Genomic DNA, 72,089 nt, shown 5'->3' on the forward strand with positions numbered 1-72,089 from the left:
CCATTATCGTCCCCTATTTTCGTCTGAAACTGAAAACAGATGAAAAAAAGGTTATATATTTGTCTAGTTAAACTAAATAGATGAGTATATGGCCCAATACTCGTCTGTTTTGGCCCAACAGATGAGTATTGGGACACATACTCGTCTTGTCCAATGGACGAGACAAGTATATGCTGAATATATTCATCTAGTCCACAGACCAGATGAATATGATGCCTCATATTCGTCTGGTCCAACGGATCGTATGAATATGGGTCCTGTTTTAGGGCCCATTTCGCCTTCCCTACCCCTTTTTTGCTGATTCTTGCCCCCTCACCCCTTCGAAAAACACTATGCTCCCTCCTTCAGCTCACCACCTCCATTTTTGCCCTCCTTCAGCTCAACCAACCTTTAGCTCCATTCCTACTCAACTTTCAGCTCCTTTCCTACTTCCCCTTCAGCTCTCTCAACCTTTTAACTCCATCTCCCACTTCCCCTTCAGCTCCTACTCCCCCTTCGTCCCCTCGTCTCCCCCATCCCCTCGTCTTTCCCACTTCCATACCCCCTCTCGGCCCCCCAAACCCCCGGTACCCACCCCCATCTCGGTTCCCGCACATCACAACACCCCCAGTACCCCCTACCCCCCACCTCCTGGTCCCCAACCCCACTCCCCCCTTGGTCTTGGCACACCCCGTCTCCCCCAACCCACATCCCCGGTACCCCCCCGGCACCCTAACCCCTTACGCTCCCCCTCCTAGAAAACCTCCAACTGCCCCCAAACATCACCCCCCAACGTGGCAGCTTCTTCCCCCCCTCAGTTTTCAGCTGAAGATCGACTCCTCCCACCCCCATTTCACATTTTCTTTCTCTCTTTCTTCTCCTTTTTCCCTCACATTTTATTCCCTTGTGTGTTTCCAGCTCAGTTCGTCATGGGTAGTCTACAGCTCCTCCTTCATTTTCATTCTTCACTTCATAGGTAAGTTAGATATCTTTTCTAGATTGAAGGATTAATTGATCATATATATTGCTTATGTTGCTGTTTGATGAACTTGTTGGAATTAGGAGGTTTGTGATTGTACTGTAATTTAGATTTTTGATGAATGTCTCCATAAATAACTAGTGGAATGGAATTGAGTTTCAGATTTTATGTTATTTGGTTTTTTGTTTTCATTATATTCATGAATTATGAAGAAGGAGTGGTTTTAAATATTTTATTGTTATAGTTATGGTATTTGATGAAATGGCTATTTGAATGAATTATATGAAGTTGCACTAGAAACAATTAATAATGATTAGATTAAATAAATTGGTGAGTTTAAATAAAAAAGACATCTTTTATTTATTGCAAAAAAATTTTTGGATGATAAATTTTATTTGTTGAAAATGAATAAAATTTGCTTATGGTGTCATGCAAAATTTCATAAGCAACAAATTGTTCATCTTTAGATAAATCATCATGCAAACATTATCAATATTATTAATGTATAAAATAAATGTTTATGTTAAAATACTGACTATGTAATTAATAAAATTTATTTTCAATGGTAAATAAAATGCTTAATATTAGAGAATATTTTCTTTCTTGTAAAAGGTTTTAATTTATGTTCCTTATTTGTAAATTTTCTAAATTGCTTAATTTGCATTTTAAATTGTTGAAATTAGTTGAGTTGCTTTAATTTTCTTGGAGTTAAGTTGAATGGAATTAAAGTATTGTTGATTTTGGTCTTGAATTAAATTAAATTATTTAGAATTACTTATATATTAACAGAATGTATCGTAGTTGGATGAGTGCTTTGAGAACATCTAAGGAGTATGAGAATGGGGTAGAAGAATTTATTGAATTTACTAAAAGGAATGTTTATGAGAAAAGTGGAAAGTATTTTTACCTCTATGTTAATTGTTTAAATGGGAGACGATTGACTATTGATGGTATAAGGGATCACTTATGTTGTGAGGGGATAAATCTTCGATATACAAGATGGATATGGCATAGCAAAAAAAGAACAATGCCATTGGTTGAAGAAGAGGAAGTTGCGGGTGGCTTCAATGATAGAATGCGTGATATGATTCATGATGTTGGATTGGGGTTTTCCACATGATCGCATATAAATGATAGCTTGCAAAGTGATGCAGAAATAGCTTTATACCCTAGGTACTCTATGTATACACAATTGACAGCTGTATTGAAATTATTCAATTTGAAGGCAACTAATGGGTAGAAAAATAAAAGTTTTATAGTGTTTCTTTAATTGTTGGGTGATATGCTTCTAGTTGATAATATTCTTCCAAATAGTGTCTATGAGGCAAAGAAAATCTTGTCTCATATGGGAATGGGCTATCAAAAGATACATGTATGTCTTAATGATTGCATATTATACAGGGAAGAGTATGTTGATCTTAGTGAGTGTCCAAAATGCAGATCTTTACAATATAAAGTGAAGAAGAATATACGTAGTGATGGTAATGCTAATGAGACAACTAAAGTGCACCTTTGAAAGTACTATGGTATCTTCCGATAATACCACGATTCAAATGTTTTTTTGCTAATGCAACAGAGGCAAAAAAGTTGACATGACATTTTGATGAGAAAATATCATATTAAAAACATCTTAGGCACCCTGCTGATTCTCCTCAATGGAAGAAAATAGATGAAATATATCCAGAATTTGTTAGTGAGCCAAGAAACCTTCGTCTTGGGCTTTGTACAGATGGAATTAATCCTTGTGGTACTCTCAATAGCACACATAGTGCATGGCCAGTTTTGCTTGTGATTTACAACTTACCTCCCTGGTTATGCATGAAGTGCAAGTATATGATGTTGTCTTTGATGATTTTGGGACCAAAATAGCCAGGGAATAATATCGACGTCTACTTGACACCTTTATTAAAGACTTAAAGAAATTGTGGGAGGAAGGCGTGGATGTATTTGATGCACATAAGCAAGAGTCCTTTAAGCTGCATGCAATGATCTTCATGACAATAAATGACTTTCTTGCCTATGGAAACTTGTTAGGATACAATATAAAGGGACATAAAGCGTGTCCTATATGTAAAGCGAACACACATTACTACCAGCTTAAACATGGAAGGAAAACAGTTTATCTTGGTCATATAAGGTTTCTTGATTAGTTCCTCCCATACCATAGATTGAAAAAGGTTTTTAATGGTTCACCAAAACATGGGTTGGCTTCGAAGCCATTAACTAGAGAGGAAGTTTATCGTAAGGTGGAAAGAATTGATGTTGTGTTTGGTAAGAATAAGAGGATTGCAAGTGAGAAGAACATTTGGAAAAAAAGGTCCATATTCTTTGATCTTCCATATTGGTGTAATCTTGATTTTAGACACAGTCTTGATATGATGCATATGGAGAAAAACGTTTGTGATAGCCTTATTGGTACTTTTTTGCACATACCAGGAAAAACTAAGAATGGAATCAATGCGAGACTAGACTTAGCTGAAATGAGAATAAGAGAACAGTTACATCCACAACTAAAAGATGGTGGTAAGAGGGCTTATTTGGAGCCAGCGGTACACGCATTGTCAAAAGCAAAGAAAACTAGTTTGTGTCGATGTTTGCATAACATTAAGGTGCCACAGGGTTATTCTTCTAATGTGAAAAAGCTTGTCTTGATGGACGATTTAAAGTTAGTTGGAATAAAATCTCATGATTACCATGTATTGATGCAGCAACTATTACCAGTGGCTATTCGAGGTATTATGAAAGATGATGTGAGAAACACGATAACTAGACTATGTATTTTTTCAATATTATCTGCAGCAAAGTCATTGACACAGAAAAATTAGATGAATTGGAAAACAAGGAGTATGTTATTCTGTGTCAACTAGAAATGCATTTTCCTCCAGCATTTTTGATATCATAGTACATTTGATAGTGCATTTAGTAAGAGAGGTAAGGCTCTGTGGCCCTGTATATCTAAGATGGATTTATCCATTTGAGAGATACATGAAAGTCTTAAAAGGTTATTCTAAGAATTCTTATCGACCTGAAACATTAATTGTTGAAAGATATGTAGCTGAAGAGGCCATGGACTTTTGCAAAGGATACTTATCTAGGGTGGAGATACAAGCTCCATATGATAATGGTATAGGTAAGGGAACTCGAGGGCTCAAAGTGAAGAGTATTGGCCCTGAAGAACTGTTCCAAGAGCACTTATACATTTTAAATAATATGAAAGAAGTTCAACCATATTTAGATAACCATAAGCAGATTTTGAAGGACAAATATCCAAAGAAAAGCAATAGACATATAGCTAATGAACATAACAAGACATTTATTGTCTGGTTCAAGGAAAAGGTTTGGAGAGAGACAAATGTTTTTGACATAATAAGATTGTTAGCTTGGGGGCCTCAATTTGATGTCACCATCTAGAGTGGATAAGATATAAATGGGTATTCTTTCTACACAAAAGCTCAAGATAAGAAAAGTACTATGCAGAATAGTAGGGTAATAGGAGTAGCTGAAGCGATGCATTTATCTAGCGCCAAAGATAAAAACCCTAAATTAGCATCCGTGGCCTATTATATTGTTATTTAAGAGATATGGGACGTAAGTTATACTAACTTCAAGGTTTCTATCTTCAAGTGTAAGTGGGTCAACAATAATAGTGTTCAAATAGATCAAAAATTTGGATTTACCTTAATTGATCTTTATAGGGTTAGTTATATAGATGAGCCATTTATTTTAGCCAGCCAAGCAAAACAAGTATTTTATGTCACAGATCCTGCAAATACCAAATTGTCAATTATACTTCAAGGCAAAAAACAAAAAGATGGTGATCCAACCTTGAACATTGATGAGACACCACCTATCACTACAAATCCACCTTTAACGAATAAAGTAGAATTGGTAGATGGTGACAAATATGCTGTTAGGGATTATCACTATAAAAGAATATAGGACAATGCATAATGTAAGACCCTAATGAAAAATTATGCACTATAATAAAATTTTGTGTTCACCTTTGTTAATTTTTTCATTAATTTCGTTATAGTTACTCACCTATTTCACTCTGGTTTACTAACAGGACATAGAGGATGATGATAGAAACATGGACAATTCTAGTGAAAATCAAGTGAAAGATGAACCTATTAGAAAAAAAGGTAGAGGCACCACAAGAATACTAAAGCTAGTAGTACGTCATAGGCAAATTCAGAAGAAGCATGTAGACTTTGATGATGATATGAATCCAGTTGGTCCAGAGGCAGATAGGTTCATAAGCTACGTAGGCCTTCTGGGTTGAAGCAAAGTGAACATTCTGTATTCTAACTGGAAAGAAGTACCACCTAAAACGAAGGATGCGATTTGGCAAGATATGTTGGTATGTAACTTTTTGACCTTTATACTTTTAAATAATAGTTCTTACTGTTAAATATTCTAATTTCATTCATTACACTTGAACTTTGCAGCAAACCTATGATATCCCTCCCATTGCTGAGATGAAAAGCATTGGCGAGACCAAGTACGCGAGCAATGAAAAGATTTTAAGACAATTCTCACTCGTACTTACATTCGAGGGGCTAAAAAGGATGAAAACCCATGTGATATTTACTCATTTTTTGATGAAAATACTTGGAGAAAATTGGTGGCGTCACGGCTAGATCTTGAATTTCAGGTAAACTTCTACTCAATGAATATGTCCATATAAATTAGTTTCATTTCATTGAACTAACTTCATTTTTATTTGTTTTTGTATAAATTAAGTGCTCAAAATAAAGACAAATAATCTAAAAATTTATACCAGCATTGCATGTCTCGTAGGGGTTACAGAAAGGCACAACAAGAGATTATGAAAGCTGATTTGAAAAGAATGCAAGAAGTTGTAAAGTTAGACCCTAGCATTATTGTTCAAGCCCCCCTCCTCCTTCTCGACATAGAACATGGAAGCATGCAAGGATGAAGAAAGGTGAATATATCAATCAGACTGTTGCTGACATTCCTGAAAAAATTTTAAGTAGTTAAACTAAAACAATTAAATTAAAATAGTGTTCACATTCTGTTGAAATTATAATTACTTATCATTTATTACTTGTACGTTATAGAATGCACTTGAGGAATAGAGCAGTCAAGGTTCTTTTACTCCAAGTGGAAAGATGGATATTCTGGCAACTGCAACTGGGAAGTTAGACCATCCTAGTCAAGTGAGAGGGTTATCAAAGATAGTTTAATCCAATTCTTTGGTTCCAATTCACAAAGCTCTACAGGAAGAAATGTCCCAATTGCTGACCTGATGGACAAAGTTCAAGAACAAGTTTGCCAAGAGATTATGACAAGTGATGAGTTTCGTCAATTCTTCAAAAATGAGCTTATGTCCGAGATTTAGGAGAAGATGCGATCTTTGGTCTCAAGCATGCAAATTGGGCAATTTCAACAAGAACATATACCTTAGGTATAAAATTAATCACAACTTAATTAATTTGTTTTGAATTTTACCAACATTATTTCCATTTAATTCCATTCTTTCATTTGTACCATATACTCAGAATTCTCCAGCCTATGGAAGCACGAAAGGGAGCTTCAATCCACAAGTGCTGTCAGCTCCGTTTAACCCTAGTCCCACACCAAATGATGGAGAACCTTTTGTTCTTTATTTAGATGACCCAAATGTGCGTGTTGTTGCCAATGCCATTAAATACACACAAGGGTCTAAAATTCATCATCAAAAAATTCTAGCGAACTCGATCAAGGTGACAGTTATGGCTGTTCGAAAGGAGGAGGTAGATGCAGATGTGCCATTCCCTAGTAACGAGATTGGCAAGCTAGGCCAAGCAAAAGGATATTTCATTTTATGGCCTAAAAGACTTATTGACGTCATATCTCTCATGGTACAAAACACACTAGCATTTTCTGATTTCTCTTTCATATACTACTTATGTTACTTATCTTTATTCTATCTTTCTATCATGACGTTAAAGATGCTACTAAATTTTCCTATTTGGCACAATTGTATGACATTTACGAATCAGTTAACAAAGTCAATATACAAATGCCAATTGGGATTGCAGGGAAGCAAAGGACATATCATTTTGGATTGGACCAGAAGGATCTCAAGGACTTTCTATCCATGGATAAGCTAGATATTGCATGGATTCAACTACTAATAATGTGATTCTATTTTATTATTTATATTTTCTAATTGCTCATTTTTAACTTATATTTATGAACTAATTTTTGTTTCATACCAAATTGATGATGATAGCTACTTTCACAACTTGTGTGCTTCTACGGGAAAGGGACATTTGTATGTATTCATGTGTCCAGCCCCTTTGCAACCTTTGAAGAATATCATTGATAGGCGGATGAGATACGTGGATAATACCATTGCAAACACTATTTTACCTTGTTATTTTGCTCCAATAATTGAAAAGTAAGTAGCTTATATCTATATTTGTATATTTATATATTTAATTTTCAATGAATTTTTACTAGCTTCCTTTCTTTTAATATTTCAGTGGACATTGGTCGTTGTGCATTCCTTGACCTAGAGATAATATCATTTATTGGTTTGATTCATTGGGGTGTCCCCTAAGTGGCGAAATGAAATGTGTCTTCACCACATAAGTTTTGTCAGCATATATTTAGTGTTTTCCTACTTTATTAAGCTGTTTTAATGTTTGGTCATTTTTGTTTTGTCATATGTCTTTGAAAACATATTATAATGGGGTGGGAAGCGCAAGGGAAAAAATGGCAAGACTGTTTGGTACAAACCAAAAGTAAGTGTTTTCTTTTTTCAATTCTTTAATGTTGTCAACTATATATATACATATTCATCTATCCTACTCACTTTGAATTTACAGTGTCATCTACAACCAAGAAGTACAGAGTGCAGACATTATATTATCCATTTTATGTACGAAATTATTGAGTTTGAATGTATTAAAAATTTTGAGATGGTAATAATTAGTTTAATTATGATTGTTTGTTTTTTTACTAAATTATTGTTTTTCTTTAATTCAGAATCTTGATGAATTCAATCTTCTTATTACTTACAGATTTTTGATGATGACAACTACTACACTGATGAAGAGATTGATGCTATTCGAGATCGTTTGGCAGGACAATTTCTTGAAGAAGTTTATTCTCAAAATGATACCTGAGATTAAAAGGGTTAGATGGTACTGAAGTTTCTTGTATCATGCATGTGTAGGGTTATTTTGATAGTTAAAACATATGGTTAGAATGTTATAGGACTGTGGATTCTTTTTGTATGGAATGGATCTAATTCTATTGGATTACTGTTATTTTGGTTGAATTCAGCTTGTACTCTGTTTTGGTTCTTCCATCTTTTAGGGTTTTCTGTAAGGAAAACAGGCAATTTTGCGTGCAGAAATTTTTTTTTTTTTGCTTAACATATTCGTTTGTTTATCTTGAACAGATGAATATGATGGCCACATATTCGTCTGTTGAAGAACAAATGAATATGTGTCTATCATATTTGTCTGTTCTTCAACAGACGAATATGAATTCACATATTCGTCTGTTTAGATTGAATAGACAAATATGATGTCCTCTATTTGTCTGTTAATAACAAACGTGCATCTAATTTCTATCTACGTCTCTTTTATCCACGTCCCCCTTTAAATAAACGAAAAAGGGCCTCTAGAACAGATGAAAATGACCTTTTTTTTCTAGTAGTGTGTTTTTCAATGTTGTTGTTTAATATGATGATTTTGTGCTTTGTTGTTATGTTTTAGCAAAGGATGTTACATTCTTTGTGTAAGTTTGAATAAGATTGCCTTGCAATGAGGGGCCTTAGATGAGGTATAGGGTTCCCCAATTCTAGCAGTTAGATTTTTGAACTATGAGTCTCCCATAATACGAGATCAAATTTGAAACTAATGAAAAACCAAATAGCCCAAAACACATTCAATAAGGTGTCGTTATTCGACACTTCTCAAAAGTTCAAGAAATTCCGAAAATACAAAATGGATTACCCATAACTCGTTGTACCATCAAAAGGCCCATAATATAACCCATTATATTCCATCTTCATATATTAAAAAATTTACATAGTAAATCCGCCAATTAAAATCCATGTTAGAACGAGGATGAAGGTTCAATATATATACTCCCCAAAAACTCAAACAACTTCTAACAGAACAAAACATTTCGGATTGGTAGCAGCCCTGACAGATTCAAGCTGAAAACCACACTTTTTGTCAACTGAAATGAAGAGGGAAATAGAAATGGGACAATCTATTCCTAATTTGATGCTCAGGACCGAATTCATTAAGCTCAACTATGACAGCAGATTGCCATATGGATCTGACTCTAACGCAGCCAATATGAAACCAGTTTAATGCAAGAGACCAATCATACTCTAAATCAAGAATCAGAAACAAATCAAAATACGAATCAGTTGCATTCAAATTCCTAAGACAGTAGTCACAACATTCCTTCAACATCACACAACTAACATCTAAGACTCGAATCAGAAATGCAATGAAGAACAGGGATAATAGATGCAATGAACTCCCCTATAAGCTCCGAGCTCCAGCCACTAGCCCACTGCCCTGAGACATCGAACGCCTAGCCCCGCCTCTGCTCCGTGGAAGCTTCGTAGAATGCTTTCATAGTCACAGCCGCCATGGCAGAACGCGACGGAGGACGTGGAATCAGCGGAAGAATCGGGCCAAATCGAGAGATGGAATGGAGAAGGCGGAGAAACCCAAGTGTGGAGAGATGGAGATTGCGATGGTGGATGGATGATTTCTGGGATTGTGAATCTGAATGAAGATGCCAGCGAGAAGTAGAAAATCCAATCCCACGTCCAAACGGTTCGTTTTATCTACACTGCTTTCTTTGCATTTTCTTCGATTTAGGTCCCCATTTGTCATTCATTCTAATCATTGATTGCTATGATCACCATCCACCTTTGAATTTCTATCTTCTCCCAAGTTGCCTACAAAAACAAACCCAAAAGTCAAATACTTAGGAGAAATCATAAAATATGACCCTTTTATCCCATTTAAGCATTAGTTCTATCTATGCAACGACTCCCAATCCCAAATAATCATAATATTTGCATTTTAAGCTCAGTAACATAAAATCTCCAAATCAGATATAAAAATTAAAATACATAACAAAATGGCGATTTGTCAATAATTTATATATAAGCTATAAATTGAGTAAAATCATGACTATGTAATATGCACATTTAAAGCACAAATTTTACTGGAGAAGTATTTTCTATATGCTATATACAAATACAATTTCCGATTTTTAATATAAAAACTATTTTGACATTAAATTTGATTCTCAGTATAAAACGTCAATCCATTTTGTTTAATTTCTCATATTTACCTTTTTTTTTTAAAAAAAAGTCCTTGTAATAGTTGTTTATGATAAAAATTTTATCAAATGATAGTTCTAGCTACTACATATTATTAATTAGCAAAGGTATTTTAGGAAAGACAATACCTAATTATTACAAATAACTAACTTAATAAACTTCCTTAATCTACTTAAATTAGTTAACTATATTTTATATTAAGGACCACAAGTAATATATAATAAAAGTAAAACCTCAATGAAAATTTTTTGAACGGCATAAACTTTTAAAGGTTAGGAGACTGGTATAATACAAAAAGATGCCCCACTTGCCACAATCACCCCCCATCTCCACGGTTCAAAGCATAACTTCTACATAAGCATGAGAATAATAATTTAACAAAAGGAGAATTGCAACAAAGTGCAAAACAAAAATGTAATGACAAGTTCTGAAAAATCTCAATAAAAAAAATTACTAAAGATCTCAATAATAATTCAGCAACCTATAATAATGACATGTTCTAAAGTAAGAAATGATAATTTTTAACTTGTCATTGAGTCCTTTTGGTAGTTATATTTCTTTCTTGAGACTTTATTGTAATTCTCCTTTTTACAAACCAATTAAGAATGAGAAAGTAATAACAATATAACTATGTATAGTGAAATGCTACATATATTTTATTCATCCACTGATTAAATTTAAAAAGATAAAAAAAACAAGAAGATTTAATTTGTAATACCAAGTGCATGTGTCCATTTATTTAAGCTTATTACCTTGAGGAAGTTGATTCACCTTTATCCATCTTTTAGAGGGGTTGGTCTTTACATCATAGATGGATTCATCTTCAACAATAAACTGATCATTATTATTGATGCCGCAACCTTCATCTCTTGTGTTTCGCCATCTCTCATCAACATCTTCTTTACACACCACACGCCATCCACATTGCCCTATTTTAAAAAATGACTTCCCATCCTCACATACCTTAGCGAAAAATACCATTTGAAGTTGTTTCCCAGCAAACGAGGAAAAACGAATGTGGATGATACATCGTTGATAACTACATCTAGACTACAAAAGCATTGGACAGACACGGTACGAATCTGAATATTGCTATTAGAAATTCTATAAGTCCAACAAAGGTCGGCAAAATCATCAACGTTTGCATATTCCGTATCATTTTCTAGCACTAGACATAAGGCTATGCCCCACCATTCACTTGAACGGCGTAAATCAGGCGTGTCTACTATGAACGATACATTTGTGGTATGCCAATAAGGCAAATCTTCCTCACAAAAGTAGTTTTGATTATGAAACCATGGTGGCATGTTACTACCAAGAATAGTCAATGAGCGAGTAGGCATCAGGAGACTGATGAAAAATTATTCATGTTAGATGTATAATAATTAATGAGTCAGAAATAGTCAAATAAGAAAACCAAATAAGCTACAAATTCAAGAGAATTCAAATAACTCAACTTGGAATTCCGAAGTTACAATTCCAGATAAGTAGTCACTTAAAAAAGTAAATTTTCTTCTTTTCTTTTTCTGCAAGACTTCGCGTCGGTGTTGAATCTGTAGTAAAAAAAGTGGCATGATATATAATTATAATGACTAATATGCAAGAAATAATAGTGACGAGAAATGAAATTAACCTGACATTCAAATTGCTCAATGAATTTCCATAGTTGGTGTGAACGTACATAATGTTTCAACAATGGATAATCACCAGCTTGCATAAATGATATGTTTGGTGGAAGCCTTGGGCAGTCATTGAGAGCAATAAATTCAAGCTTTCGAAGTTCGGAAAAGAGGAGCGAAGGAAACTCAACAAAATAGTTTCCGCTCAACTCTAACTCTGCCAATGATGATAAATTGTTGATTTCATTGAATAGTAGTGATCCATCATGAAGATTGCAATAACTCAAATTTAACATAGCCAGAGAACATGATAGATTTGAAAAAGGAGACCACAGTAACGTTATTGAACTTGAAGGCCTTCGAAGCCTAAATGCCCGCTTGAGAAGGCAACGGTAGTGATTCCATGATAATGAAGGTTGTGCATAATTATTGCATCCAGAAAAACATAATACTTTTAAACTATCTGGGCATGAAGGGACTTCTTTTATAGCAGTTCTACCCATATAAAGCTCTTCCAATGCCTCATTTTTATTGGAATTCTTTGGAAGCCTTGAAAACTTCGAGCAACCCTGAAGATTGATTTTCATTATAGCTTTCAATTTTTGAAAATCTCTTGGAAGGCATACCAGACTCGTGCAATACCTGAAATTCAACACAACAAGATCACTCAAATTGACCAATGATTCAGGTAGTTTGGATATAGCAGTCCCTTCTAGATCAAGCTCCAATAAGCATTCCATACATTTACCAAACTCAGGAAGCCTTTTAACTTTTGAACAACCAGAGAGAATAAATTTCTCTAAGCACTTCATCTCCAATTTGGTTGGAAGAGTTTTAATACTTTTGCAACTTTTCAAATCAACAATGACAAGATTCTTGTGTTACTCGAGAGAGTAGTAAATTTCAACAAGTTTTGTACACCCTTCAAGAATTAAACTTTGAAGATTAGGAGTATCATCGAAATTTGGTGTTCCGATTAAGGTTGTTGAATGACTCAAATCAATGAACTTCAAACTTTGTAGAAACTAAAAGAACAAAAAAAAAAGGCTTCAAAAAACAGTTGATTCGTGATGAAATTTATGACGGAAACAAATTCCATTGCTAATTTCTAATGAAAATTCCATTGCTAATTTTTCTGATGGCTTAGTGACGGAATTTTTCCGTCGCCAATATTAGTGACAAATTAGCGATGAAATTTTTGTCTGTTGCTAATCGATCAGAAAATCCGTCAATAAATATTTAGTGATGGAATTTTTTCTGTAAAAAATTTTCGTTGCTAATTTTGTCGCTAAATTGTTTGTCACAGAAGTTTTCGTCACTAATTCCGCCACTAATTCTATTTCATCGCTAATCCATCACTAATTTTAAATTATAATCTTACAACAATTTATATAATAACAATTAAGAATATAATGATTTAAAAACATTTTTAATTATAAAATAAATTGATATATTTGTGGAGTTGGTGTTAATGAAGATATCATCATCATTCATGTCATCATTGGGTATATACTGAAAATATGAAGGCAATTTCTTAGAAAACTTGTTTATATTTCATTAAAATAAATTCCTCTTGATTATTAATAATAATTTAAAAATATAATAAGAATATTAATAACTTTCTTATATAAACTGATATAAGAAAGAAATAATTTTATCATATGTACAATATATTGAAAGATATAATATATGATAGAAATTTAAAATCAAAAAATGAATTTATATGAACGCAAACTAATATTGAAGTGAATTTTAAATTTAAATCATTAAACAATAAAATTTAATCATGATATAATTAATACCCATATATAGATTGATTTTGGTCTTCAATACAAAAACAAATGGTATATACAAAGAATTTTAAGAAAATAAATTACATAGGATATATATACAGGTAGGAGAATATTGTTTATCATAATCTATTCAAATCATTTAATTTTTCATATAGAATAATTTATTAGATTTTATTATAGTAGTTATTTTTTGAATAACAAGATTTTTTGACTAATTGTAAATGATTTTCGTCAAATATATAAAACACATAGAGATAATATAATATAATGTAATATAATACATACATAATTAAATTGTATATTTTATCAATGTTAATTAAAAAATAAATTTTAAAAATATTTATAAAAAATTATCTATGATTTAAAATTCAAAATTAGTGTCCCTAGAAATTAAAATTATATTAAAAATATTTTTTAAAAAATAAAACATATTAAAAAAATAGTAAAACAAATATTTAAAAATTAGTTATGATTAAAATTATCATATAGTATATTTTTAGTTTTTAATAATATATATGTATATATAATTGTTTGTGTAAAATAATATTATATATTTAATTTTACATAATAAGTTAACAAGTTCATTACAGCTCAACTGGTAAAGCCGCACACACGCTCAAATGAGGTCCTGGGTTCGAGTCATGAAGAAGTCACTTTGAGGAAGGAATTATGTGGTGGCGACATGTGGGAGGCAGAGGTGAAGTGGCAGCGACATGTGGCAGTCATCATCGAGGTGGTAGGGACATGTGGAGGTGGTTGCCAGTAATGACGTGGTGACTAGTAGAGGTGCCACGTGGCATTTTAATTTTTTTTCAAAAATCGAGTTAGCGACAGAACAGATTCCGTCACTAATTCTGTCACTAATAGCATGTTTTTTTTGTAGTGAAACAGCAATTAGCTAGTGATACACGCATCAATTGTAGACAAAGAAATTTAAGCAAATGACCTTAATTACATGAGTTCCTCTCCAAAGTTTTTTTAATTTGCTGTGTTGCATTTTAAGATGAACAAGTCCATTTAATTGAGTTTGACTTGGCCGGAAATCTAAAGGATACTCCTCCCATTCTATGACTACCAGTGAGTTGGAAAGGTAGCTAAGTCTATGAAGATTTAATTGGCCACATGAAGAATTTAATATGATAAGTAACTTGAGATAGCTCATACTAAAGAAGGCTTCAGGATCCAATTGTATGACACATGCTTTGTAAAAATTTACCACTATACCATAGAGTGCTTCAGTTCCCTACATATAAAACAATAAGTTAAGCTAATAACATGAAAAATGCATGGAATATATTACTACATTAAGATGGCAGTCACAAAAAAGGGAGGGAATGTTACCATCTTATTTGCCAACACATGATTAGCATCTTCCAAGGACCATAAACCTAGTACTACTATGCTTTTCGGCATCATCAGGTGATTCATGAATAACAATTTCGTGAGCCATTTCTTGAAGCATGTCATGCACCCTCAAGTACCCTTTCACTTTAGTTACTAATGATTTCTCAATAAGAACACCTATTCCAATTTTTGGGCATAGACCACTATTTTCCAAAATTTCTATGATTTCATACTCGGTCATCCCATTGAAAAAGCAAGCAATATCTAAGAATGTATTCTTCTCATTATATTGCAATATCCATCAAAGCTCACTTTTAATATATCAAAAATGCCATTTGAAGGAATCTTCTTGAGTACTTCCTTCCATTCTGGTATATTTCTTCCACAAAGAAATGAGCCAAGCACTTTGACTGCCAATGGAAGTCCGTTGGCAGCATTGACCAAAATTTTAGAAAACTCCAAAAAATCTCCATTTGGCTGATCTCCCTTAAATGCTTTTTGAAGAAAAAGTTGACAGGACTCAACTTGATTTAATAAATTCATCTTATACTGAGAAACACCATACTCAAGTAACAGATGCTGATCTCTAGTCGTTATTATTATTCTACTCCCTATGCCAAACCATCTTTTTCCAGCCAAATTCTCAAGTTGGCTTATGTCACTCACATCATCAAGGACAAGTAGAACTTTTTTATGGCATAACATTCTTCTTATCAGCTGGCTTCCTTCATAACAATTACACACTTTCCCACTGTTTTGCTTTTTCAAACGTGAAAGAAGTTCTCTTTGCAAAGAAATCAAACCATCATCTTTTGTAGATAACTCTCTAACATTTTGAAGAAAGCAATGAAAACAAAGTCTTTCTGTTTTCTCTCATAAAATACTTTAGCAAGAGTAGTTTTCCCTAACCCTCCCATTCCCCATATTCCTATAAATTGATCTTCATCCTCCAACCTACTTGCAACAAATGAATCAAATTCTGCTAATTTTTCTTCAATCCCAACAAGTTTATCATCATTTAAATGAGTTTTGACCACACCAACATGATTTAAGTCAAAGGGCGGTTCAACATCTAACTTTGACCTCACCATTTCAACAACAATTTCAATGAGTTTTGTTTCATACCTACAAAAGAAAACAGAATAATAACATCATCATTTTAAGTGAAATGAATTTTAAAATTGCATACGTGTGTTTTGAACTTCAAATTACTTTCCCTCAAGTTTGATTTATACCAGTGAGCCATCACCTATATTCAAACCTGGATTCCTTACTATTAGTGATCAGTATTAATTACAAGATATTTTTACTGGCAGACTTAGCCTTCTAGTCATTGCATAGAATTAATTTAACCATAGATTGCTCAAAACTCAAAAGATGCTTTCGAAGAGTCAAGGAGAGGGGAACAAGCTCCATTAAAGAATTTTTTTTTTTATGGTTACCAAAAAAAAAGAGGATGTTTTATTACTAAAATGGAGGTTAATATATATAATAATTTATTTTACAAAATGCATTATTCATAAACGTGCATTGGCTTAAAAAAATTTAACAAGGCTACACGTAATTTATTAAATGTTTCATATATTTTGCAAAACTTTTTCTCATAGAATAATCGAAAATAAAAGTAATTTGATATTCATGTTGTTCATATAGCAGTTAAATATAGATGTGACTTTCACTTTTCTAAAGGAAAACGCTAATTGGTGAAGATGCATTATCTTTATGCAAAATGATAATTTTACTTTTCTTGTTTTACATTTTGGCCAAAGATCGAGGACTGAATCTTTATGATACTAATTTCCGCTGCACAGTATGTATGTTTACAACATTGCATCTATCCTTTGAGGGGGAAAAACTTTATGTCTATACATATATCAATTAACCTTTTCTCTAGGCACGTTTTGTTTCTTATATAAAGGTCAATGTATCTATTCCTATCTTATAACATTATCGTTGTCTCACTTCAATGTCCAATACATGGTTCAATCCAAGATATGACCGCCAAACTAGTTAACCATTTTAACGATATCATCACAGATTGAACACAGTTGTGAAACATACCACCAAACAATTAATATTACTGCAGCTAAACAATTTCAATTCTTGTGGGAAAAAAAAGTTCTAATTAAGGGCAGCCTAAAGTCATAAAATTTACCAATTTTCAGAGCTCCAGCCAGCCAAGTCAACAACTTTTGCTAAAGCATGCCTCCATCTTTGCACCTTCCCTTGTCATGTGCAAATTTCTGTTCATGCTTTTCAAAGGCTTCTGCAAAGCTTCCTTTCTGATGCTAAACATCAGATGGATTTACATCATAAAAGATTGGAAATACATGAAGGCCCAATGCTTTCTTAGAATCAAGGATCTCTCGGAGTTCATCCAAGCACCATGTGGAAGTAGCATAGTTTTTAGAGAGAATAACAATTGCAAAGAAAGATTGTTCAATTGCTTCGAGTAGACTTGGTTTGATAACTTCTCCCCTTTCAAGGTCTTCCTCATCTCTAAAAGTTGTTATGTCCTTGTGCTCTAAAGCAGCATACAAGTGGTCTGTAAAATTTTTACGAGTGTCTTCTCTTTGAAAACTCACAAACACATCATATTTCCTCTGTCTGCAAATTGAATGAGAACCTGTTGAAGAGCACCCAACTTCTTGATCATCAAGTGCTATTTGTGAGAATTAAGAAGCTGAACGATTCAAAATATAAATACAACCATCAGCATTTGTAGGTATGCGAAATAAAAATCAAAGTGCAAGGCTAGAAAGGAAAAAAAACAAAAAAGGAAATTAAATGAGGAACTTTAGCAAATCGCGTAGAGCGATTAGAACAGGATACTGAAGAGGAAAGAAAGTGAACCAATTTTAAACCAATCTTTTAGATGGAATATATAGCCTCTTGCACAAATTCAAAGAAAGTCGTAAAATCCCAAAATGCCTAATGAAAGGACTATAAGGACTTCAAAGCCTTCGACACTAGGAAAATACTCCTACTCAAGAAAGCAAGAAACAGCGATGATTTGATGCCCTAGAAGAAGGAAAAAGATGAAGGTACATGACAAATGACAACAGCAGTGTCCTCGTTAATTAATATAAAGTGGAATCTTCTAAACTTAGCTAATGCGTACAGGCAAGGCAGCGGTGTTTTCTGTCTATATCTATGCAGTATATGCATGAACTCTGTTCTTACCTCTTTTTTGGATCCGTTCTCACCATCATGTATGATAAAAAAAGTTGTGGTTTTTATATTTATTTAAATAAACTTAATTCAATCGGCTCCTCACGGTTTGCCTTTATTTTTTGCCTTCTTTTATTTCTATCTTTTTGTTATTTGTAATGCCTCCTTTTTTTTCGAATACAACAGGCAAGTTAAGACAACTTGTGAAATTCAGAAAAGACTCCAAGAGCGAGTTGTTGGGAAATATCATCTCTCATGAGTGAGAGACATCTTGGATGTGCATTCGGCAAAAGTTGCAAGTTACTTCTCAGGTATTGAGCATCTTTGGCAAGGAAGTCTGCACATCTAAGGGCTTCACGTGGTACATAACACAATTCGATCTCCCAGTCAGAGAAGAAAAGGTCTTTGATCTCGTTGATTTCTAATCTGAGAGGGTGTCCATGCCATCCATCTTTGTAGATTAGATTGAATGCTTCCATTGAATCAATGTAGGCAATTATCTTGTTGAGCTTCTGCTGTTTGCAAATTTGGAGTCCACTAAGTAGAGCTAGAATTTCTGCAACCATGGGTTGCATGAAGCCTAGTTGGAGTTGAAATCCAAAGATCCATTGGCCCGCAACATCTCTAATTATTCCTCCACTAGCAGCCTCTCTGTTGTTGTTAACTGATCCATCTGTATCCAGTCGAACATATCCCTCTGGTGGTGGTTTCCAGTTGTAGTCATCCAATTCATCGAGCTTGAAGACCTAGTGCTTTAACTGTCCATATATAGTAGATTCCATCAGGTGAGCTAATCCATTATGGATAATTTCCTTCACTTGATGTCTCATATTTTCCATAACTCCCCTCTATTTGTTTTTCCAAATAAGCCAGCAGACCATACAAAACACACGAGTCCATATCCACCTGCTGAACCGTGCATTTCCCAGGTTATGGGACATGCATCTCCTGAGCCATACCTGCAAATAGGAGCAAAAGAAACTGAAAAGACGGTTAGGGTTAATAATTTCAATCCACTCATTCTGGCTACCTCACAGTCACGAAGGATGTGTAAAGTGTTTTCCTCTCTTAGACACTCAAAAGGGCACTCTGCACTATTTGTTAAACCTCTCTTAGCTCTGAGTGCATTTGTGGGGAGTCTATCATGAAAGACTTGCCAAAAGAAGAATTTAACTTTCTCTAGTACAGGGAGTTTCCACACTTTTCTGCAAGGGACTGTCACTGAATGTTCCACTTGTGCAGAGACAAATTTATAGGCTACCCGAATACTAAAGTTACCATCCGAGGCAGTTCTCCAGGTAAATCTGTTTTCTTTGCTATCTGAAGGGGTGTGTAGTTTGGCAAGGGTGTTGGTGATCCAGGGAGGTAAGAATTTTCTCCACTTATCGACATTCCACATACCATTGGGAAGTAAAAAGTCTTTCACCTTATCACAAGGCTCCAAGGTATGGAGCTTGTGTTCAGCATAGTGTATGAGAGGCTTATCAAAAGGGGACTAAAGGTCCCACCAGAGCTGGTTGTCTTCCCATCTTTAATGGCTTGTCCAATTCCTTTATAAAATTTGTCCCAAATTGAGGTGATGCCATGCCAAACTCTTAATGAATTTTGTTTCTTGCATACCCTTGGATAGGTTTCATCACCACAACCATATTTCCCTTTAAGACATCTCACCCATAAGGCTTCAAGCTTGGTAAGTAGGCCCCAGCAAAGTTTCACGATGAAGGCTATATTTTGGTTCTGCAGATCCTTGATGCCAAGTCCTCCTTCTTTCTTGCACCGTTTGATTTGATCCCAAGAAATAAGGTGCATCTTTTTTCTATCTTGATCCTGGTTCCACAAGAAGTAGCAACAAATCTTCTCTAGTTCCTTGAGTACATTTTTTGGAAGCATCATAGTTTGTATCTGGTAACTTGGGATGGCCGAGAGAATTGATTTAATCAAGATTGTTCTCCTTGCCATGGTGAGATGTTTGCTCTTCCAATTTATCAACCGCTTTTGTGCATTATTGATAATTGGGAGGAAAGAGAATTTTGTAGCTCTTTAATGCAATAGAGGAACGCCCAAGTATTTGTCAAGGTCCCCTGTAATCCCAATTCCTACTCTCTGGCTCAAATCCCTAGCTCTATTGAAGTGTACATTTCAGGAGAAAAAGGCCGTGGATATAGCTAGACTGATTCTATGTCCAGACGCCTCACAGAATTCTTTCATGGTATTTCGCATCACATCCATTTGTTCAGTGGAAGTTTTACCAAAGAGGAGCAGATCGTCCACAAAAAAGAGATGTGAAATAGGGGGGCTCTTCTTGTTGAACATTAGCCCTTTCCAGTTTCCATTTAAGAACTCTTTGTTGATTAAGTGTCCTAGTCTTTCCATACAAAGTATGAAAAGATAAGGACTTAAAGGGTCACCTTGCCGGACTCCTCTAGTTGGGGAGAAGGTCTCACATTCCTCTCCATTCCACAGGATCTTCATAGATGTTGAAGTGGTGCAAGCCATGATTCGATCAATCATCTCTTTCTTCATACCCATGGTTGACAAAGTACTTTTTAGAAAGGACCAGTCCAGGTGATCATATGCCTTTTCCATATCTACCTTCAGGGCCACAAATCATTCTTACCACTCTTCTTCCTCATAGTATGAGTAGCTTCTTGGGCAATGATAGTGTTGTCTCCACTTTGTCTTCCAACAATGAAGCTACATTGTTGTGGTTGGATAAGGTAGCACATTATACCCTTGAGTCTATTAGCTATGATCTTTGTTATCATCTTGAGGCTAACATTATAGAGTGAGATGGGGGGGAAGTCTTTCATGGTTATCCGTTTGTCAATTTTCAGGATCAGTACAATGTGGGAGTGATTGATATCTCTGATCTTACTTGGGTCTTTCCAAGCTTCTTTGATGAACGCACACACCCTGTGGCCTATGAGATTCCATTGTGTCTGAAAGAAATGAGCTTGTAATCCATCTGGTCCTGGGGCTTTGAATGCCCCCATCATGAAAGCAGCATTTTTTATCTCGATGTCAGTCACCTCCTTATGTAGGTTAGCAAGATCAGAGGGGGTGATTGGGGGGAATTGGGCAATCCATCTTGAGGAGTCTCTTACAGGGCAATCTTTTGTATATAAGGTCCAGAAAAAATCATAAGCTATTTTCTTTATAGCCTTATAGTTAGTGATCCAGTCTCCATTCTCATCTTGTATGGCATCTATACACTTTCTTTTTCTTCTCATAATTGTTGAAGCATGAAAGAATCATGTATTTTTGTCTCCCCATTGCAGCCATTTACACCTAGATTTCTAGCACTAGATGAGTTCTTCTTGGGCTACTAATTTAGTATAATCCTACCAGAGCTCTTTCTCCAGACAAAACAATCCATTGGAATTATTATTTTTCCTTGCCCAATTGATGCCTTCAATTCTTTTCAGAATAGCACGCTTCCGTTTAGGAATACTACCTATGAAATTTTTGTTCCATTCGGTAGCCTCCTCCTTAAATTTGATAGTTCCAATGCACCACTCCTCATTTTCCCAAGCACTCTTAACCACTTCAAAGAAGCTATCTTCTATTGCCCAAGCTGAGTAGTATTTGAATTGACCTTTCTTTTTGGCTCCCGCATCAGAGTTTCCACTGGTAACAACAATAAGCCTGTGGTCAGAATTGTATCTAAGCTTGTAGTGAGATTTATGGTTAGGATGGCTCAACTCCCAAGAGATGTTGCTGAAAGCCCAATCCAGTCTCTCCTTCACTGCTTGCTTTTCCCAGGTAAAGCGTTCACCCACAATCGGAATTTCAATCAGCCCAGTTTCTAAGATACAATCTGAAAATTGTTTCATAGTATGAGAAGACGGCGATGCTCCTCCCAGTTTATCAACCGAGTCCATAAAAGAGTTAAAGTCACCAATTACTATCCAATCATCAAGCATATCCTGTGCTATGTGTCGAATAGAATGCCACAAATCAACTCTTCTTATAGCTACCATCCCTCCGTAGACGAAGGTTATAGCAAATTATTCGACAGAATTGACAAACGCCACTTGACAGTGGATGAGTTGGGTAGTGGAGGAAATTTAATTAACCTGAGTGTTTGTTTCATTCCAAAGGACCCAAATAACCCTACAAAGCCTGACGCTTCCAATCTTATCCAATTGGTGAACCCCAACTTTCTAATGGCACCCTCAGCCCGGTTACCACTGATCCTAGTCTCCAGTAGACACAGAACATCAATGTTATTTTCTCTAACAATATCTTTGATGATGCATGGAAAGGTCTTGTTTCCAACAACTCTACAATTCTAACAGGCAATAATCATTATAACACAAGAGAAAGGAAAAAGCGAAAACTTACTCTTCAATGGGGTCATCATCATCCCACGTATTATTAACTTCCATCTTATCAATTCCCTTTCTTTCCATTTCTGTGACCCTCTCTATTACCAACCCTGAGGTAATCTGTAGAGTTTGGACTTGTGATTCATTATGGTTCCCAACTTGGCCCACAATAACTGAAGTTGATGGCGTTGAGGGGTTCGCTGGACCCTCTAATAATAGAAGCCCATTGATGGTGTCAGGGGCGTCATGCTTGGATGAAGAAATTGGGCTTGGGCCTAATTGCCTTAAGTTGCCTTCCACTATCACATGTTCTCTCCTGCCCACCCTTCCTTTGGGCTATCTATTTACACTGCTAGGTCCATTAAATAGGCTTTGTTCATCTCTCTCCTTCTTTTCCACCTGGGCCTTTATTACCCCATGATACGTCAATTTGTAACACCTCCTTTATTACCCCATGATACGTCAATTGAAACCATTATAACGTGTTTCCCAATGTTTCCTAATAAAAATTTTCAATTTCAAAATTTCACATTTAAATCTGTTCGTATACTGTTCATCTGAAATTGGGCCAAATTTGAAAATTCATAACTAATTCTAAAAAAATTCAAACGAGGTGATTCCAATTTTCAAACAAAGCTTGCTAAGATTTCTATAGAAGAAAAATATTCATTGGACTTAATTCCATTCAGAAAAGCACCAGAAAATTCAACAAGATGCACTGTTCATATGGTCAATTTTCAAATTTCTAGTATTTTAACCCAACTTTGGAAGGGCATAACTCTTAGCACAAAACTCCAAATTTGATGGTTTACTTCTTGATTTAAAGATAAAAATGAGATCTATTTTCCTACAAAATCTCAGGTCTAGATTCCCTCATTTGCTTATTATTTTACGTGTCACAAGATTAGCCTCTTTTAGGGTATTTCTATACCCTAATTCCATTTTCTTGAATTTATTTCCCTTTTCCATACCATTTAGGCATTCTGCCACTCCAAGATTCAACATTAGGATATGTCATAGGGATATAATTTACATTATACTACCATCCATAATTCATCACAACTTAATGTAAAGTTCATTAAAGCATCATATAACATTTCAAAATAACATCATGATCATTAAGCTTCTTCATCCCAATACCAACTCCTTGCCTTGATCCATAGGTGGGCCACTTTCTAAATGATAAATAAATTGACATAGGGGAAATGAGATTTCATAGAAATCTCAGTAGCAATTGAATTACAATTATCATGCAAATCAAGCAAGTTACAATGTGACATGTTATAGAGCTTCAAGGCATCCTCAAGTCACATAAAATTATGCTTAGTCTCATGCTAGGAGAGGAACATGAACACTACCAAATTAACACAATTCAATGCATTTGGCCAAAGCATAAACCAAGGTTATTCAACCAAACAGAATCACAACACAAGTTCCTCAATCCAAGCAAACAACAAATCACATTAAACAAGCAAGATATACAATCAAATTATAATTCAAAGCTACCTTTTATCACTTGATTAACTTGTTCTCCTTAAGGGATAGCGATCCTCCTTAACTTCTCCTCACAAAGCCTATTAAATCAAGCATAAATATAGGCTATATTAATAACCCAACAACTTAAACATAATCCTTAAACTTTAACTTAACATTTTCTCCCCCTTTCCTTTGATTTTAATAAAATGATTCCTCCTTTAGAATCAATAACCTCATGACTCATTTCTACACAATTTTTCATGAGGAATTCAAATATGGAATCATATTTTCAAAAATCAAACTCCTTTTCCATGAACAGTAGCTAGCCAAATAGGGGGTATTTATTTTCAAAAATTTCATTTTTTATTCCAATGATTTTAAACACTTCCCAACAACATATTACTACACAAAAAGACATTCTAAACCCATTATAATCATCAAATCAAGCTAAAACAATTTCCTTCAGCATGAACAGTAGCTGGCCGAATTGCTCCTTTAATACCCTAACTTGGTTTTCTTCCAAAAACCAAACCATACACCACTTAATCTTACTTATTTCACTTGGTATTTAGGGTTTCTATCCTTTCCTAAACCTTACATGGTCCAATGAAATTTTGGCAATATTTTCCTTAATTTGTCAAGCCAAAAACCTCAACTAACTAAGCTTGAAACTTAGGAATAGGGATGCTTAAACATACCTTGATGCTTCCTTGATGTAAGTTGAGTAATTCCTTGCCTAAAACACTTGAGAATTTTGGCCAAATGGAGATGGAGCTACAGTGGCAGAGTCTCCCCTTGTTTTTCCAATTTTCCAACATTTATTTGTATTTTGGGGGGATTATTTATAGGCAAATAAATTGCCACTTTTCTATGAATTTTGGACGCATAAATGGAAGAAAAATGGAGTGAGTTGGCAGCCATCAAGTGCCACTTAGCTTCAGATTAAACCATGTGTCCCAACTCCAGAATTTTCCAACAATTATCTCTTAATTTTGCATTTATTTTTTAATTATGTGGAGTGGCCAGCAAGCAAAGAAAGTGGCCCTTATTGGGCTCAATGTGGGCCCCAAAAATGGCTTTTTCTGATCCAAAAATTTGGCCCACAATCTAAAACAAAATCCCAAACCAATTTGAAGCTTTATCGGTTACTATTCACTAGTAACATTTTATAATTTTTTCAGACCTCAAAAAATTTATTTCTCTATATTATAATTCAAATTTTAATACGGGAACATGATCTGAAAATTTTCAGAATTTTTCTCCACCTCTAGGTATTTATTTTGAATTTTCTCCGATTAGGCCTTTCTCGGTGTCACTGCGAGAAAATAAATTCTCTAAAATTAATTCCTGAACTTACAAGGTCTAAAACCAATTTTATAAATTCAAATAATATTTATATAATTTATCCATATTTTTTACAAGTTTATTGAGGCCTCTAACTAATTAAAATAATTATTTTCTTCTGATTTTTTAATATTTTTTCCAAAAACCTCTGTTTACGGGAAATTCCATAATAATTTATCTTCACAATAATTTCACTTTTTGGACCTTAATTGAGTTTCCAAAACCTCTATATTACACTTTTTATATTTTTTAGGAATTTTTTTAGAATTTTTCTCAAATTTTCCTGTTTTGTCCTTCTTGGACCGATAATTACGAAAATGTCAACCCGGACCTTATCAGGGTTTCACACCAAAAGTTGTTTCATCCCTCCCTCTAGTTCCTACATTGGCCCTCATCCCAATTTTTAATTTCCTATATCTAGGTAAAATCTTCCGGGATGTAACATTATTTCCCCTTGGATGACCCTACTTAATTACGGAAACGGCTTCTCTTTTTTAACCTTACTCCTTTTCTTCTTCCTTTTACTATTGACTGTACTGTTAACGGCTCAAATTCAATATTTTGTAGAACTATCATTATAAATTGATAAGATAATATATAAATGAATTTAAGCTGGTAAAGTTTGATTTAAACAATCCATACATAAACATAAAAAAACTTTTAATAATAATTTATTGTTGTAGATCTAGTTACATCAAATTTTAACAATTTGTTCAGATTAAATTTTAATAGTTCAAAGCTAAATAGTTAAAATTATAATTAATGGTGATGAGAATGAAAGGTAAAGGAGAGGAAGACAAAATATTATAAGATAAAGAAGATAAATCAGGTCCCTTAATTACATGGCAGGCACTGAGGATAATTCCTCCATTATTAACACCACTCTTTCCTCGGTAATTAAGCAAGGCAATAATAGAGAGGGTTAAGATGCACACCAACACCTTTGAAATATTTTTTCAAGTATACTCAACATCCCAAAATATTTTGTGGTACATTTAGAACCCCGAAACATTTTTTAAGCGTATTCAGCACTCTGAAATATTTTTTTGCCTTGATGCTTGATACATCAAAAAATATTTTTGAGTGTTGTGGACACACCTAAAAAAAATATTTTGAGGTGGTAGATACATAAAAAAATACTTTACGGTAATTAATGCACCTAAAAAAATATTTTTAAAATGTTAACTGTATTATAAATAATTTAAAATGTTAGATATACTCAAAATATACTTTGAGATGGAATGGCCATTATTGATAAATAAAGTAAAAGATTGCCATAGAAAGTGCCCCACCTTTTTCGAAAGGCAAAGACATTATATTGACCCCATGAGATGACTTTGACCGCTATCAAAATTTAGGATTCCAATGGAAAGCCTAATATTTTTCATAAAAAAGTATGAAAATAATTTTTACACTAAAAAAAAATACTACCCCCGGTCCTAATTATAAGAGCTAGTTGATTAATTTGAGGAGATTAAAGAAAGAAGTTAAGTTAGTTATTTGTAATAAATAGGTGTTTCCTTTTCTAAAATATCCTTGCTAGTCAAATGTATTGGTTAAAACTATCATTGTTACAAACTACCTTGAGAAAAAATGTATAAATATGAGAAATAAAGTAGATTAGGATCCAAATAAAAATCAAATAATGTCTTATGTTAAGGACAAGAGGTAGTACTTTTAATAAAAAGGTGACTGTTTTGCAGCTGCTTATGGCTCCACGCTTTCCTCCCTCCTTTGTCGTCATAAGCATAATCAGAATGATAATTTTTTTTTTAAAAAAAGTTACCACATAAAGTATGGAAATTAACATTCCAAAAAAAAAAAAAAAACTCTCTCGTTAACAATTTTGTCAGTAAAAAGAATTAAATCAGAGTGTCAGTACTGTGTGTGTACAAAATTTGTATAATGCTAGTACCTTTTTATGTATAAAAATATATTAAGGAATATTAAAAGGAAAAGCAATGAACCAATTTTAACCTAATCTTTAACAACTTCTCCACGTCGAGCCACAATTCAATTTGTCTCATAATGGGAGGAGGATTGCGGCTGAGGGCTAGTAGAAGATTGGAGGAGCCGACTGAGAGAAGTTGAAAGATGGGGAGAGGAGAGGAAAGATTTTTTTTTTTTTTTGGGACACAGGATAGACACTTATTATTTATTGATCTAAAACTATCTTTTTAAGCCTTCAGAGCCTACAGGGCCAACCATTGTAAGCCTATTTTTTATTTTAATAGGAAAATTCTAAGCTAGACTCTCACAATTTTTGAGTCTAGATGTGCCAGTCAAATGAGTTCCGCCTGTTTTTCTGGTTCTAATTACAAATTACTCTCTTGTTATTTAAATTTTTTAATAATTATGTTCCTTACTTGAAATTTCATTGCAATTCTCCCTATTTTATTTGATGTAATTTTATTCTTAATCTTTAATTGCAGCTGTAAAATTTCATGAAAAAAATATGGATAAATCATATTACTGAAAAAATTAGGGATAAAAATTGCACCATTAAAAAAATTGAGGGTAAAATTACATTTTGGTCTAATAGAAAACTAAATACTTTTAAAATACTGAATTCTAATTCCAGAAAAATGCCATGAACGCACAAAATTATTTGAAGTACCATCACTTCGTTATATAAATAAGTTTTAGTGTACGTTATCAAAGCGTCCTGAGTTATAGTGAGGATGGAAAGCCAAAAAGGAATTAAAAATCCAACGCTGAAAAAATCAAAGACGTTTAGAATTAAAAATTATAATATTGTTATATTAATACATGTAAAATAAATTTATAAAATTAAAAAATAATACAGAAATCAAGATGAAACACCTCGTCCAGTGTCATGCCCCAACTCTGAGGTACTTTTGTCTCATCTCTCTTTTATTTCGTCTAAATTTTTAGGAACGGATTATCCCATCCGAAAATGATGTCGAGATGGGACACAAATGAATAGCCCTAATACTAATATTAAGTATTAAACTAAATATTAACGCGCGGAAGTCTCAAAGAAAATGGAGCCTTGAATGTGTGTCCCATAGAAAATGAAGCCTTGAATGTGTGCGTGCGGAAAGTGCCGTAACAGCCAGGAGAGGTTCGATCATATAGATGGGATTAAGGAATACTACTTTCTCCTATATATTTCCCAATTTCACATACATGGGTTTGACTAATCCCATATAACAAATAATCTCTTATATCAAGTACTTTTTAAATATATTTCTCAATCCAAATCATAATCTCTATGTCTAATTTTTAGTGCTTCCTACCGAATGAAACCAAAGTGGCAGACGAAAGAGGGAGTGCTTTTCTGATGATCTTAATTATGGCCGACGTCCTTTTGTTTTTTATTTGCACCCTAATAAATGTGAGCACATCTCCGATGGAAAGCCCAACAACTTTACAATAGGCCCAAATAAACCTTAAAGAATAGACACCCGGTGCTTGTCGCCGCAATCCCTGAGTGCAAAACGATGTCGTTTGATTACTGAACGAATCCTGATGGCTCATTTACAGTTTCACACATTCAATATTATTATTCATGATTTTTATTGCCAGCATCGTCTTCCTCCCTTCGCAAAATTGGCGCAGATCAGCATGTTTCTGGACATCTCCTAAAAACCATTCCTAATAGTCGTATTTAGGACTTACACTAACTAGTTTAAGAATTTATACCCGCTTGCATTAATACAAGTCGTAATAATTATTGCAAAATCATATGCCAATTACATCTTAAAATGTGAATTGGTTTTCTAACCACTTCAAATTTAATTTTAAGTGACTGTGCGCTTTTGTCTCCTACTCGGCATGACGTGCAAAAGAAAATTATAAAATATAATAACTGAAAATTGAAAAATCATCAACAACTGTGACCCATGCGTGAAAATGCATAAAAAAAAAAATTATGCTCAAGGGAACCAATTTTGCAAATATTTCTCTTCTTAGTTACTAGCCCGAATAACCAAAATTATAACGAAGTAGGAAAATATATATATATATATATATATATATATAACTATGCCAAAATCATATGTACTATATTGTCTTTAATTATTTCACATAATATCACTTAGTTTTGGCTTTTTTTCTCATTGATTACACTAAGTGATTTTGTTACGGGTTGCAAGAGGATGACGATGAGATGAATGTAGAACCTGCCATTGCTGCAAATTGTGAGATTAATGCATAAGCTTAAGCTGATTATTTTCTAGGAGGATTATATAGTTGCGATGATTATATAGATGCTGATGCAGTATGATTATTGCGAACGTGATATATTCCGATTGCTTGCGTTGTAAAAGCATTGCAATTCATATCATTAAAAAAATTTTGAAAATTTTTTAGGTTTCTATTTATCTTTTTTAAAAAGAAAAAATAGGGTGTTGTTTTTATTTTCCTGATTTAAAGTGATTAATCATCTATAATCTTAAAAAACCCCGAGTTTACACTTATTTTTTACGTCGGTCAAATTACAAGCGGTTTACAAAGTTAATTTTTGTACATTTGGTTACAAAAAAAAAAAAAACTGATGTAAAATGTAGGGTTTATAAAATAAAAGGTACTCCTTCAGCCTTTAATATAGAACCTAATTGCAGAGTTGATGTTGGTCTATATGTAAAACTTATTTTACATACTTATCAATTTTTTCTCAAATTAATCTTATTGATATGCTCTCAACAATGATTAAGTAAAAGAAGAAGGGAGAGAATTGAGAAAGATACTTAGAGTATTTTTGAAGAAAAAATATATTATATTAATTAATTTAACTAGCATCCTTAATTTACTAAAATTAGTTAATTAAGTTTTATATTAAGAACCGGAGTACATCAGTTATATAAACGTACAATGTAGAGAGTGCTCCCTTGGGGCCGCATACCGACCAGCAACATGTTGAAGTTGATATCAAGATACCTTACTGCAGTTATAATTGAAAACCACTCAACTAAGCCAAATTATTGTGTGAAAGATCCAAATAATCCAATTGACCATTTGCTCCGTTGCTCAGCCTTTAAAAAGCATATTTCTAGTAGTCCATTAAACTCAACATCATTAATAACTTTATTAATGGAAAATACTGACTTAACATTTTAAAATGATAACTCAGCAATGTCCAGTTGAAAAAGATGCATTATTTAAGTTGTTTCACTATGATATCCTTCAATTATTTTAACCGCAGATGGATTAATTAAATGTAAAGTTGAGGAAAAAAGATTTATAATAAACTGTGTTGCCATAAATCTAAACCCTTTAATGGATTTTAATGTAAATGTAATCTTTTTTAATTGAATCTTCCGAATTATTTTAACTTTTCGTATATGGCATGCTAATTCAAATGAAATAATGAATAATCAACAACTAATTAACGTCGTATGTGCTAACATGGAAAAGCAATGTTTCTGGAGTCTCAAACATATACTTCATTCAACTTCAAAACACACAAAACAAAGCGGTGATAACCAATCACCTAAAATTATATAAACAGAACAACAAGCTATTACATTTAAAACAAACAAAGAAAAGAAGAAAGTTAAAGACTACGAACTTATAACATATTACAAACCCACATTCTGAGGTAATTCATTCTTCAATTTGCATGAGCTCTATTTCTCATTGTTTTGGCCTATATTTCTTGGATTGACCTCCAAAATTCCTTACAAGCCATTGAAGTTTCCCAATTGAGAACACAGCATACCCCATGAGGATCCCAAATACCATTCCGCATCCATATCCCCAGGCTACTGGTTTCCAACCAAATCCAAATTTCTCATTAGCATCAAAGATTGGTGTTGGCAATTCTCCTTCAACCTTCTTGCAGGATTTTGACAATGAAACACCGCATAATCCTGAATTCCCCTCATATGAATCTCTTTGGAATGTATCAAATTGTTCACCTCTTGGTATCATCCCCTCAAGCTGATTTTGTGAAAGGTTCAAAATAGCAAGAAAGTTGAGATTCCTCAATGTTTGAGGAATCTCGCCCTTGAGCTTGTTGCAAGACAGATCTAACCATTCTAGACTTGTCAATTTTTCAATTGATTTTGGAATAGAACCAGATATTCTATTATGGGAAAGATTAAGCCCTATCAGTGCATGCAGTTCTCCAATGGCTTTTGGAATCTCCCCATCAAATCTATTATTTGACAAGTCAATAGTACTGAATATTGTCAAAATCCTTTCTAGCTCCATGATATTGCCTTTCCATGTGATCATCACTGAATCCTTATATGTTGAATAATTTTTGCTTCCCATATATTGGGAACCTCCTTCAACATAATCTGTTTTCATCATTCCTTTAAACTGCTTGATGTAAGTTGCTGGCAAAGATCCATTAAAATGGTTGCTGGAAATGTCAAAAATCCTTAACTTGGGAAATGGATGCCTAGTATTGGAACTAGAAATGGCCCCATAAAACTCATTCTCTCTTAAAACTAGCACTTGTAACTCTTGGAAATCATCAAGCCAAATAGGGAAGGTATCTCTGATCTCATGTCCAACATCAAAAATTTCTAGCTCAGTACAATGAGCCAAAGACAAAGGTAGTGATCCCTTAAGTCGATTGCTATTGAAATGCAAGGTTTGCAAGACATTACTCTTGGAAAATTTGTTTGGTAAAGTTCCAGAAAAACCATTCATCTGTAGATCTAGAATTGAGAGATTAGGAAGGCCAACGAGGCATTGTGGAATAGGTCCTGACAAGATATTGTGAGACAAGTTGAGTATCTCAAGTGAGCTTGCATTGCAAAAGAGAAAGACACTACAACAAAATGTGTTATTTACCTCCCTCATTTATGTCTGTTTTCCAAAACAGAAGAGACTTCATGTCTGTTTTAAACAAAACAGACGTGAATTCACATCCGTTGACCCAAAACAAACGTGAATTCACGTCTGTTTCTATATAACAGACGTTAATTCACGTCTGTTTCCAAGAAACAGACGTGAAGGGGCTTCATTTTTAAAAAAAATTTGCCCACAGCAGCTCGCATCAGTTATCTATCAGATCTGCATGTACCGTGCGTGAAGAACCTCCGCCAGCTCGCAGCTATCTCGCGCCGAACTTTCATTTTCGGTCTCTCCCTCTCATTTTCCTCTTGTCCGTGAAGTAGCCATGAGCTATTTCAACTTGTTTCGGTCTCTCCTTCTGGTTTTAGCTCTTCAAGGCCGTAGCCCTCCCTCCATTGCGTCGCGCGTTCTGCAGTAGCCGTGTTGCAGTAGCTCATAGTTGAAGCCGGCGTGAAGATCTGCGTGTACCGCGAAGAACCTCCAGCTCGCAGCTATCTCGCCGTTGAAGCTGTGAAGCTCACACGCACTGTAGGCCGTTGATTTGAAGGCACGCTCGAACAGTGAAGGTAAGTTTATTCAACCGTTGCATTGTGGGTTTAGTGTGTTGTACGTGGGTTTGAGTAGCTTGAGGAGTTTTGAATTGGTTTCTGAGGTTGCTGTTTAAATTTTTACTGAAGAATTGTGTTTAGATAGTTTTAAATTTGTATATATTGATTGGGTAGAAATTTTAATGATTTCAAGCCTTGTTAATCTTGTTAGAAAAATAATGCATACAAGGTGTTTGTCAAAATGCCTAAGAGGGATTGCATTAGATAGTTTGCTATATGTATTGAATTTAGATTAAGGATTGGGTATACATTAAATGATTAATGAAAAAATTGCATTTAGATAAGTTAAAATTTGTTTACATTGATTGGGCAATAGATTTGAAGGTTGAAATCATTTGCCAACAGAGTGCGGATATTACATTATCCGTTATATGTTTGAGATTATTGAGAGCGGATGTATTACAAAATTTGATGAGGTAAGTAAATATAATTTTAGTTTTGTAATAGTTGAATTTTTAAATTGAATTGTTACTTATTTTATTTTCTTCCTATGTTTAAATTTGTTCATTTGTCAATTTATAGATTTTTGATAATGATTGTTCATATACTATTGATGACATTAACTTCATCCGAGACCTTTTGGCACAGCAACTGCTTCAAGAATTGTGGTCCAGGGATTGAGCAAGTTTATGTTTAGAGACAATAGGATCAATATTGACTTTTGTAATTTGTTCTTCTTTTTTGACTAGTTAGTTAATTAATGTGTCTATATAGATGAAGTTATGATGTTGATATGTCTTGGCTGAAAATATTGACTGGTTCATACTATTTCAACTTGCTAGAAAGTGGCTGTTGTGGCTGTAGGAGAAGTAGTATATACGAACTGAATCTTTTTTTTAAAAAAAAAACAGAGGACATTCACGTCTATTCAGCGAAATTTCTCGAAAACAGACGAGAATTCACGTCTGTTTCTTTTAAAACAGACGTGAATTCACGTCTGTTTTGGAGAAACAGAAGTGAATTCTCGTCTGTTTTTGAGAAACAGACGTGAATTCTCGTCCGTTCCAAACAGAAGTAAAAAGGGGGTACTTTTTATGTCCCTTCTTTTCATGTCCCCTGCAAAACAAACGTAAAAAGTCATGCAAAACAGAAGTAAAAAGTCTTCATTGTAATAGTGAGAAGATATTCCTACTGAATTTATTGTTTGAGACTAAAAAATAATTTGCTCCAAAGAATGGATTCGGGAGGATTCCATGTAACAAGTTGAATCTAAGATCAAGAAATGTGACACTTGTATTTAAAAGGGATGAAGGGACTTGACCACTGAAATTATTATTGTTTAGTGCCAAATAATAGAAGTCACTGAGGTTTCTAAACACATCCGGTATTTCACCACTAAAATTATTCATTGAAAGATCTAAGCTTTGGAGATGTTCAAAGTTTGAAAGTGATGATGGGATTTGACCACTAAAACTATTATTGGAAAGAGATAAGTAAGTGAGATTTACAAGTGTTGAAAGAAATGAGACCCCACCACTAAATTTGTTGGAGGAAAGGTCTAACTTGGTAAGTGGAGTGAGATTCTTGAAACTCGGAGGAATAGGCCCTTCAAATTGACCATCTCTTAGATATAACATTTCAAGAGACTTCAAATGGCCTATGGAACTGGTACTTCTTTGAAGAAAGGTATGGAATCTAGAATCAAAGCCACTAAAGGAGAGCTCTAGTTGAGCTTTGGAAGTTGAACCTGAATATTTGTATTCAATCCCAAATTTAGAAATTTAAGATTTTCTAAATACAAAACGATATCTGGTATATTGCCTTGCAAAGAAGTTTCTGCAAGTGAAAGAGAGATCAAAGAGGATGACAAATTTCTGAGTAAAGACAAGGAGTTTGGTGTAACAGAGGACATGTTCACATAACGTAAATCAAGCACTCTTAAATTAGTTGTGTTTAGAATTAGCTTTTCCCAAGTAGATGGTTCAAGTCTTAGTGATGAACTCTCCTTCATGTAAGAATTGAAAGACAAGTCAAGTGAGACCAATTTAGACAATTGTGAGATTTCAGAGTGGATTTCACGAAAAAAATTATTGCCAGAAATGTCTAAGGATGTGAGATGTTCTAGGTTTGAAAGGAATAAGATCTCACCACTAAACTTGTTTAAACCAAGGTTTAAATGAGTCAGTTGAGTGAGATTGCTTAAACCAAGAGGAATCCACCCTTCAAAATTACAGGAGTGTAGGTCCAAATGATTAAGATATTTCAAGTGGCCAATAGAATCAGGCACTTCTCCTAAGAAAGTTGTGTTACTGAGATCTAAAAATGATAAAGGAGAGCTCCAATTGGACTTTGAAAGTTGACCGTTGAGATTTTCATTACCTGACAAATCTAGTTGTTGAAGGCTTTCTAAGCAAAGAATGTCACTTGTAATATTTCCCTACAACTCAATATAAGAAAGTCTAAGAGAGACCAATGAGGATGACAAATTCATGAGCAAAGACAAGGAGCTTAGGGCAATGGAAGACATACTTACATCATTTAAAACAAGTTCTCGTAGATCAGTTATGTTTAGAATGAGCTTCTCCCATGTGGAGTCATATAGGAAAAATCCATTCAGAGACAAATCAAGAGAGACCAATTTAGATAATTCTGCAATTTTAGGAGGAATTTTACCAACAAAAACAGAATTGCTTAAGTTTAGATGCATGAGAATGGAAAGATGACCAAATTGAGATGATATGAAAGACCACCTAAAATTGTTGTGAGCCAAGTTGAGTGTTTGGAGGTGAGAAAGTTGGAAGAGGCTATTGTTTGGATGGAGTTGACCTTGGAGCCAACTACAACTACGGTCAAGGCCAATCACATGACCAGACATAGTGTCACAAGTGATCCCATATCCCACAAGCAACAGTTTGAATCATTTCCCCACGAAGTTGTCTTTGGGTAAGATGAGTTCTTAAACTGTATAGTATAGGCGTAGTCGTAAAACTCATCATCATCATCATCATAAAACTCATCACACTCTGCTGAAGCAGAATGATCAAGAGAGAAAGAGTTTTTGAAATGAAGAAGTGCAAAGGAGTCATGAGAATTACATAATGGTAGGTTGAGAGAAGAAGAAACGGAAGGAGAAAGAAGGAACATGTAGAAAGAGATGACGATTGGAAATGCCATGAGTGAAGTTAGAAGGCTAGGAACAAGCGAAAGATTGATATGGATTTTAACAGAAGAGGCTATATTTATAGTGGTACCTACACTACAAATGGGTGATGCACATGCAAACTCAAGATTTTTATTACCAATTGAACCCCAAAACCAAAAATATAAATTAGTAATTGTTCTTCAAAAAAGGAGAAGCAAAAGTTTTGGTCTGCAGGGTCCACTTTTAGTTGATGCTCGAAACAAGAAGAAGAACATGGAACTTTGCTAATGCTTTCTTATTTGACTTGGTCCATAAAAGAAAATATAATCACGGAAAAAAATATAACGAACGAAATTCGGTGGTTGTTTCTTACTAGACTTCGCTATTGATAGTTCTACAATATGGGCAAATATTGTAAACAAATTTGAAAAGCTGGTCGTATTTCTTTTTGTGTAATTGATATCTAAGAAGACTTGTCCTTATAATATGATGGGCATAAAAATATACCATGGAAATATCATCATCTCAGTCCATTCAAAGTAAACGTATACAGATAGACTTTTTTTTTTTTAACTACGATAAGATGATATATTAAAATAAAAGGTTTAAATATTACAAACAGTGGTATAATCTATGTTAACAATATTAAAAAAAATTATTTTTAGAAATTACATCATATAGTAAGATGAGAAATTATAATTTATAAATAAGAGAACTTAATTCATCATTATCATCAAAATAATTAAAAAGAGGTATAATATACAATTAAAGGTTAAAATAGATACATGTTAATTGTTCGTTGATGATCATAATTTATACCGACAAGAATTAGTCAAGAATTGACAAATATAGTAATAGAAAAATCATAATATAATTATAAATTTGATTACAACAAATTGAATATAATATAATAATTTTCTTCTCCACAATTAATTAAACAGAATCCACTGTTGCACGACTTATAAGGACCGACATTATCTTTTCCCACTCCTCTCGTAATTTTTGTTGAATTGAAAATTTTGAAAAATAGTAAGACATTTACATAGATATTTTCTTTTCCATTTTTAGAATATATACAAGCTTTTTGTAAACCAAAAAATTTAATATATTCTTATATTCAAATCATGTGATATAGTCACATTCATTAGAGGTGGTAAAATGGGCGGACCCATCGGTTATAGGCCGACCCGCCATGGACTCAAGACCATACGGGCCGATCTTAAAAGGACAGCCTCCTGGCAGGCTCCCAGTTGGCCAACCTACCCCGCCAACTCTTCAACCTCCATCCTTTTTTTGTAAAATTTTTTTACATATATATTTAAATTTTTAAATTAAATTATAAATTTTTATACACCAAATTCTTTTTATTCTTATATTTTCATATAATTATATAATTAAATTAATCTCAAAAGTTAAAATATAAACATATAATTTATTGTTAATAGTTATTTTGTTACTATAAAAATAGTAAAACAATAAAGAAAATGAGAAATCAAATTTAGAATCAAAGTCTCTAATAAATTACAACATTACATGTAGATTAAGTGAAAATGATAAAACTTTTTCTTATTAAAATTAAAATAAAAATTGTAAAAAAAAATCGGCAAGCTAGCTTATGGTGGGTTGCTGGTTGAAAAAGACCTCATCAAAACGTTCCTATTTTCTTCCACCTAACCCATCATCTTATAATAAGTTGGCAGGCTCAACCCATTACTGGCGCTAACCTTCATCATCGATATATTTATTTTTCTATTACAAATATGCAATGGAAATACCTGTCGCATATTTATATATGAAGCTTATTCTACGCTGTTTATAAAATTGACTAAAGTCAACTTCAAAATATGCAATGGTATTTTTTTACTCCTTTTGTTATTTTTTGTCTAATTAAAAAAAATCAAAAGAGACAAATTATACAAAAACTTTTCCGGTTATATTGGTACTAACTAAGCTATCTGCGTGCGATTATTCAGTTTATTTATATTTATAGCATTATTTCCATATGCAAACTCTTGTATGGAACAGTCATCGCAATTAAAATTAGTTCCTATTTTAACATGATTTCATCTCCTCAAAGTTTTCCTTTGAAAAAGTGATTAGAAAACAAGCCAATGAATGAGAAACTAGTATCATGCACCCGATACACATAACGAATAGTCTGATATATTCATAAAAGAATAATTAGAAAAAGCAATAAAATCGATAGGAGATTAACATGAATTTATGGGTTTTGGGTTTTAACTACTACTTACAGAAGATAAAAGAATGCCAACCAAAAAAAATTTGAATAACTAAAACACACACACACACAATATTTTAGAAGCAATGCTTACAATATTTTTGCCCTCCATTTTATTATTATTTTTGGTGAAAACTATTTTATTATTTTTTTGACTAAAAAATTTGTAAAAGTCAGGGGACCATCAAAAGAGGAACGTCGCGCCAATAGGCCAATTGATCCCACAACGTTTTTTTTTTTTTTTCCTTTTGATCAGTAGATCCTTAAATTGAAATCGGCAACTTAGAATATTTTTCAGAAAAAATTCAACAATTTAAGGTTTAAAAATCAAAAAGTTTATCTTATATATATAATCTAAATCTTTATCGCCATTATATACTTTCTTGCATATGTCTTAGATTAAGTGCAAATTTTCCGGATATTTTTGGGGCAGAATTCCAAACTCTAATGTTATTTCTATGCAAATACCAATTTGCATGACAGGTTTCTCTAGCTCTAAAAGGGGGGGAAACCTTCAAAAATTTATTGCAATTATTTTTTTGAAAAATGGAGTTTGTGAACGATTTATATAGATGAATTATTCAAGATGTGCCGTGAATAAAGGCTTGCAGAGTCATCTTATAAAAGAATTTAAAAAATGGTCCCATTTTAACAAATTATATTGACCACATGTACATTATGGTAGGGAGGAGAAAATAAATAGATGCATCAAAAAATACTTTACGGTGCTGAAAGTACTTAGAAAAATATTTCAGAATACTGAATATAACTAAAAACCTATTTTAGGGTGTTAGATCTACCTTGACCCTAACTTTATATAAAGAAAACTTATAACGAAAATCTTTATTATTACAAACTCCTTATTATTCGATGGAAATTAACAGTAGTAAGTTAGCAGGAGTTTCTTTAGTTTATTTGAACAAAACTTAGAAAATTTCTTCTTGATAGAATTTTTTCTCCATCAAAATTTAGAAATATTCATTGTAATTTATTTGAAAGAAAATTCTGTGAATTGATAATCTAACGCGAGTAAGGGTTTATAGTGAGTCAAGGAGAACTTCATGTGGTGAGCAAACACACACAGACTTTTTGTTCATAACTAGACTCACATCACATGTAAAGTACTTATCAATATAAAGAATTGAATTTGTTTACATAATTTCTTGTTTTAAAAAAAAAACAGAATTTGTTTGCATAACATAGGAAAATCCATAGGAAGTTTCAAAGTGACTTTACATAGGTTTAGGGAACCAAACCAAATTGATTGTATTAATCTCTCTACAACTAGCTATATTTATGTGTCTTAACTATTTCAGACAAGTTAAAAGATAATTGAATACCAACCAATGAAAATTGAAAGGGAAAATGACAACAAGAATTTAATTTCAAAAAGATAAATAAATCATACTAACTATTTATATAATAATTTATTCTTATAATGGTTTTGACATGCCAAAATCACCTTTTTATCATTTTGAAATTCAACAGATATTTTTTGTTATTGTCCAAAATTTTAAATAAGGTTAAGATGCAAATTTATCCATAAAATATTACTTCATGAGCACCAGACACCGTAAACTTTTTCTAGGTATAAAAGTACAGGTGAAGTTTTTAAAATGATGCAAAAATGTCATGGCATTTAGTCAACTAACATTAATTGTTTACCAAATATGCATGTCAAAATTAAAATGGTGCAAAAATATATTTGAAGTTTTCAAAATGATACAAAAATGCCATGGTTGTTGAAAACTTCATATTTATATTTTTGTACCATTTTGAAAACTTCATATGTACTTTTGTAATCAGAAAAAATTTATGGTATTTGATGTTCCAGCAGAATATTTTATGGGTGGATTCGCACTTTAACCTTGTAAATATCTCTCTATATATAATTGTAAATAATCCTAAAGAAGACTCATTTGTCTTTATTTGACGTAAAATTAATTTAGTAGCTTGCTTTATGACCGAAATCAATCCTTATAATCCTTTTTCTCTATTTTATTATTTGTATGATTCTAAAAAAATTCGTAAAATGCAGGGGAAATTTCTTCTTCTTCTTCTTGTTTTTTTTCCGGTCACAAGTTGAAACTTCATCTAAAAATGAAACGCCGTGCAAGGAGTGCCAATTGACCAATTGACCCCCAAATTTCCTCTTCTTTTCCTTTTCTTTTTGGCCAGTAGACCCCAAAATTTAAATTCTTGGCAACTAAGAGTGCTTTTTTGTCATGAAAAATTCCAACAGTTTAACATTTAAGAATAAAACAGTTTATCCTATATATATATATATATATATATCCTGAATATCTTTATCACTGTTATATACTTTTAATTTTTTGCACGTCTTAGATTAGATGCAAATTATTCTGATTTTTTTGGCAGAATTCCAGACTCTATAATATTCTATGAAAATGGTAATTTGCATTACGGGTTACTCTGACTCAAATAGCAGGGGCTTTAGATTTAACAAAACTTTGAAAATTTCTTCTTAAAAAATTTGTTTACCATCAAAACAGAAAAATTCATTGTAATTCATTCAAAAGAAAATTCCGTGAATTAGTAATAGAATCTACTAACTGAATGTATATATGAAGCTTTATTTTGCTATGTTCATGAAACTGGTTAATGTCATCTTCGAAATATTGATATTATTTTCTCTCCTTTCCTTATTTTTTGTGTAATTCAAAAATGAGACAAATTATATAAGAAAAATTTCAAGTTATATTGTAATTTTGATAAGCCACCCGTCTATGATTATTTAGTTAATTTATATGCAAAGCATTATGTCAGTATACACACACAAACTGAAAAATCAATTGTGGAACGTGCGTACCAACCAATGAAAATTTAAATAACTCAAACATATATCTATATGACTATAAATAATTGCATATAAACTCACTTTTCTTTATTTTGACTTAGAAATACTTAGAAACAGGCTTTATGACTATAGGATCAGTTCTTATAATATTTTTTTTTCTACATTTTATTACTTTAATGACAAAAAATAGGTAAAACTCAGTGGACTGTGCACGGAAAGCTAATAGATGAATTGATCCCACGAGTTTCTTTCCCCCCTTCTCTTGCTATCAATAGACCGTAAATTTAAATATTCGGCAACTAAGGCTATTTATCCCCAAAAAAATTCAAAAGTTTAACATTTTAAAATAAAATTATATCCTATATATATAACATAAAATCTTTATCGCCTTCGATTACTCATTTATGAGCTGCATAACTAATTCAGATAGATTAATCAAGTTAAATAAATAAGTTAATCATGAGAAATAGAACATGACCTTCCTAAAATACCCCTTTATAACATGAGATTATACATTTATTTTTATGTTAGTTAAATTAGTTTGGAGAAAAAAATGATAAAAATAAAAGAAAAAGTAAATTAAGATAGTATATTTAAAATAAAATCAAACTCTTAAATTAGCTTTTATATTAATAACTGAAGGGAATCTTTCTTGCGTGTATCTTTAGATTGAGTGCAAATTTTCCACATTTGCTTTTTTGGTAGAATTTCAACTCTGTAAGTGAACGACACTTTATGATTTGTACTATAGATGAATTGGTGTGGCGTGAATAAAGGTTTGCAAAATCATATTATAAAGAATTTCCACAATGGATCCCATATTAATAAATTATAAACCACTTATGTACAATGTAGTAAATTAGCAATGACATCTCTTCAATGCAGTGAAATATATGGACCATCCAAAGAACAATGATGCGCAGATAGCGCCTATAATAAGCTATTAGGAGTTTTTTTTTTTTTTTTGGGAGAATCGTTATGCATTTTAAAAATCAAGCAAACCAGCAGGAGTTTAATTTATTTAGTTTTAACAAAACTTGCAAAAACTCTTCTTAAAAAAGAAAATTTGCCATCAAAAAGTAGAAAAGTTCATTGTAATCTACTCGAAAGAAAATTCTGTTAATTATTAATAATATCATTTACCGTGAATATGGGGTTGTAGACTTTATGGAGGACTTTCAAAACTTGAAAAAGTTGATTGTGATTTTAAAATGGGCCCTTCTATTTTGAAATGATGGAAAATCAACAACTAATTAATTAACATCATATGTGTTAACATGAACAAACAATTTTTTTTGGGGCTTCAAACTCATACTTCATTCACTTTCAACACACACAAATAAAAGCAGTGATAACAAATCACTTAAAATTACCTAAACAGAATCACAAGCTCTTACAGTTTTTCTTTTGGCCAAAGCAAGCTCATACATTTAAAACAAAACATAATATACTCTTAGTGTTGCTAGAATACTTGACAGGCATGATACAACTAAACAAACAAACAAACAAACAAAAAAGAAGAAGAAGAAAGATAAAGACCAACAACTTGTGACAGATTACAAAGCCACATTCTCAAGTAATTCATTCTTCAATTTGCACAAGCTCTCTTTCTCACCTGGAATGGCCTCCAAAAGTCCTTACAAGCCACTGAGATTTTCCAATTGAGAACACCACATATACTGTGAGGATTCCTAATACCATTCCACATCCATATCCCCGAGCTACTGGTTTCCAACCAAGTCCAAATTTTTCATCAGCATCAAAGATTGGTGTTGGTGATTTTCCTTCATCCTTATTGCAAAGTTTTGATAATAGAACACCACATAATCCTAAATTCCCTTTATATGAAAATTATTTGCCGAACCCTTCAAGCTTATTTTGTGAATGGCTCAAAAGAGCAAGAAAGTTGAGATATATTCGTCAATGCTAGAGGATTCTCACCTTCGAGCTTGTTGCATGACAAATCTAACCATTTTGGACTTGTCAATTTTCCAATTGATTTGTAGAACAGAAGCAAAGATTATATTGTGAGAAAGATTAGCCCTATTAGTACATGTAGCTCTCCAATGACTTTGAGAATATCTTCCCATCAAATCTATTACTTAACAAGTCAATAGTGGTGGATATTGTCAAGATCATTTTAAGCTCTATGGTATAACCTCTCCTTGCGATCATCATTGAATCCATATATGCTGAATAATCTTTACTTCCCATATATTGTGAATTAGCTTCAACATTATTTGTTCTCACCATTCCTTTAAACTCCTTGATGTACCTTGCAGGCAACGATCCATTAAAATTATTGTTCTTGGAAATGTCAGAAATCCTTAAGTTAATTGGGAAATGGATGATTGGTATTGGAACTAGAAATGGCTCCATAAAACTTATTCTCTCTAGCAAATCATATCAATCCAAGTAGGAAATGTATTGTATTGGCTAATATATTTCTCCCATATAATTGACCACAGGCGACTCTGTTTAGGCTTAGAATGAAGAATCTGTGAAACACGAGCCCACTTAAATTCAGAAGTAATAGGCTACCAAGTTGCTTAAGTGAGAGATATATTTAGTGGGCCTCATAATGAAGATTCTAATCATAGTCATTAGGGGTGGAATTAGACATAGCACTTATAAGAAACCTATGGTCTAACCTATTTTGAGTTTAGCTTAATTTATTCAGTAAATAAGTAAGTTCTATGTCCAATAGTCTTAGCCTATAAGCTTATAGGCCTGACCTATATATATTTTTTAATTTGTATTATTATTATATATTACTGTATCTGATATAATCTAAATCAATTTTATAAATTATTTATAGAATTACAAACTCAGCCTTAATTAACAATAAGTTTCACATCCCGTTATTTACACAACTTCAACTGTTTACTTTAGCAGCTGCTAACTGTCTTCCCACTCAACAAGGGAATGCTTGCCCACTCCATCACCCCTGATTTGCATGGTTTACTAAAGCACAATAAGTGTTGTAAGTTTATTTTTGTGATGTTCAAATGAAACATTATAATATCAATAGGATGAGTTTGTCTTAATTTATGCAAGAAAATCAAAGAGGTAAAATCCAATTTTACACGCTGCTTGTTGTGCTTAGTTTTTTTTTTTTTTTTAAAAATCTCCTTAGTAAAACAATGATTGGTTTTTCTAATTCCTACTTATTCATGTAATTGTCACCACTAGGTTTTTCAATTCGCTTGAAGGATTATGGGCTTCAAAGTATAGGCTTTAGAGGCATGCATTTTAAGCAGACTTTTAAAAAGGTTTAGTTCTTCTGAGTCCTTTTGAAAGATCATGCTTGAGTTTAAAAAAATCTATATAGAATTAGGATTAGGATCAAGCTCATGCTTTAGATCTTTGTTTTAGGCTCATGCTTATTTCACTAAAATCCAACGCAGCCTCACCTGTTTCCCAGATATTGATTAGACCAAAACATTGCATATGCCTTCGCAAAAAAGAGCTACAAAACTTCTATTTAACAACAGTACTTAGGTCCTTGAAATTGTTTTTAAGAAAGATAAATTATAATTATCAGTTTATTTTTTTTGTTCGAAAACAATCGTTGGTATAATATACCATTGCAAATACGGAAGTAATGATAATTAGGTATCATTATCGCAACTATGATTCTCATATTTATAATTTTCTGAATTCTTATTTTTTAACGAAATTTTTCAAGACCCGACTATCATTGAATTGAGGTTCAGATCTAACAATCATGCCACTTTGCGGACACTTAATTACTTGCAATTGCAATTCCATGCTGAAAAAAAAGATCATATTGAAAAACAAAGTGATAAAGAAAAGGATGGGCTATGGAGTGGGCAGATGACGGAAAATTATTAAATTTAATTATTTTAATAAATTCATTTTATAATATTTAGTTTATCCAAATACATCACCTTTATCACTATACAGATGTACACGTATTAAAATATTTACATTACACCCATAGTTAGTTTTTGCCCCAACATTTTCCTCTGCATTTCAAATTCCCTTTCACGCTCATTAATTGTTTCAGAGGCAGAGCCGAAACATTTATGATTTTTTCAAAGGAAACCAACAGTTTAATACTCTTTCATATCCTTATTATAAGTTTTAAATAACTAGTTTAGGAACAACAGAAGTAGTTGAAATTAGTTAAAAACAGTAAATATGTTACAAATATATTTTTGTTTCTAAATATGCCTTATAATAAATGAGAAAAAAATAAAAGAGAATATGTGAAGAAATATGATAAAAGAGAAATAATTATGGGTAACATTGAAAAAAATATATTAAATGTTAAGACAAATTTAAATTGAAGCTTATAAAATGGACTAAACCTCTATCTAAATTTGAAGCTTATATATAGGACTGGAGAGAGTACAAAATAGGCCAAATCAGAAGCTAATAAAACCCTCGTAAATCGCACAGTTTGTACCCACGAACTTGCAATCTAGTAAAATGCCACTCTGTTCTTATTTATAAGCACTTGTATCTTAAGCTAGCAAATCAAAAAATACATTGAATTAATAATTTTTTTTCACATGTACCCTTGTTAAATAACGGGGTATTAAAACTACATTTCATATTTTCTCTCATCTATTTATTTTATCTCTCTCTATGCATTTATTAAATCAATAGGGCTAAAATTGAAAAATGCTCAATAATTACCTTACACGTGACATATATGTAGAAATAAATTTTTTTCCTATAAGTAAGTTATAAATTGGAACAAAGTGGTAAAAACAGTTTTAAAATGGGAGGTCGTGGGTTCTTGCCTTAGTGCCTACCTCTTTAATTATAAAAAAAAAACTAATAAATCACAGATCAGTGAAAAAAAATCATATTTGTAATAACGAAAGCATTCTTTATGACCGAACCGGCCTGTGTGGATGATTAATTATGACTGGCGAAACAAGATAAATAAATAAAAATAACTGAGTCACATCCCTCTTTCTTCCTCTATTATCTGTTATTTATTTATTTTTTTATTCTGTCTTTATTTTTTTTTTTATATTATTCAAAATATCCTCAAGTCGCTTTAAATTTAAGATTAATCTCCATCGGGCTAAAAGTATTAAGATCAAAACCTTTCCAACAAGTGTGCTTTCCGCAATTCAAACTTGTATTTTCTTCTTTACAAAAATAAAACCGCTTACTATCTTAACCAACAGTTTCATAGTCTGTATTTCATCTTTTCTATAGTTATAGTAGTGAGTTTGACTTCTACTGATTTGTTGGAGAAGTAAATGCATAATTTATTTAAAATGACTTGGAGAATTGGATTGGACAAAAGCGCGCTCACGGAAACTTTTTTCCCCACTTGACTTGGAGATTTGCTAAGTAAATGTATTAGTGCTTATTTTATAAATGTAACTACCAACAATTTGATTGGAGCCCATATTAACACGGCCGTCTTAATTAAGGCTTGACATGAGGAAGACCAATCAGGTGCTGATTTTTTTTTGTTTTTTGGGCCAGAATCAGGTGCTGATTTAGGCATTTCAAAGTAAATTTAATTTTGTATGTGTAACTTGCTTTTCTTTTTTGTGAAAAATAAAATTGACTCCTTTTTGGGGGAAAAATAAATAAATTTAATTTCGTCTTAACATTTTGAATAATTTTATTTTCACAGCTGTCAAATTCAAAACAGAGAAAATTTTATAATTTTCAATTGTTCTAAAACAAATTAAATTTATCACTTAAAAATTACACATTCATAAATTCAAATGACAATTTTCCAATTAAGTAAAAAAAAAAACCAAATTGTCCCAATTTAATCTGAGGAATTCAAATCTGATAAAGAGAATGAATAGGACCTAACGAAGATTCATGTAGGCCATTTCAAACGCTAGCATGTCGTAATCTAATAACTGTGTGATCCATTTTATATATTATTTACAATAAATTAGTATATGCTTAAGAAAATGAAAACAACTTAAATTGTTAGGAGAATGGTTAATATTTTATCTATGTCTTCTATCAAAATGCAGAAAGATATGGCAGATAATAAGTTCAAATATATAAGAGTACGCAATGATGAAAATTAAGTGCCCATTTGGATTAGCAGTGAATAATTGTGAATTTTATAAGTGACTCTGGCTATAAATGACATTGGTTAATCGTGATTTCTGTTTGGATATTTTTTTCATAGATGATTTTAAGAATTGTGATTATGTTTGGTTTTCACTTATTAAAATCACTTATGAATGTATAATTACTAAAAAAAGCATGAAGTTAATATTTGATGAGAGATTTTTGGAAGAGTGTGGGAGGATAGATTGAATAAAATTTAGTTGCTGAACATTGATTGAGATTTTTCAAATGCATAAACTACTCCTTGTTGCTTATCCTAAAAGTGCAGTAGAAGGATAAAATCACGATTTATCGGGATTTTATAAAAATTACCCAAATAAGACAAACATACTTTATAATCACTTATTTGGATTTAAATGGGTTTATTTAAGATCCTACCACTTAACCAAACATGCTCTAAACTAAAAACAACTAAGTTGTGCATAATTATCTCAGAAAAAACTAAGAAAACATTAATCTCCCTCTATTTTAACTTAATTTTCAAAAAAGTCAATTACTTTAATTAAGTGTACCGGTGGCCCAGACCCCAGAGGAACACGGCAACGTGGTTGGAACGGATAAAGGAAGACTTGAGCTGACGTTGATTACTTCATTCTTATTATTTATAAAAGCAATCAAGAAAAATAAAATAATCAATATTATAGAAAATAAGCAAAGAAGGAAATTTGAATTTCTCTTTTAATACAACGGGACAATCTTAACAATTCAAAAGTTAGTAGGGTCAACACAATTTTCTATAAGGAGGGGGGGGAAGGAACACTGCAAAAATTTTAATTTTTGAAAATTTCATTTTATATACACTATTTTTTTAACTTAACTTTGGGTACTTTTAAAATTAAAGAATAAATACGAAACATTTAATTGAAAATTAATATTTATCTTCGAACTTATGTTTGAACAACTAATGGCAACTAGCCAGCATGGTCTGAAAAAAAAACCCTTCATTACTTCTCTTCAGTTCTGCGCATTGCCTTGGGTGGTCGAATTGATAAAAAGAGTCATTTAATTGAGATTGACTAAAGTATACGTTAATTTGATACTTTATTTTTAGACAAGATTTTAATTTATTTTTTTTAACTTTAAAAAGTATATTTTTTGGTTATCTGACACCAAGTTGTTATCTTAGTTTTTTTTTTTTTTTAAACAACGTGATTTTCACTTCCAAAATTTGCGTATCTCTAAAAGGAGATGTAAAAAATACTGCAATCACCGAGGACATTGTAGGTTAGATCCAATTCAGCATCACAGTATATATCAGTGTTAAGTTTTATCTATGGCCATATTAACACAAATTTATGAAGAATTGAATTTAAGTTGGTTGATAATATGATTAACAATTAAGCGGATCCATGAATCTAATCTAGTTTTATAAAAATAAATTATAAACGAAATGTCATATATATATATATATATATATATATATATAGCCACGCTTTTATGTTTGCCCAAAGGAAGACGGCAAAAAACAGGTCAAGGAAGACTTGAGCTGACTTTGATGATTCCATTCTTATATTTATAAAATCAATCAAGAAAATAAAATGACTAAGATGTGAATTTATTCTAAAAATTTTCATTTAGGAGCGCTGGGCATCTAGAAGTTTTCTAGATTCAAATTTGTCCTAAAAATTTAAAATCATAACAATTTTGTCTCCTACTATTAAAAATATTAATAGTCAATGTTGATATGACTTTAAATTTTCAAGGCAAATTTGTACCAAAAAATTTTAGGTGCCTAATGCTTTTGAGTGAAAAATTTAGGCAACGCAAAGATATATATCTTTCAACATTATTAAGTCGATAATGTTCATATATTCTTCCTTGCTTGTGAATAGTTAAATGATAAAATGAATTGATAAGAGATTCTAAATATCAAAGAAGACAATGCTCAGCAATTCTAGCAATCTCAGAAGATCTTTGATTAAATTAGCATCTAGAAAATGCTTAGGGATAAAAATCCTTAAGTTTTGAATCCCTTAAAAAATTGTGATAATCTGAATTTCAACAAACCATTTGATTGAAAAATTAATAAAGCGCTAAATATTAGGTTATTAGAATTTAATTACTATGTGAAATAAGATAATTACAAGGGCCAAAGTCAGCACCCTAAAATATTTTTCAAGGTATATCTAGCATTTAGCATCCTAAAATATCTAATAGTTGATTTAAAATTGATCAATCCCACCCCAAGCTAATTGTTCAACATCTCCTTCAACAAAAAACAAAAATTACAACACGTGTAAATAGGGAAAATATGGTACAATCCTCCCTAGAATTTGTAAAAACCTTTTAGTAATCGTAATCTTTTCTCACATCATCCAATTAATAAGTTGTTTACAAAAACTTTTTTTCCATCAGTGAATGAAAACCTAGAATAAAGTGAAAACATCTTGAAGTACGTTATTGTATAATATGACATATTTATAATACCTCCAACATAAAAATCAAACTGCCTTTACAAATAACAAAATAATATTTGAAACAGATAACTTTAAGTGATTAACTACAAGTGAAGGATGCCCAATAATGATCCTTTTAAACAGGTTGACAACAAAAACAAAATCAGTGCAAAGAATTTGTAAGTGGATTTTTATTGTTATGGACAAAAGTTAAAATTAATCTATAATTTGAATCGGGCTAGTCTAGCTGAATACATGGAGGCTAATTATTTTTTCAAGAAGAACTTTAGAGACACAAACCGTCACACAAATCAATAACTAAAATCATTAACACTTTTTCTCTATACATTTACTCTTTTCAATTTTTAATCACCAAATCAAAATATCAAAATATTACTTACTAAAACTCGAAAGACTCAAAACGTGAACATTACAACTCCTCTGTAGACTACATATTAATAAATTAAATTAATTAATAATACCCTTTCAGTTCCACATGTTTCATCCAATGCAACTTGATATTTAACCAAATGCAATGTAATAGAAGATCAGTAGATAAACACATATCATTACAACACTCAAATATATTAAATTAAGAAGATCAATAGATAGAGTCAGTAAATAAGTTTACAGAAGACTTTCAAAACTTGAAAAAGCTTATTATGATTTTAAAATGGGGCCTTTTTGGAGTAATGGAAAATCAAAAACTAATTAATTAACGTCGTATGTGCTAACATAAGCAAACAATTTTTTTTTTTTGGCCTCAAACTTATGCTTCATCTACCTTCAATGTACACAAAAGAAAGCAGTAATAACTAGTCACTTAAAAGTACAAAAATAGAATAACAAGTCATTATATTTAAAACAAAACATATATAATTCACTCTTATATTGCTAGAATACTTGACAGACATGATACAACTAGACAGACAAACAAACAAAAGAAGAAACATAAAGATCAAAAAGTTGTAACAGATTACAAAGTTACATTCTTAGGTAATTCATTCTTCAATTTACACTAGCTCTATTTCTCAGCCTTTTAGCTTGTTTATTGGAATGACCTTTAAAAATCCTTACAAGCAATTGAGTTTCCTAATTGAAAACACAATATACCCTATGAGGATTTCAAATACCATTTGACATACATATCCCAAGGTTGTTGCTTTCCAGCCAAACCCAACTTTCTCATTAGTATTCTCCTTCATCCTTATTGCAAGTTTTTTATAATGGAACACTACATAATCCTAAATTCCCTTCATATGAATCTCCATTGAATGTATCAAATTGTTCACCTCTTGGCATGACCCCTCCAAACTTATTCTATGAAAGGTTCAAAAATGTAAGAAAGTTGAGATTTGTCAATGCCAGAAGAATCTCACCCTCTCAAGCTTGTTGATGATATATCTAACAATTCTAGACTTAGTCAATTTTCCAATTTGGAATAGAATTACCAAAGATTCTATTGTGAGAAAAATGAAGTCCTCTTAGTGCATGTAGCTCTCCAATGACTTTGGGAATCTTCCCATCAAATCTATTATTTGACAAGTCAATAATGGCGAATACTGCAAATAATTGCATATAAATTCACTTTTCTTTATTTGACTTAGAATTACTTAGAAGCATTCTTTATGACTGTAGGATCAGTTGTTATGATATTTTTTCCATATTTTATTACTTTAATGACAAAAAATACGCAAAAGTCAGTGGACCACACACGGAGATCACGGAGATCTAATATATGAATTGATCCCACAAGTTTCTTTTCCCCCCTTTCTCTTGCGATCAGTAGGCCCAAAATTTGAATATGCGGCAACCAAGACTATTTATCCCAAAAAAATTTCAACAATTTAACATTTTGAAACAAAATTATATCCTGCATATATCACATAAAATCTTTTTCGCCTTCTATCATTTATTTATAAGCTGCATAACTAATTTGGATAAATTAACGAAACTAAATAAATAAGTTAATTATAAGAAATATAACGTTACATCGCTAAAGTTAGGTAAATTAGCTTAAAAAAAATGATAAAGATAAAAAAAATAGTAAACTAAGATTTCATATTTAAAATAAAACTAATTTCCAAATTAGCTCAATGGAGGAGAACTTTCTTGCGTGTATCTTGAGATTGGGTGCAAATTTTCCACATTTGTTTTCTTTATAGAATTCCAACTCTGTAAGTGAATAACACTTTGTGATATGTACCATATATGAATTGATGTGGCGTGAATAAAGGTTTGCAAAGTCATGTTATAAAGAATTTTTAAAATGGGTCCCATATTAAAATGTCAGTTAGCAATGACATCTTTTCAATGCAGTGCCTTATATGGACCATCCGAAGAACAATGATGTGCACGCTTTTCGGGAATCATTATGCATTTTAAAAATAAAGGAAACTAGCAGGAGTTTAATTTCTTTGGTTTTTACAAAACTTGCAAAAATTCTTCTTAAAAAATTTTTATTTGCAATCAAAACGTAGAAAAATTCATTGTAATTTACTCAAAAGAAAATTCTGTTAATTATTAATAATAGAACGTATCTGTAGAGTTTATAGAGGACATCCAAAACTTGAAAAAGTTTATCGTAATTTTAAAATGAGCCCTTTCTGGAATGATAAAAAATCAACAATTAATTAATTAACATCGTATGTACTAACATGAACAAACAATTTTTTTGGGCTTCAAACTTATGCTTTATTTGCCTTCAACGCACACAAATAAAAGCAGTGATAACAAATTACTTAAAATTACAAAAACAGAATAACAAGCCATTATGTTTAAGACAAAACACATATAATACACTCTTAGTATTGCTATAATAATTAATAGACATGATACAACTAGACAAACAAAGAAAAGAAGAAAGATAAAGACCAAGAACTTATAATAAAATACAAAGCTACAATCTCAAGTAATTCATTCTTCAATTTGCATGAACCCTATTTTCGATGCTTTTGGCTTGTTTCTTGGATTGACCTCCAGAAATTCTTACAAGCCATTGATGTTTCCCAATTGAGAACGCAATATACCCCATGAGGATTCTAAATACCATTCCACATCCATATCCCAGGGTTATTGATTTCCAACCAAATCCAACTTTCTCATTAGTATTTTCCTTCATCCTTATTGCAAGTTTTTGATAATGGAACACCATATAATTCTAAATTCCCCTCATATGAATCTCTTTGGAATGTATCAAATTATTCACCTCCTGGTGTGACCCTTCAAACTTATTTTTTGAAAGGTTCAAAAAAGCAACAAGGTTGAGATTTGTCAATGCTAGAGGAATCTCACTCTCGAGCTTGTTGCATGACATATCCAATAATTCTAGGCTTGTCAATTTTTCAATTGATTTTGGAACAGAACCAGAGATTCTATTGTGAGAAAAATTAAGCCCCCTTAGTGCATTTAGCTTTCCAATGACTCTGGGAATCTTCCCATCAAATCTATCATTTGACAAGTCAATAATGGTGGATACTGTCAAGATCTTTTTAAGCTCTGGTATAACCTTTCCTTGTGATCATCACTGAATCCATATATGCTGAATAATTTTTACTTCCTATACATTGCGATTCAGCTTCAACGTTATTTGTTCTCGTCATTCCTTTAAACTCCCTAATGTATCTTGCTGGCAATGATCCATTAAAATTATTGTTGTTGGAAACGTCAAAAAGCCACAAGTTAATTGGGAAATGGATGCTTGGTATTGGATCTAAAAATGGCTGTATAAAACCTATTATCTCTAGCAAATCATATCAAACCAACTAGGAAATGTATTGTATTGTATTGTATTGGCAATGATCGTTTGAGTCGGTTATTATTGAATTGGTAATGTAATGTAAGGTGGCTAATATATTTCTCCCACATAATTGACTACGTACAGGCGACTCATTTTTCTTTTCTTGTTTTTGGTACAAAAGAGGGCCTAGCCCAAAAAGAAAAATTAACTCAAGATGGGACTAAATCCCAAACTGTCACGGTGTATAAAGCCCTTCAGATCATCAGGGCACACATCAAAATAATCCGAGGTATTGATCCCTTTTTTTCCTAGCCCATCAGCCACGGTATTTCTAGTCCTTGCCACGTAGCTCAGTTTGACTTCCCAGTTATATTGGAGCAAGTTGTGGATCTGCCAGATCATAAGGCTGTCAAAGTCTTTAGACTTTTTATCTATCAGCATCTTCACTAAATCTTTTGCATCATACTCTATAATGACCTGTCTGAATCCAAAATCCCAAGCTAAGTTCAAGGCTTTGAAAATAGCCCAGGTCTCCGCTTCTACCACACTACACTCACCGATCTGAGCTGAGAATCCCACAATCCATTTTCCAGTATGATCCCTGATCACTCCTCCACATCCTGCTCTCTTAGACCTTTTTGCTACTGCTCCATCGACATTCACTTTCACCCATCCTTGTGGTGGACAAGACCACGTGTTAGGCTCTTCCTGTTCCTGTGTTAAACAGCCTCGCTGCTTTGAATCCTTCAATGTCATAAAATTCCTCCATGTATATCTAATCATGCTTGCTGGGTCGGTAGGCTTTAAAAAATTAGGATTAAAAATGTCTTCATTTCTCCACAACCATAATTTCCATACTGTAACTCCCCATAACAGATCCCAATCAACATTTCCATCTTGGCTCAAATTTTCCTGCAAATTCAGAGCAATCCAGTCCTTTAGGGTCTGTTTGGTTTGAGGGGAGGGTAGGGAGGGAGGGGAGGGGAGGTTTCATCCTCACCTTGTTTGGTTTGATTAAAAAGGAGGGGAGGGGAGGATATTTAATAATCCCTTGTTTGGTTCAAGGAGGGGAGGGGAGGGATAGTAATAATCAATTTATCATTTTACCCTTACATATTAGTTTATGTTTTTTATTGATATATTATATAAATTAATTTACATCTTAATTTAAATCATATAATTTAATAAAAATTCAGTCTTATCATGTTAATATGTGTATTAAAAAATTGATACACTAATTTTTTTATTCTAATTAATATAATAATATATTTAAAATAATCAAATTAACAAATTTTATATGCTCTAAGAAAAATGAAATTTTATTCTCTTTAGGCTATCTTTTTTTCCAGCTTTAAAATTTATTTAATAAATAATATATTTATAAAAAACAATAATTTATAATATTATAATTTTTTATTTAAATAATTTTTTATTTTTAAATAAATTTTTATAATATATATTTTTAATTATAATTATGTATATATTTTTTATTTTTTTACTTAGGATAATATATTTTTTATTTAAAATAAATATTGTAATAATATATTTTATGGCTAGAAGTGGAATATTGAAAAAACTATAAGGGTATAATGGTCCAAAAATTTGGCTCCCCTCTAAAAACCCCCAATTTGGAGGGGAGCCAAAATGGGGGGAGGGAGGGGAGGGGAGGAGACATTTTAGCTCCCCTCCCCTCCAAAATTTTTAACCAAATGAGGGGAGGGGCTCATTTTCCCTCCCCTCCCCTCGAAAACAATTATCGGTATAATATACCATTGCAAATAAGGAAGTAATGATAATTACATATCATTAATCGCAACTATGATTCTCATATTTATAATTTTCTGAATTCCGATTTACGACTTTTTTTAACAAAATTTTTCAAGACCTGACTATCATTGAATTGAAGTTTAGATCTAACTGTCATGCCATTCTGCGGACACTTAATAACTTGCAATTGCAATTTCATGCTGGAAAAAAAGATCATATTGAAAAATAAAGTGATAAAGAAAAGGATGGGCTATGGAGCGGACAGATGACAGAAAATTATTAAATTTAATTATTTTAATAAATTCACTTTATAATATTAAGTTTATCCCAATACATCAACTTTATCAGTATACAGATGCGCTCGTATTAAAATATTTACATTACACCTACAGTTAGTTTTTGTCACAACATTTTCCTTTGCATTTCAAATTCCCTTTCACCCTCATTAATCATTTTAGATAGGGCTAGTCATGGGACGACATAGGACCGGAACAGGCCTTCCTACTAAACAGGGATGGGACGGGATTTTTGTCCCATGACCGGGACAGGACCCAGATGTCCCTTTTCCCTTTTTTAAAAAAAAAAACTACATTTTTTTTCTATGAATTTAGAAAGCTCAATTATATAATATAAAAAAGTGTAAAAATGATATTGTAAAAAAAAATTACTGTAAAAGAAACACTATATAATAGTTTTATTAATTATTTTATTGAGGAAGGAGATTTTGTTGAGATAATACTACATCTTAATAACTAAAAATTACTATAAAAATAATAATTATTATTAATAAATAAATTGAATAATTTAATAATAATTATTAATAAATAATTTTAAAAAAAATACTCCGAGACAGGACGACCTAGTCCCGCATCCCATCCCATCTCAATTACTGTCTCGTCCCGTCTCGTACTTGTCCCGTCTTGAAATTATTTTTGTCCCATCGTTTCGCGTCCCGTCCTGTCCCAAACTCACTGAGACTAAAATGAGATGATTAGGACGGGACAAATTGAATACCCCTAGTTTCAAAGGTAAAGCCGAAACAATTATGATTTCTTTTCAAAGGAAACCAGCAATTTAATACAAAATAGGCCAAACTACAAGCCAATAAAAACCTCGTAAATCACACATTCTGTGCCTATAAACTTGTAATATAGTAAAATGCCACTCTATTTCTAATTATACGTCACTTGTGTCTTAAACATGCAAATTAAGAAGTGCATTGAATTGATAATTTTTTTTCACATGTTTCCTCATTAAATAACGGTATTTAAACTATGTTTTATTTTTTTCTCTCACTTATTTATTTTATCCCTCTCCATGCATTTATTAAAGGAAAAATTTTGATTAAGGAACACAATAGATAATTTATTTCAAAGTGCTCTCAAAACATTCTAAAATGTCACTACATGATCAAAAAAGCAAATTGAAATCAATTTAAAAACAGAAAAGACATTGATACCTTCAAAAATGTGACCTTGATATTAGGTCAAGCTCTTTCCTGTCTCTTTGTTAAAACTGTCGATAACTTAAGTTTTCCTCTCTCTCACTCTCTAAAAAAATCCGCTATGTACATTGAGAGAGATTTCTGCACACGACCTTGATATTTACAATCGTCGTCGTTGTGCTAGTAAAAAGAGCCTTTACTGTCACTACTATTCTAGTATGGGGTGCCTTCATTGTCGGTGCTATTCTGGTAACAAGAGCCTTCGCTGTCGCCACTCTCTCTCTCTGTACACGACCTCTTTCACAGCCCTTCCATTCAAAAGTTTCTGCACATAATACTGCAAAATCCTCCTCCATTTCTTCTATTGTAGAATTTGATGAGTTTGATTTGGGCTGTTATGAAGTTCTGAACTAGTGGGAAATTTTTTTACTACTTAGATTTGAGATAAAATTATACAGTGAGTTGATTTTAGATTTACCATTGAGTATTGAGAGTAAGCCTTTCAGTTCCTATCATGAATTGTATTGTGAATTTGCAAATTCCACTTCTCCAGGAAAATGATGATTTGATGTTGTGAAAACTTGTATTTTGTTGTGTATTCACATATTCCTGTTGTACTGTAAACATATACTGTCTTTAATTATTAAAAATTGATTGAAATTAATACTTGAATGATGCTTTGAAGAGGAAATTGAACTATGAGTTGAAGCTTTGAAGAGATTTGGGTTTCTTTCCTTGATTTTTTCCTCTCCATCTTGCTTTCTCTACTCTTATTCCATTTTGTGCTGATGTGTGTGTGTGTGTGTGTGTGTGTGTGTGTGTATTCTCATGGAATTTAGAAGTATGTGTGGTTAAATATTTGATTCTAGGATTGTTTTGAACTCTTATATGGATTAAGTACTCATTTTCCCTTTACATTTGTGGTTAATAATATAATTATGTTGATTTTACTCTATGCTTAATTCTTCTTGTCGAATGGCCACCAATGAAATTGTTAGGTTTACTTGACTGATACTTGAGAGGGCTAGGTTGAGTGTAGAACTTGGGTAAAATTGTGTGAGAACTTAAAGCTTATGAGTTGGATGGATGGTTTTATTAATGAGATAGAGATATACTCATTAGCCTCACATAATCACATTAAGTTTGCAATAAAAATTTGGAGCTTAATTAATTAATTAAGAGATTAAGGAATTGATTGAGATAAACACCTATGTGGAGACTTGAGAGAGCACTTATAGGTAATTTAGTGTCCTTGACTAACATAATTTATAATTATGAAACACATACAATGGGAATTTAATTAAGTACTTTTCAAATATAAGGGAGATAAATAATCCTAGGTCCCTTTAAATCATTAGAATTAAAGAATCACTTTTTCTTTTTATTAATTTTTAATTTTACAAATAGTTTGCTTTCACTCTTGATATTTGTATTACTCAAATTAAACAAAAGTGTGGTAATTAATACTTGAAACTAGGTTTTGAAACCAAATCCTCATGGGAATGATACTTTACTTATCACTTTATTACTTATCACAACCTGTGCACTTGCGATGCAAATAGATATACTACTGACAAATTAAATTAGAAAATTTGCAACAAAAATACATTGCTTAACAACTTCATGTTCCAAAAATGTGGCTGTCATATTGATAACTGAACTAGAAAATTTGCAAAACATATATATATTAACAACAAGAACATATCCATTTGCAAGTAAGTTAGTTGAATTAAAGAAGTTGAACATGATAATTCATAAGCCCGAGAGGGACTATTTAGCCTTCTTTTATTTCAATCTATTTGTTATTTCCCTTTCGATGACCCAACTTAATTATTGGCCCATTCGCCATCAGATTTAAAATTACTTATAAGCATCTCATCTTCTTAGAATTGAAATTTTGGTTATAAACCATTCCAAACGGGCCTTATGAAATTGACTTCTCTTTCTCTTTTTCTCCTTCCTTTTTCATTTTCATTACTATTGATTATAATTTTAGCGGTTGAAATTCAATATTTTGTAGAACTATCATTATAAATTTATTAAAAAAATATATAAATAAATTTAAAATGTTCAAATTTGATTTGAACAATCCATAAATGAACTAAAATTTTTTTTAATAATAATTTATTATTGTAAACCTAGTTACATCAAATTTTAACAATTTGTTCAGATTAAATTTTAGCACTTTAAATCTAAATGGTTAAAATTATAATTAATGGTGATGGGAATAAAATGTAAAGGAGAGGAAAACAAAAGGGAAAGATAAAGAAGATAAACCAACTCCATTAATTACATGGCAGATACTGAGGATAATTCCTCCATTATTAACACCACTCTTTCCTCCCTGCTTCGTAGTAATTAATTGAGCAAAGCGATAATATAAAATAATTAAAGAAGTAAGAAAATATTGGAATGTTCATTATTGATGAATAAAGTAGAAGATTACCATAGTGCCACCTTCTTTGAAAGGCAAAGACATTATATTGACTCGATGAGACGACTTTGATCACCATCGAAGCCTAATATTTTTCATAAAAAATATGAAAATGATTTTCACACAAAAAAAAAAATTTCCATGAAAAGGTGACAGCTACGCAGCTACTTATGGCTCATCCGGTTTATCTTCCCCCCCCCCCCTACATAGTAAATGCTGCTCCTTTTCCCTCCCTCCTTCGTGGTAAACATAATCAGAATAGTAATTAAAAAAATTATTATTAATAATTTTATCGGTAAAAAAGAACTAAACCAGCCTATGTACGAAACTTGCATAATGCTAGTACCTTTTTATGTATAACAATATAGTAAGGAATACTGAAAGGAAAAACAACTAACTAATTTTAACCTAATCTTTAACAATTTTTTCATGTCAAGCCACAATTTAATTTGTTTCATGATGGGAGGAGGATGCTGTCAGGTTGAGGGCGAGTAGAGTTTGAATGGAGGAGCTGGTTGAGAGAAGTTGAAAAGGGAGGAGGGGGAGGAAAGATTGTTTTTCCACACAGGATAGAAAGTGAGAAAAATAATTAATTGGTCAAAGAAAGGTCGTAGAAAAATTAGGCCTAGGCCTTGGCATGTGTAGAAAAGCAAAAGTCCCACCACATGTAAGAGTGAATGTTTTGTCAGGACTCTAGAGTCAAGAATGACCACAAGAAAAAGGAAGGGAAGTCGTGTTTTGTTTTGTCGTCTGAATATTTTTATTAGAGGTAAAATAGAGAAAAAGTGAAGATGTAATTTTGTTCATGATCCCTTCTTATCTTTTAATTTTATTAAGAGAATTGTAATGAGATTCTAAATAATAAATATAATTATTAAAAATTTTAATAATAAATGAGCAGTTATCATTTATTGCTCTAAAATTTGTCAATGCAAATAGTTCTTGAAGTACAGGCCCACCTGGTCCTACATGGCTGAAACTCTAGAAATATTCCAATTTATGTGGTCCGGCCCTTAAATTGATGCGCTCAGGGTAGGCCAGCGTACTTTAGGCTTGTTTAAGGAAAAAAATATAATGTTTAATATTTCTCATAGGTTTTATTAAAAATAAAAAGAAAACAGTAAAATTACTAAAAAAGTATAAATATGAATAAAATTAAGTAACAAACACAAAACATTATCATATATAAATATTCATCAATATCTAAAATATCTATCAACAAAGCAATAACATTCAAAAGTTCTATCAACAATGCAAATGTATAATAGATAAATACTATCATCAATTTTTCAAAATTTCGTCATCACTATCATCAATTACGCTTCTTTATGAATATGCTCTTCTTTAGAGGCAAAAATATTAAATTTTTCGTCATAGAAATTTTACTTTTAAATTTTGCAATCTATCTATTATTTTACTTTAGTTTAAAATATATTATTATTCAAATTCATAAATTTTTAATTCAAATTATAGAATCACATGTTATATAAGTATAAAAATACTCTCCTATCAAATATATATAGTTTAAAACTATCAACACATATAATATAAATTAAATTATTATTAATGTCTAAATTAAGCCAACTTTTAAAAAGTTAATCAAACAAATTATTGTCCAAAACCAAAGAAATCAAATCATTTTATAAAATTTAACTTTAAAATGATAATAATAAATAAATAATTAGAATATTATTAACAATATAAAAATAATAATAATATTAGCATTATATAAAAAATTTAAAAAAATAAAAAGGCCTAAAGGTCGACCTTGCAGAGCCAACCTTTTTAAACCCTTCGCCTTATAGGGTTAGCTTTTTAAAACCCATTTTTTATTTGAATGGGAAAATCTTAAGCCAGGTCTTCACAATTTTCATGCCTAAACATACAGGTCCGATGGGTTCGAACCATTTTTCTAACTCTAATTGCAAGCTATTTTATTATTATTAAAATTTTTAGTAATTATGTTCTTTACTTGAAACTTCGTTGCAATTCTCCCTGTTTTATTTGGTACAATTTTATTTTTGATCCTGCTGTAAAATTCCGCCAAAAAATGGGTAAATCACATTACTAAAAAAATTAGGGATAAAAATTTACCATTAAAAAAATTAAGGATAAAATTGCATTTTGGTCTAATAGAAAAGGTAAATTACTTTTTTAAATATTGAATTCTGATTCCAAAAAAATGCCATGAAACGGCAAAATTATTTAAAGTACCATCAACTTCGTTATATTAGCAAGTTTTAGTGGATGTTTATCAAAATGTCCTGGGTCATCGGCGAGGAAGGAAAGCCAAAAAAAGAATTGAAAGGAAAAAAAAAGTTAGTTCTGACACAGTCCCTGTGTAAATAGTTAAATACACTAATTTTGGAAATGAAAATGACTTTTTTGAAAACAAAATCCAAATAACTAGGATAATAACAACACTTTAGATTGCATGCCACGATCATAAAATGCTAATTAAGCGTCTTGATCTACTTAATAACATAATAATTTAGTTAATATATTTTCGGGTTAATATAAACCCTGGTCCTTTAAGTTTACGCTCATTTTGATTTTGATTCCTCAAAGACTTTATCCCTCAAGTTCCTTTTTATTTAAAATATTAGTTTATATAATTTAATTAAAAATTAGATTATTTTGTCTCTTGAGAGACCAAAAACTTATTATTTAAAATTTAAGAGACTAAAACCAAAATAAGGCCAAACTTAAATGATTAAAGATTATATTACTCCCATATTTTCATATATTTCATATATGTTACAAATCCTAGAAAGTTGCGAAAATTTTGGAACCCAAGTTAAAAATATGAGAGCTTCAATTGGAATCACTTTCAAGTAATTTTTCTCCGTATTCATTCTTCAATTTTAGAATGTCAAACGTTAAGTTCAAAAAAACAGTACATATACAAATTAATTATTTGTGTAATCTTAGAACATTACTATCTACTCTCTAATTGAAAAAAAATTAAGCATTAATATTATTTTTGACTTCTAAAATTTAAAAATAAAAACATTATTTTAGGAATAAAAAATCTTTAAACATATTCAAACGAATTCAATCTTAAAAAAACAATATCAAATTTAGAAATTAAAAGATTTATTTTTTGGAATGAAAAAGATTATGCTAATTACGGGTGTTCATGAATGGGATGGGACTAGAATAACCTCACCTAAAACCCATAGCAATAATTGGAGTCGGACGATCGTTTCATTCCAGTCTTGTCTTGTCCTGTCCTAACGGCACCATATTCCATTCAGAACAGGGCATAACTGAGAGCCTAAAACAGGACGAGGACGTATTATTTATTATTTTAAATTATTTTATTCTAAAATTAAATGCATTTAGAGGAAAATGTTTCTTTTTAAAAGACAGAAAATATATAAACTTAAAAAATGCCCTAAAAAATCCCCTAATCAATTGCATATACCCCATATAGTAAAACTTATAAATTGTAAACAATATAATCATAAAAATTATAATACTATTATATTAATGACGCATAACATAAATTTATAAAATTAAAAAAATAATATACCAAAACGAAATCGAGATGAAACACCTTATCCAGTGTCATGTCCTATCATGAGATATTATTGCCCTGTCTCTCTTTTGTTTCGTTCAAAAAATGTTTAGGAAGAGAATGCATAGTGCTGGGATATCGAGATGGGACACAAATGAACAGCCCTAATATTAATATTAAGTATTAAACTAAATATTAGCGCGGGAAGTCTCAAAAGAAAAATGGAGCCTTGAATGTGTGTGTGCCGAAAGCACTGTCTTCAACCAGACGAGGTCCCACACGTGATGTTTCGTCTCTCTCAACATAAATGACTGACGAAGCAGGGAGTGCTTTTCTGATGATATTAATTATGGCCACACGTCCTTTTCTCTTTAATTTGCACCATTTTATTTTGGGATAATTTCCCCTCTTCTGCCCCTCCTCTAGCTTCTTGGTCATTATTGGATTCAATTTTAATGTTCTAGATTTAAGACTTTATGAAACCAATGAAGTAAAGGAAAGTGAACGAGACTGGCGGATTCTACAATATTAATTTCTAAGTTGTAATCGTTAGGTTCCTTGTTAAGTTGGTTGTTTTCTATGTTATATACTATCTACGATTCTAATTATAAGACTTTAGTTATAATCTATAAATAAGATCTTATAAATACATCAGAAGGTAATATAATTAAGAAGCACCCAGGAGACTACCTATCGTCATCCAAATTGCCCACCTCATTTGTTTAATTGTACTTCACATCATGGTCTGTGTGAGAAGAATGAATCCGCCATATGGTTATTGGGCCGAAGCAAAACTCCACCTGAGTTACGTTATTTTCTTTTCTTTAAGTTTTTATTCTAATCACCAGAATTTTTTTTGTATAAGAAGCAATATTGTTCGAGCTATTGTCGGATAATAAATATAAACACTTCTTATAATAGGAATTGGAAAATTAGTTTCTCTTGCCAATTGTGTTATGTTAAAATAACATGACCTTCCAACAAGCTGTTAGTTGAGATAGTAAGCGGTCTCATCTCGTAAGAAGGAGAGTACAAGTTCAAATCACAAGCGAGACTTACTATATCCCAAGAAGCCTACTTATTAGGAGAGGCGAAAAACTTTTACACTCTAAACATTGAAAGAAAAACCCTTGATTAAAAAAATAATAATAATAATAGGCAGACCATGTGAAAGTTAGTTGGGTAGAATTAGGCGCAACAACTTTACAATAGGCCCCTTCTCATCGTGGTTGTTGGGATTTACACTAACAAGATTAAGATTTATGCCGCTTGTATTAATACCAGTCATAATAATTATTACAAAACCATATATTAATCACGTATTAAAATGTGATTTTTTTTTTCTGACTTTGGTTAAAAAAAACATTCTAACCACTTCAAATTTAATTTTAAGTTACCGTGCAGTTTCGTCTTCTTCCCGGCATGACGTGCGAAAGAAATTGTGAATTAATAAAATGGATCCTTCTGTAACAAAACAAAGTATCCATAAAATATAAAAACTGAAAAGTAAAAAATTATCATCAACTACTTAGGATATATTTGGATTCGTGGTGGCAAAATTGATTTTTATTTCATCTAACTTTTATAAACGTGAGTTGGAGTAAAACTTAGTTAGTGTAATATGATTTATATTTAGATTGACATTTATAAAAACCAGTATGTAAGTTGAAATTTGTTTGAATGGATAATAAAAAATAAGTTAAAATGCAAAATGGCTAAAAAGAGCATGAGTTTTTATATAAGATTCAATTAATGAATTTGGAATTAAGAATATACATAAATATTTTAGAAAGATCATATAACATATAATATAATTAAGTAATTTATTTATTTTTTAACCTATTCAAATAATATTATTAAAATATTGATCATTAAATTTTAAAATTTTAGTTTTTTAAAAAACTAAGTTTAATTAGATAATATTATTATATTTATTAAAATTAAAAAAATAAACAATAAAAATTAAAAGAATAATAAATAATATAAATCTGTTGGTCACTGTTGGTAGGAAAAAAATAAATGCGTCGGTCGCTCTCAAACCTATACGAGGACGCGCAGGCAAAAAACACAGCCACTGTTAAAAAATATTACTAGATCCCACTCACCGCAACGTCCCAAGCCGTAAAAGCAAGAAAAAGTTGCGTTAAGAGAAAAATCAATTTGAAGTATAAGAACCGAAGGTGTGTTTAGATTAGCAATGAGAAAAGTAATTTTTTTCAATCTGACATTGAATAAAGTAAGATAGTAGAATGTGATTTATATTTGGATTAGATTTTATAAAAAAGTCAGTTTAAGAAACTAAAACTTATTTGGATGACTAATGAAAAAGTTAGTTTATATGTAAATGAACAAAAAGGATATGAAATTTATTAAGTAATACTACCTTCAATCCTTAATATAAAAGCTAGTTTGATATTAAATTTGATTCTAAATATAAAACAACAACTATTTATTATAAATAATTTAACTAACTTTTTTAGTCTTTCTAAATTAATTAATTAGCTCTTATATTAAGGACCGAAAGTAGTACATATTTAATATTAAATGTATATAATGTGACAATTTAAAAAAATATTGAAAATAAAATCATTAAAGATAAAAAAATTAATTTATTATTAGAAAGAAATTTTAAAATAATACCTTTCCACAGCACCGTTACTTCTCACTGATAAAAGCAGGATTGATTAGTTTTTTCTATAAGTCCATTTGAGATCCAAAAGTCAGATTGCATAAACGTTAAACCAAACACTGCTTTTTCTAAAAAAGCACCATTTACCATTTGAATCGTATGTTTTGGTGTCAAAACGTAAATACAAACACACCGGGAATCATAAACAATCTCTTCTCTTCAAATAACTCCCTAACCCACATTTCTTGCTTTTCAATGCACGTTTTATAGTCTAAACGGTGATCCAAACATAATGTTAGTCTTCTCATTGCGCTGTGACCATGCGTGAAAATGCATTAAAAAAGAAGAAAAAATTATGTTCAAAGAGAAACTAATTTTGTAAATGTTTCTCTTAGTTACTGCCCTGAATATCCAAAATTATACCGAACTAGGAAAATATATATAACCATGCCAAAATCATATGTACTGCATTATCTTTAATTATTTCATATAATATCACTTAGTTTTGGCTTCTTTTTTTTCCTCATTAATTGTTATACAAAATGATTTTGTCGTGGGTTGCAAGAGGATGATGATGAGATGAATGTAAAAACTGCCATTGCTACTGCAGAAACACATCAAGCTTTGAATCGTACGATTAATGCATAAGCTTAAGCTGATTATTTTTGACGAGGATTATATAGTGATGGTGATGATTATGCATTATGATTATGGTGAGTGTGATATATTTCGATTGCAATGCATATCATAAAAAAAGTTTGAAAGTTTTTTCGGTTTCTATTTATCTTTTTTTTTTTTTATAAATATTTTGTAGAGCTGTCGTTATATAAATTGATAAGAAAATATATAAATGAATTTAAACTGTTAAAGTTTGATTTAAAAAATCCACACATAAACTTAAAAAAAAACTTTTTTAATGATAATTTATTGTTGTAGATCTAGTTACATCAAGTTTTAACAATTTGTTCAGATTAAATTTTAATTGTTTAAATCTAAATAGTTAGAATTATAATAAATGGTGATGCGAATGAAAGGTAGAGGAGATCAAAACAAAAGATTATAAGGTAAAGAAGATAAACCAGCTCCCTTAATTACGTGGCAAACACTGAGGATAATTCTTCCATGAGGAGAGGAAAACAAAAGATTAAGACAAAGAAGATAAACCAGCTCCACTAATTACGTGGCAGACACTGAGAACTCCTCCATTATTAACACCACTCTTTCCTCAGTAATTAAGCAAAGCAACAATTGACAGGGTTAAGGGACACCCAGTATTTCTGAAATATTTTTTTAAGTGTATTTAGCACCTCAAAATATTTTGTGGTATATCCAGGACCCCAAAACATTTTTTAGGTGCGGTCAGCAATCTGAAGTATTTTTTTGTCTTGGTGCTTGATATATCAAAAAATATTTTTAGGCGTTGAACGCATTTAAAAAAATATTTTGAGATACTAAATGAATTAAAAATACTTTACTATATGTACTTAAAAAAAATGCTTTGAGATGAAACCGCTGTTAGTTATGAATAAGGTAAAAAGATTGCCATAGAAAACGCCCCACCTTCTTCGAAAGGCAAAGACATTACACCATGAGATGACTTTGATCGCCATCAAAATTTTAAGATTCCAAGCCTAATATTTTTCATGAAATAGTATGAAAATAAATTTTACACTAAAAAAATACTTTTCATAAAGTGATAGGATCCAGCAACCTTTATTGGTTTATTCAAGGAAGAGGCGCAATGATTAGCTGTCTAGGGTGTTTTAATTATATTAGTTATATTTTATGTATGTCCTATACTGTCAGACACGTGTCTCTATGTTGGTTGTTTTATGTTTATCCTTCATCAGTTGCTATATGGGTAGTTATCATCAATTATTAGCAGTTGATGTATTAAGTATTAGTACGAGACTTGAAGCAGTAAGGAGTATGATGTATTATTCAGAATTATTTGGTCCTGTCTAGAATTCAGATTCTGGTTCTAGTATCTTCCCTCTTCCCTTCTTCCCTCTTCCTTTTCCCTTCCTTCCCTCTTTCTCTCTTTATCTTCCCTCTGGTAAACAGAGTAGTTCTGCACAAAGTCTTTAACTTCAGCTTTCATATTTTTCCAGTAGAAACTCTACTGCAATCTTTTAAGAGTTTTAAGATGACCTCCATGGCCCCTAATAGGAGAAGTATGAGCCTCCCTAATCAGTTTCTGACTGAGAGCAAATGGTGCAGGAATCACTAATTGATTGTTGTGATATAATTTTCCATTTGCCACAGCAAAGTGAGGGACTGAGGTTGGATATGATTTTAGAGAAGTAATAATGGAAGCAGTGTAATCATCTTGCTGCAGAATTTCTTCAAGATCATGTAATTCATATGCTTGTGGAATGGCCAAGATAAGTAAATCAGCAGAAGGAGGGCAGCGTGATAACGCATCTGCACCTTGATTGGAAGATCCTGCTCTATATGTGATAGTGAACTCAAAGGGAAGGAGTTTCATGATTAATCTTTGTTGCTCTGGTGTTGAAACTCTCTGCTCCATCAAGTATTTAAGGCTGTAATGATCAGTGAGCACCTCAAATTTCCTGCCAAGCAGATAATGGTGCCATTTTTGCAATGCAGAGACTAAGGCCAATAATTCCCTGTCATAGGCAGATTTATGTCTTTTTGCAAAACTGAATCCCTTACTGTAGTAAGCAATAGGGTGTCCCTCTTGTTGTAAAATAGCACCAATTCCAGTCGATGAAGCATCACATTCCACCACAAATTTTTTGTTGAAGTCTGGTAACTGTAGAACTAGAACAGTAATCAATGCCATTTTCAAGTCTTGAAATGCAGTAGAGGCAATTGCATCCCATTGAAAGGCATCTTTCTTAGTAAGATCAGTGAGAGGCTTAGCAATTTGTCCATAGTGTCTAACAAAACTTCTATAATAACCAGTTAAGCCCAAAAATCCACGAAGCTTAGAAACATTCTGTGGAATAGGCCAAGCTTGAATTGCAGCAATTTTCTCTTCATCCACTGCAACACCCTGATTGCTGATCATATGTCCCAAAAATGATACTTTGGTATGAGCAAATTGGCATTTCTTAGAGTTGGCAAAGTATGAATTTTGCTGCAGAGTTTGTAAGACTATCCTCAAATGCTCCATATGGTCTTGGAAGCTGTTACTATACACCAACATATCATCAAAGAACACAAGGATAAATCTGCGGAGACAGGGTCTGAACATGTCATTCAAAGCAGCTTGGAATGTGGAAGGAGCGTTAGTAAGGCCAAAAGGCATGACCACAAACTCAAAATGGCTGGAATGGGTTCTGAAAGTAGTTTTATATATGTCATTAGGGTGGATTCTGATTTGATGATAACTAGATCTTAAGTCTATCTTGGAAAAATAGGAAGATCCATGTAGTTCATCAATAAGTTCATCATTAGTGGGTATAGGGTACTTATCTGGAATAGTAATATTGTTTAGCTCCCTGTAATCAATGCAGAGGCGTCAAGTTTTGTCTTTCTTTTCTACTAACAACACAGGACTAGCAAAAGGGCTAACACTTGCATGGATAAACCCCTTAGAAAGTAGTTCCTCCACCTGCTTCCCAATCTCATTTTTCTGGCTATGAGGATATCTGTAAGGTCTGATATTTGGAGGTACAGAACTAGGATAGAGAGGTATATCATGAAAATGCTCACGCATAGGCGGTAATTCAATAGGTACAGAAAATACCTCATCAAAAGAGTCCAGCAAATTTTGTAAGCGATGTTCAGTCCAAGCTATGACTTCCTGTGCTGAACAACTATTCAAGGCAGCAATAGTAGAAGTCTTGCTGGGTATCCCTTGGAGTTTATACCTCTTTCCATTGATCCAAAATATCATGAACATTTTCTGCCAATTAGCCTCCACAGTGTTTAATGAAGCCAACCACTTGATTCACAGCACCATATCTGCTCCTCCCCAAGAAAAAGGGAAGAAATCCTCCTTGATGGTTAGACTCTGAACTTGAATTTCCAATTGTCTGCAAAGAGAATTGCAACACACTACACTCCCATTGCCAATTTGCACTCCAAACGAAGGGATTTGTTCCACTGGTAAACATAATTCATTCACAACTCTATCATAAATGAAGTTATAAGTTGAACCACTGTCTACAAGGATCGGAATATTTTTTGATCTTAAAATGCCTTGAAGTTTCATGGCAGCAGAAGAAGAACTCTCAAGAATGGCATGTAGGGAAATTTCTGCAAGGTTGTCAGTATGATTCTGAGAAGCCTCCATCTCTCCAGCTTCTGTATTTTTCGTTTCTTGAGATATCTCCATTAAGAGGCTGTTTTGCATTTATGCCCAGGAGCAAACTTCTCTCCGCACCGATAACATTGGCCCTTGTCTCTCCTCAACTGCCTCTCTGATTCTGTCCGGCCATAACTGTTAGTAACCACTGAGTTACTGCTCCCATAAGGCAAGGATAACTGCTTGTTAGTGCTATAAGTTGTAACTGCCGCATTTGGTAACTACTTCTGTATGCCATAATTTTTATTTTCCCTAATTCCAGAAGACATATCAGCTACACGTGTCATGCTTGAGCGTTGGTTATATCGAACTGATTGTTGAGCCAATAACTTAGCTTCAATTTCTAAGGCTATAATAGCTGCTTTGTCTATAGTGCGAGGCTTCTGCATCTTAACTTCTACTTGCGATTCTTCTTTTAGCCCATTAATAAACACACGCAGTAAACAGTGTTCTGGCAAACCCCTTACCCTTGATGAACGGTGAACAAACTCTTGTCTATAATCTTGCACAGTTCCCACTTGTTTAATGCTGCACAAATAGACATTTGGATTTTGGAACTCTGCAGGTCTAAAATGCTCTTGAAAAATCTGAATTAGTTCTTCCCAATGTCTGATAGTTCTTCTAGAACTAATCCAAGTAAATACATCCAAAGCATCACCCTCCAAGTTCATTGTTGCCACATCAATCTTTAAATCTTCAGGAGTCTGATAATAATGAAAATATTTTTCAGCCCTTATTACCCATCCATGTGGGTTCCCCCTTCATACCATGGAAATTCAACCTTAGAGTGAGGACGCTTAGAAGGCACTCTACTCCACCATAGGCTATCTTGATCATTATCTTCCATTTCAACATAAAACTGCTTGATTGCCTCTTGATGATTCATGCTTTGTTTCTTCATCTTTGAAAAGTCTGCATTTAACTGGTCTAGTTTATTAACTATGTTTGACAATTGTTGGAACAACTTGTTTGGGGAAAAAGAGGGGTTAGTTTTGTTGGACATTGAGGGTGGAGTAAGGGCTTCTAAAATAGGGTCTAGTAAAAGGGGTGGATTATTGTTGGAAGAGTTACGGGTATTAACCATCAGGCTAGAGGAAATTACTGCTCTGATACCAATTTGGTAGAATCTGAAGGTTATTTTGCAAGAATTTAGAAGGAAAGTCTGTGAGGGAGGGAAGATAAAGAGAGAAAGAGGGAAGGAAGGGAAAAGGAAGAGGGAAGAAGGGAAGAGGGAAGATACTAGAACCAGAATATGAATTCTAGACAGGACCAAATAATTTTGAATAATACGTCATACTCCTTACTGCTTCAAGTCTGGTACTAATACTTAATACATCAACTGCTAATAACTGATAATAACTACCCATACAACAACTGATGAAGGATAAACATAAAACAACCAACATAGAGACACGTGTCTGACAGTATGGGACATACATAAAATGTAACTAATATAATTAAAACACCCTAGACAGCTAATCATTGCGCCTCTTCCTTGAATAAACCAATAAAGGTTGCTGGATCCTATCAATACCCTCCCCTAGGAGGACAGCCTTGTCCTCAAGGCTGAAGGATGGGAATTGATTGGCAATGAGATCATAATCCTCCCAACTAGCTTCTTCTGCAGGACGGTGCTTCCACTAGATTAGTAGCTCTAACTCTTGTGTGCCATTCTTACAAAGAATATGCTTTTCCAAGACCTTTTCTGGCTCCACCTATAGTTCCCAATCATTAGAAATAGGTATAGGAGGCTAAGGCGTAGAGGTAGTGAATCCTTGAGCAGGTTTAAGTAGTGAAACATGAAAAACTGGATGAACTTTGGCTGATGGGGCCAACTGTAATTCATAAGTAGCATTTCCAATCCTCCTACTTACTGGATAAGGTCCAAAGTAACGAGGAGAGATCTTATCAAAGCATCTAGAGGCCAATGATTATTGGCGATAAGGTTGTAAACGCAGAAAAACCATGTCACCAGGTTCAAATATAATATCACGTTGCTTTGAATCTGCTTGAATCTTCATTTTAGCTTGAGCTGATCTGAGGTTATCTTTGATAGCTTTGAGGAAGGCATCCCTTTCCAGTAAGAATTCATCAAGATCAGCAATTCTGCTAGTCCCTTGAGTGTAGGGTAGTATGGAAGGAGGGTCTCTTCCATAGACAATCTTAAAAGGTGTAGAACCCGTGGAAATGTGAAAGCCAGTGTTGTATGAGAGCTCTGCCCACTGAAGGTATTGAAACCAAGTCTTGGGATGTTCTTGGGAAAAGCATATGAGATAAGTTTCAAGGCATCTATTTACCACCTCAGTCTGGCCATCAGTTTGAGGATGGTAAGAAATACTCATCCTCAACTGGGTGCCACTCAATCGGAAAAGCTCTTGCCAGAAAGCACTTAGAAAGATTGCATCACGATCAGAGATGATAGTCTTAGGAATGCCATGATGGCGAGCCACTTCCTTGCAAAAGGCTGCTGCCACTGTCTTTGCATTAATTGAACGATGCAATCTAATAAAGTGGCTATATTTGCTGAATCTATCAACAACCACCAGAATAGTGTCAATTCCTTGTGATTTTGGTAGTGCAGTAATGAAATCCATTGAAAGATCCTCCCATATGTTAGCTGGAATTGGTAAGGGCTGCAGAAGCCCATATGGTGCACTAGGTTGATACTTATTTTGCTGGCAAAACAAAGCAGTTCTGCACAAAGTCTTTAAGTTTAGCTTTCATATTTTTCTAGTAGAAACTCTGCTGCAATCTTTTGAGAGTTTTAAGATGACCTCCATGGCCCCCAATAGGAGAAGTATGAGCCTCCCTAATCAGTTTCTGACTGAGAGCAGATGGTGCAGGAATTACCAATTGATTGTTGGGTGCAGGATTCACTTCCTTTACGCCTTTGCCTCCTCTACCTATTTCTA

General features: G+C 32.4%; 1 protein-coding gene, 1 long non-coding RNA gene and 1 pseudogene across 2 annotated transcripts; 1 reads left to right on the plus strand and 2 right to left on the minus strand.

The window, feature by feature from the left end:
• Nucleotides 1-21,557: 21,557 nt before the first annotated feature.
• Nucleotides 21,558-22,196, minus strand: LOC114712596 (uncharacterized). The gene has a single exon (XM_028897148.1). The coding sequence runs from the start codon at nucleotides 22,194-22,196 to the stop codon at nucleotides 21,558-21,560; it is 639 nt and encodes a 212-aa protein (XP_028752981.1).
• An 8,766-nt stretch (nucleotides 22,197-30,962) lies between these two features.
• On the minus strand, nucleotides 30,963-35,859 carry LOC114712597 (receptor-like protein 6; annotated as a pseudogene).
• Nucleotides 33,083-33,517, plus strand: LOC114712606 (uncharacterized). Its single transcript, XR_003737255.1, has 2 exons — nucleotides 33,083-33,159; nucleotides 33,266-33,517. It is a non-coding gene; the product is annotated as an uncharacterized LOC114712606 (long non-coding RNA).
• Nucleotides 35,860-72,089: the final 36,230 nt, after the last annotated feature.

Source organism: Neltuma alba, unplaced genomic scaffold (assembly GCF_004799145.2).
Source record: "Neltuma alba isolate B1F8T4 unplaced genomic scaffold, ASM479914v2 tig00011378_pilon, whole genome shotgun sequence".
NCBI lineage: Eukaryota > Viridiplantae > Streptophyta > Magnoliopsida > Fabales > Fabaceae > Neltuma > Neltuma alba.

Bases quoted from the DNA above. Each gene is read 5' to 3' on its own strand.
- LOC114712596 (XM_028897148.1), bottom strand. From the start codon at position 22,196: ATGGTAGCTATAAGAAGAGTTGATTTGTGGCATTCTATTCGACACATA.